This window comes from Salvia splendens, chromosome 17 (assembly GCF_004379255.2).
Source record: "Salvia splendens isolate huo1 chromosome 17, SspV2, whole genome shotgun sequence".
NCBI lineage: Eukaryota > Viridiplantae > Streptophyta > Magnoliopsida > Lamiales > Lamiaceae > Salvia > Salvia splendens.
The window spans coordinates 4771891-4840599 of record NC_056048.1 but is presented as its reverse complement, the minus strand read 5'-3'; the positions used below and the strand labels follow the sequence as shown (position 1 = coordinate 4840599).

General features: G+C 39.2%; 9 protein-coding genes and 1 pseudogene across 21 annotated transcripts in view; 4 read left to right on the top strand and 6 right to left on the bottom strand.

Moving 5' to 3' along the window:
• LOC121775220 (pre-mRNA-splicing factor CWC25 homolog) overlaps nucleotides 1–2396 on the top strand; it is a 2997-nt gene extending 601 nt beyond the window's left edge. Inside the window, exons 3-4 of the mRNA XM_042172256.1 lie at nucleotides 68–235; nucleotides 1284–2396. Of these exons, the coding sequence (XP_042028190.1) occupies nucleotides 68–235; nucleotides 1284–2279 (1164 nt within the window). The 3' untranslated portion in view covers nucleotides 2280–2396. The remainder of the gene's footprint in view (nucleotides 1–67; nucleotides 236–1283) is intronic.
• A 511-nt stretch (nucleotides 2397–2907) lies between these two features.
• On the top strand, nucleotides 2908–4711 carry LOC121775221 (aspartyl protease family protein At5g10770-like). Its single transcript, XM_042172257.1, has 2 exons — nucleotides 2908–3156; nucleotides 3295–4711. The coding sequence occupies exons 1-2, from the start codon at nucleotides 3084–3086 to the stop codon at nucleotides 4539–4541; spliced, it is 1320 nt and encodes a 439-aa protein (XP_042028191.1). The 5' UTR covers nucleotides 2908–3083; the 3' UTR covers nucleotides 4542–4711.
• Nucleotides 4712–10580: 5869 nt separating this feature from the next.
• Nucleotides 10581–11844, top strand: LOC121774864. 2 transcript variants are annotated; one of them, XM_042171749.1, is made up of 2 exons: nucleotides 10581–10770; nucleotides 11004–11844. In XM_042171749.1, exon 2 carries the CDS (start codon nucleotides 11026–11028, stop codon nucleotides 11767–11769), a length of 744 nt encoding a protein of 247 aa, XP_042027683.1. In that variant the 5' UTR covers nucleotides 10581–10770; nucleotides 11004–11025; the 3' UTR covers nucleotides 11770–11844. The 2 variants fall into 2 exon arrangements, with proteins under 2 accessions (XP_042027683.1, XP_042027682.1); XM_042171748.1 differs by having other exon boundaries at nucleotides 10998–11844.
• A 279-nt stretch (nucleotides 11845–12123) lies between these two features.
• Nucleotides 12124–16370, bottom strand: LOC121774863 (uncharacterized WD repeat-containing protein C2A9.03-like). Of its 2 annotated transcripts, none has more exons than XM_042171747.1 (10): nucleotides 15970–16370; nucleotides 15427–15589; nucleotides 15142–15300; nucleotides 14916–15002; nucleotides 14220–14354; nucleotides 14008–14118; nucleotides 13602–13693; nucleotides 13373–13478; nucleotides 12990–13076; nucleotides 12124–12848 (listed from the first exon to the last, which is right to left on the bottom strand). In XM_042171747.1, exons 2-10 carry the CDS (start codon nucleotides 15562–15564, stop codon nucleotides 12435–12437), a joined length of 1329 nt encoding a protein of 442 aa, XP_042027681.1. In that variant the 5' UTR covers nucleotides 15565–15589; nucleotides 15970–16370; the 3' UTR covers nucleotides 12124–12434. The 2 variants fall into 2 exon arrangements, with proteins under 2 accessions (XP_042027681.1, XP_042027680.1); XM_042171746.1 differs by having other exon boundaries at nucleotides 15142–15309; nucleotides 15970–16363.
• Nucleotides 16371–25188: 8818 nt separating this feature from the next.
• LOC121775070 (uncharacterized WD repeat-containing protein C2A9.03-like) lies at nucleotides 25189–30195 on the bottom strand. 3 transcript variants are annotated; one of them, XM_042172035.1, is made up of 10 exons: nucleotides 29745–30195; nucleotides 29203–29380; nucleotides 28910–29068; nucleotides 28703–28789; nucleotides 27645–27779; nucleotides 27427–27537; nucleotides 27033–27124; nucleotides 26804–26909; nucleotides 26073–26159; nucleotides 25189–25913 (listed from the first exon to the last, which is right to left on the bottom strand). In XM_042172035.1, exons 2-10 carry the CDS (start codon nucleotides 29338–29340, stop codon nucleotides 25500–25502), a joined length of 1329 nt encoding a protein of 442 aa, XP_042027969.1. In that variant the 5' UTR covers nucleotides 29341–29380; nucleotides 29745–30195; the 3' UTR covers nucleotides 25189–25499. The 3 variants fall into 3 exon arrangements, with proteins under 3 accessions (XP_042027969.1, XP_042027967.1, XP_042027968.1); XM_042172033.1 differs by having other exon boundaries at nucleotides 28910–29077; nucleotides 29745–30190; XM_042172034.1 differs by having other exon boundaries at nucleotides 28910–29077; nucleotides 29203–29365; nucleotides 29745–30190.
• Nucleotides 30196–32955: 2760 nt separating this feature from the next.
• LOC121775072 lies at nucleotides 32956–34702 on the bottom strand (annotated as a pseudogene).
• A 2791-nt stretch (nucleotides 34703–37493) lies between these two features.
• On the top strand, nucleotides 37494–44639 carry LOC121773708. Of its 6 annotated transcripts, none has more exons than XM_042170618.1 (14): nucleotides 37494–37900; nucleotides 38582–38721; nucleotides 39672–39753; nucleotides 39870–39973; nucleotides 40812–40938; nucleotides 41016–41110; nucleotides 41587–41710; nucleotides 42103–42183; nucleotides 42343–42441; nucleotides 42522–42707; nucleotides 43409–43543; nucleotides 43749–43814; nucleotides 43905–44036; nucleotides 44250–44639. In XM_042170618.1, exons 2-14 carry the CDS (start codon nucleotides 38681–38683, stop codon nucleotides 44466–44468), a joined length of 1491 nt encoding a protein of 496 aa, XP_042026552.1. In that variant the 5' UTR covers nucleotides 37494–37900; nucleotides 38582–38680; the 3' UTR covers nucleotides 44469–44639. The 6 variants fall into 6 exon arrangements, with proteins under 6 accessions (XP_042026552.1, XP_042026551.1, XP_042026550.1 ...); XM_042170617.1 differs by lacking the exon at nucleotides 37494–37900 and adding an exon at nucleotides 37907–38369; XM_042170616.1 differs by lacking the exon at nucleotides 37494–37900 and adding an exon at nucleotides 37907–38472.
• A 76-nt stretch (nucleotides 44640–44715) lies between these two features.
• LOC121773709 (myb family transcription factor PHL7-like) lies at nucleotides 44716–48327 on the bottom strand. Of its 3 annotated transcripts, XM_042170622.1 has the most exons (8): nucleotides 47963–48327; nucleotides 47469–47514; nucleotides 46962–47192; nucleotides 46432–46508; nucleotides 46295–46337; nucleotides 46106–46163; nucleotides 45813–45882; nucleotides 44716–45465 (listed from the first exon to the last, which is right to left on the bottom strand). In XM_042170622.1, the coding sequence occupies exons 3-8, from the start codon at nucleotides 47089–47091 to the stop codon at nucleotides 44941–44943; spliced, it is 903 nt and encodes a 300-aa protein (XP_042026556.1). In that variant the 5' UTR covers nucleotides 47092–47192; nucleotides 47469–47514; nucleotides 47963–48327; the 3' UTR covers nucleotides 44716–44940. The 3 variants fall into 3 exon arrangements, with proteins under 3 accessions (XP_042026556.1, XP_042026555.1, XP_042026557.1); XM_042170621.1 differs by lacking the exon at nucleotides 47469–47514; XM_042170623.1 differs by lacking the exons at nucleotides 47469–47514; nucleotides 47963–48327 and adding an exon at nucleotides 47316–47337.
• A 7376-nt stretch (nucleotides 48328–55703) lies between these two features.
• LOC121773268 (protein PHR1-LIKE 3-like) lies at nucleotides 55704–58655 on the bottom strand. 2 transcript variants are annotated; one of them, XM_042170082.1, is made up of 6 exons: nucleotides 58242–58655; nucleotides 57174–57250; nucleotides 57000–57054; nucleotides 56596–56665; nucleotides 56447–56516; nucleotides 55704–56354 (listed from the first exon to the last, which is right to left on the bottom strand). In XM_042170082.1, exons 1-6 carry the CDS (start codon nucleotides 58429–58431, stop codon nucleotides 55878–55880), a joined length of 939 nt encoding a protein of 312 aa, XP_042026016.1. In that variant the 5' UTR covers nucleotides 58432–58655; the 3' UTR covers nucleotides 55704–55877. The 2 variants fall into 2 exon arrangements, with proteins under 2 accessions (XP_042026016.1, XP_042026015.1); XM_042170081.1 differs by having other exon boundaries at nucleotides 58239–58654.
• A 1424-nt stretch (nucleotides 58656–60079) lies between these two features.
• On the bottom strand, nucleotides 60080–68377 carry LOC121774033 (E3 ubiquitin-protein ligase WAV3-like). The gene is made up of 3 exons (XM_042170952.1): nucleotides 68059–68377; nucleotides 67844–67960; nucleotides 60080–61448 (listed from the first exon to the last, which is right to left on the bottom strand). Exons 1-3 carry the CDS (start codon nucleotides 68176–68178, stop codon nucleotides 60174–60176), a joined length of 1512 nt encoding a protein of 503 aa, XP_042026886.1. The 5' UTR covers nucleotides 68179–68377; the 3' UTR covers nucleotides 60080–60173.
• Nucleotides 68378–68709: the final 332 nt, after the last annotated feature.

Sequence of the window (68709 nt, the reverse complement as noted above, 5' to 3'; positions counted from 1 at the left end):
GTATGTTTGAAAAAAATTTGGAATTAGGGTGCTTCAAGTTTACATTGGATGGTGATTGTTATTGCAGCCGCAGCCAGCTTCACTGGGAGCTTTGTTTGAGGATAAGCCACAGTCAGCCAATGATTCGTGGAGGAAGCTTACTTTCGATCCCCTGCTTTCGATCCGTCGGAGTGAACAGGAATCTCTAGCCCGCATCAAGAAGAACCCCATCCAGATGGACATGATCCGCAAATCAGTAAGTCTTCTGTGGCCCGTTGGATCCTTAGTTCGTTGTGTTGGCTAAAAAAATAAGTAGAAAACTAGAAGTAGATTGGAAAATTCTCCATTTTGTTGAAGATTATTGCTATTGTTAGCAAGAGGGATTTTTTTTATGGAATGTGACCGAGTTTAATTGCAGAGCTAATAGTGGTATTCTTGGATAAATAGCAACTGATGTGTTTTGAAGCTCCATTGCCTGCCATAGCCAGCCAAGATGATATCTTAATTATTTCATGCTTCGGGGGTCTGTTAGAGATAGTTTTTGTAGTCCCATCACCTCATTTTTTTCTAGTTTTGTTCCTTTGCTCTCATGTCCAAGCTGTGTAGGATGTCTCTTTAGGACTCGTTAAATATTTGGTGAAGGGTCTACTAGCATCAATTTCATTTATGCCATGCCAGTATAGTGCAGGAGTATGTGAATTTCAGAAGATGGTATTACACTGATAATCTGCTAGTTTAAAACCTTTGTTGATTACTATAACTATGTAACTATATGAAATATACCATCCTTCGTGTTGGTGTTGTGACTGTGAGCTTTCGAGTATATTTGTGTTCTTCCAGTAGCCAAGGATTTTATAGACCTTATTTTCGTATTGCTGTTTAATTACGATCCTTGAAATTTTCTTCATGTCAGACTGAAATTAAACCTTGGAGTCCTTGACATTGTCTTCATGTAAGGCAGAAATTTTTGCATGTTGTAGGATGTGCTAATAGTAACACCTGATCATGACATGATCTATATTCATCTAGGTCCTAGCAATAGAGAAATCATAACCAAATAGTTCCACAACAATTCCCCGTCTCACCAAAAATAAAGTTCTTCCTGGGAAATCAATTAAGTCCATAACTTGTTTCTGATTCAACGTTGCATTTAGGATGTGTTTTAGACACCCTAATCTATTATGCAGTTATGCTTGCAATGGTTTAATAGTTTCCATGTAGGTGTGTGGTGGGCGAGCATTATGCTGTCATGTACCCTTGATTTGAGTGTAATCGTGACTTTTATGGCCAATTGTCGATTTCAGGTAGAAGCACAGAAGAATAAAAACAAGGATGGAAAGAAACACAAGAAAAAACATCACAAAAAGAAGCCCAAACACAGCACGAATTTGTCGTCGGAGAATGACTCTGAGGATGACCTGGAAAAGCACAAGGAGAGTCGCCACAAGGGCTCCAGATCTGAAAAACATTCAAGTAAGAGAATCCATGCTTCTGATGATGAATTGAGTGAAGGAGATGGTAGAAGAAAGAAATATTATGATGAGTCCAAAGATCGGAGGCCAAGTGGCTCTCAGGATGCCTCTTTGACAGTGGAGAAACACAGAGAGAGTCGTCACAAAGGATCCAGATCGGAAAAGCATTCGAGTAAGAGAGTCCATACTTCCGATGATGAATTGAGTGAAAGAGATGGTAAAAGAAAGAAATACCAAGATGAGTACAAAGATGGGAGGCCAAACGATGAGCACAGAGATAGGAGGCCAAACGATGAGCACAGAGATCGGAGGCCATACGATGAGCACAAAGATCGGAGGCAAAGTGGCAGTCCTAATCGCAAAAACGACAGAGTTGATGATGATCAACATAGAAGTAGGAGTAGTCATTATGAATCCAATAAGGAAGGTTCTTCAGAACAGCAGCATGAACCTCGTCATGAGAAGAGTAGTTATTCTTATTCAAGCACCTCTGTTAAGCCACCAAGGCCTGAGTCAAACAATAGGCACCGAAAAGCTGGTAAACTATCAAAAGAAGAGAGAGCTGCTAAACTGAAGGAGATGGAAATGGATGCTCAGCGGCACGAGGAACAAAGATGGACACTTATAAAGAAAGCAGAAGATGCTGAAGCAAAGGAAGCCATTCTTGATCATGCCACTTCTGGTAGAAACTTCCTGGATGCTACTCAGAAAAGTGTTTATGGAGCTGAGAAAGGAGGAAGTTCAACGATCGAGGAGAGTGTGCGTCGCCGTGCATATTATTCACAGCGGCGATCCGACGGTGAGAGCAATGCTTTCCGGAGAGCCTAATTTGGCGACAGAGATCCAAATTTTTTCTGGTAAAATATGTAACCATAAATACAGAATTCCTTTACCGGGTTTGTAATTCTGTGTGGTTTTCGCTTAAATGTTTTCAGTTTCATTAAATTTATGTGAGCTACAAATTCTCCGCATGCAGTCATATTCACAGGCGCAAATTAATTTATAATAGTAAAAGATCTCTCTTGCTTTAATATAGTATATATGAATGAATAATTATTCAATTAATGTTAAAGCCAAAATTTCTCAAGAGGTACGTGACATATGAACTACCACCTGGTTTCTTTTTCCTAAGTTGCGTGATGAATAGCAAGGGAGATGGATTTAGTTATTACTAGACGTGGGCGTTTTAACTAGATTGCCGGTTCAGAATTGGAACCGGCATCCGGCGGTTCAACCCGACCCGTGCTATCAGTTTTGGCAGTCCAGTTCCTGATTCGGACAGGAACTACCAAAAATGCTTCACGGGCTGGTTATGGTTCAACATTTTCCGGAACCGGAATCGATGGTTTGGAAAAAGAACGGGCGGTTCCTGAACCGTGGGAACGTACTTATACAGGTGGTGGATTCTTGATTCCTCAATCAGCAGCCTTTCAAAAAGCAAAGGAAATGGGCCCCTAAAACTAAGACACAATAGATGTCTCAACCACATATTTACTCATCTTGGTTGAGAGGACCTCACAAGTCAGTGTAACACGTCCCTTCCAACCTCGACCTCTCAACTGATTGTTTAACAATCTTAATGTCATTGCTATAAAAATCCCCCAGTTTTGAGGGTGAAAACAAATTGCAGAAATGGAGCTGTTCTTGTCTTCTTTTCTTCTTCTTCACTTGGTCATTGGAACATCTGCCATTAGACTCAATCAAGGCATGTTTGATGTTTGATGTTTCCTTTTTTTAAGCATTGCATAAACATATGTTGTCTACTTTGATGTTTGATGTTTCCTTTTTTTAAGCATTGCATAAACATATGTTGTCTACTTTACTGACATATTGATTCTTGCAGAACTTGGCCAGCTAAAGCTGCCTCTTGATCATGTCCCCGCCTCACTCTCCTTCTCGGACGTCCTTGCTCAGGACAACGCCCGCGTCAAGTTTCTCAATTCACGACTCGAAAAGAACTTGACAGCAGCAACTGTTTTTCCCAGTGGATTGATAGAGGGCGCTTTCGTTAGCGCCCCCTTGAATCCAGGTTTTTCGCTCGGTGTAGGGAATTACTACACCAAAATTGGGGTAGGGAGCCCGGCTACTTACTATCCGGTCGTTGTGGACACGGGAAGCTCCCTCTCGTGGATTCAGTGCCAGCCCTGTTTGGCCTATTGCCATCCACAAGCTGCTCCTTTCTTCAACCCTTCGTCTTCAAACACGTATAAAACTCTATCGTGCGAAGCAACCGAGTGCTCTTCGTTGAAATCTGCCACACTCAATAGCCCCATGTGCACGAAATCGGATAAATGTGTGTACACTGCAACATATGGTGATCAGTCCTTCTCTCAGGGCTTCTTGAGCAAAGACACTCTCACCTTTGGCTCTGAGACGCTCCCTGGTTTCGTCTACGGGTGTGGTCAGAACAACGATGGCCTATTCGGGAAGTCAGCCGGTCTGGTTGGCTTCGCAAAGAGCTCTCTGTCCATGCTGTCCCAGCTCTCAACGAAATACGGGATGGCCTTCTCTTACTGCCTCCCAACCGCCTCTGGCTCGGGAGGCTATCTCTCCGTTGGATCTCATTCGACTTCCTCTCCATCGAGCTTCACTCCTCTGCTATCCGACTCCCGGGATCCTTCCTTGTACTTTGTAAAGCTCACGGCCATAACAGTCTCTGGGAGGGCGTTGGCCGTGCCAGCGTCTGACTATAGTATCCCAACCATCATCGACTCTGGCACCACCATATCGCGGCTGGCAGGGCCGGTGTACACGGCCCTGAGGGAGGCGTTGGTGAGGGTCATATCTCCGAGGTTTAAGTTGGTTGAGGCGTATTCCATTTTGGACGCGTGCTTTGCTGGGACAACGGGCGCGATAGCCTCGGTTGTGCCTGCGGTTGAGATGAGGTTCCAGGGAGGGGCGGCGCTGAAGCTGGCGCCACGCAATCTTCTGTTGGAGGTGGAGAAGGGGACGACGTGCTTGTCGTTAGCCGGGAACTCGGATATACGAGACAGCATCGGCATCATCGGCAACCAGCAGCAGCAGACTACACAAGTTGTGTATGATGTAGCTAATTCAAGAATTGGATTTGCTGCTGGTGGCTGTCGCTAATTTGATGTATATTTGTTGTTTAAGAATTCTGTTGTATAAAATGTTGATATCAATCATTGTGTATAGTTATTCTACTTCAATTTGTATGTAGTACTAATATTTATAAACGCATCATGTCTTCCTTTGTATTCAAATGTATCAAATTTATAAACTTCGAATGATTTATAGTAGAAGCATTGGCAAAATTTAAACGTATAACTAGTACGATCTTCTTGCCACAACTAAATTAGATCAAAATTTAGATAATTGTTTTTAACTTAGCATTGTTTATTTAACTAATAGTATTAGTACGATCTTGCCACAACTAAATTAGATCAAAATTTAGATAATTGTTTTTAACTTAGCATTGTTTATTTAACTAATAGTATGACAAATTAGAAGGTTTTATACGACAACCATAGTAAACAGTAATCATTGTCATTATCATTATCATTATTGTTATTTAATAATTATTTTCATTATCATTATCATTATTAATTTATTGGTTGGAAATACTAATTATTGAAGATAGAAACCATAAAGAAATGAAAGGCATGTGTGTGATGGATACTGGTTGAATGTGGACATGCATCCATTTACAGTTGCCAATAGTTTTCCAAAATTGTGAAATGCATTCTTATCTTTATATTGTAGTTTTCTCAATATATACTGTATTTCGTAATATAATATGGTAAATTTACTAGTGATAATAGATTTCGATTGGGCCTGTATAGTAGACAATGACAAATATAATCATACGACATTTTTTTCTACTTATTTTTCTAAAAATATCACATCGAATTTTTATAAATACACATTATCAATTCAAACTTATATAAAAATGTTTTTTTTCTACCAATCAAATTAATATTTATTTGGTTACCTGGTTGAGATTAATATTCCTATTTAAACTGTAGCATCTAACAGTTGTAAATGGATCAATTAAAAATAATATACTCCAAGTAATTCATAGTATAAAAACTACTCCAACAGATTATATAATGTGATTATAATTGCAAAATAAAGTGATTTTTCATCAAATTTAACGGGCTATACGTTAGTAAATACGGATTACTAGTATTTAATTGATATATCATCTAGCATAGTTATATATTTGAATTCTACATATGGTTTGATCAAATTTTAAGCTTAGAATTTTTTGGGAATAGTAATATAAGTGATTAATAAAATTAATATAGCCCATTGATACCGAATTTGATTTGGTGAATGTTGATCAAAAAATGGATTGGAATTCAAATACATGAATTTACAAAAAAACAAGTGCTCCCAAAATAGAGACCAAGAGAATAATTGAGATGACTATTTGTTTCACAAAATAACACATTCATACATTACCAGTACAGTATATAACATAGTGACGTTGATTTTTTCTATGAAAAAATAAGTGTGAAAACAAAAAAAAAACAGTATATACAGTTAAAAAGAATTAGTGATTGATTGGTGAGAGTCATATGTTGGGCCCAAATATGTATAGTAGTATTTGAATTGGTTGAGACATAAATCTGTAAAGAAGGCCTGGCCTGTTTTATTACTTATGAGGCCTGCTGTTACCAACAACTGTGATTTTCTTCCGTTCTACTACTATAGTTGAATTGCTTCCTTTGAGTATAGAAATTAAAGAAATAGATTAGTTTAGTTAGTTAAATAAAGTGAAAATAAATAAATAAAAGGTTAAAATAGAAGAGAATAAAATAAATAATTAAAGACAAAGTAAAAAGGAGAGAGAATAAACATTTACCATAAATATTTGTTTTGCTAAATTCTTTTCTATAAATATGACCAGTCACTGCTTTTTATTAATGAATCTATTCATATCTTAATTGACATTAATGCATGAAATAAAAGCGTCCAAAATAAAGCTTAGAGCATCTCCAATGGCGGACGTCCGGTCGGACATCCGCGACGGGCGACTGGGACGTCCGCCATTGTGGCGTTTCAACTCGGATACGGATGTCCCGTAAGGACGTCGGATGTCCTCGGACGTTGCGGCGACAGGCGGGCGGACGTCCGCCATTGTGGCAAGGGTCGGACGTCCAGTATGTTAAATTTTTTTTAAAACTCTATATATACGGCTCGTTGAACTTCATTTCATTCGCACCACTTGTGTTAACAAGTTTCTCTCTCTACATCTCTATTTTCAAGTATATCTACAATGGCTAGTGACAGTGATAGCGAGGATGAATTGGAGGTCGCTGTGGAAGGTGCTATAGATAGGCTGCTACACCAGAGGGAGCAGCGGCGGCAGCAGGTGGCGGTACATCGGCCGATCCGTCGTCGAACTATAATACCACGTGACCACGTTGCTGCACATATTCGGTTGTATCAGGACTACTTCGCTCCGTAGCCGCGTTTTGGGGATGTCTTATTCCGGCGACGTTTTAGGATGCATCGTCCGCTGTTTATGCATATCGTGGGTGCTTTAGAGAGAAGATACCTGTATTTTAGGATCAGGGAGGATGCAGCTGGCAAACCCGGACTCACGCCTTTACAGAAGTGCACTGTCGCAATCAGACAACTGGCATACGGAGGCGCGGCCGACATGTTCGACGAGTACCTCCACATTGGCGAGTCGACAGCCGTCGAGTGTCTGCAGAATTTTTGCGCGGGCGTGAGAGCGATATCTTCGGAGTCCGAGCCCCCGAAGACTGCCAGAGTCTGATAGATATGCATGGGTCGGTGCACGGGTTCCCTGGGATGTTGGGCAGCATAGATTGTATGCATTGGGAGTGGAAGAACTGCCCCGCCGCCTGGAAGGGGATGTACACTACTGGCTTCAAAGCCAAGCATCCCACGATGATCCTTGAAGCTGTAGCTGACTACCGGCTGTGGATACGGCATGCTTATTTTGGAGTCGCCGGGTCGAACAACGACATCAACGTTCTCCAGTCGTCGCCCCTGTTCAATGCTCAGTGCAATGGCGTTGGTCCCGCCATCAGTTTCGTCGCCAACGGCAACCAGCACAATATGGGATACTATTTGGCGGATGAGATATACCCAAACTGGCCCGTCTTTGTGAAGACAATCAAGCATCCGCTCGGACAAAAGAAGTCCTACTTTGCGAGCCGTTAGGAAGCAGCGCGCAAGGATGTGGAGCGGGCATTTGGTGTGCTCCAGAGTCGATGGGCGGTAGTCAAGGGTCCTGCACGACAGTGGTATATTCCCAACATCGGTGATGTCATGTACGCATGTATCATAATGCACAACATGATTGTCGAAAATGAAGCTGCGGAACTGACTCAGTGGACCAATGAAGATGATACGGGTGCAGGTCCAAGTCACGGCGTGGCCACCGCGAATGTGAATATGGGGGTACCTCATGGAGAGGTCGAGCGGATGCGTGCATTTGCCGACATGCTGCAAACAGATGCCCATGTTCGACTTCAGAACGATATTATCGAAGAGGTTTGGACACGGAAGGGTTGACGTTGATGTTAGTACTTTTTTTTTGTTTTATTACTATGTAATTTTTTTTTCAAATCATGTATGTTTTTTTAAAATGAAGTTGTTAATTTTTCCCGTTCGTATTCGTGTTGTAATTTTATTTCCGTAAACGTAAATTGCTTTATTTGTGAATTTGTGATTTTTTTTATTGCGGGAAGTCCTAGTGGGAAGGGCGATGGGAAGGGCGGATTGTGAAGGGGATGTCCTAGTGACGTGGCAGTGGGATGGGAAGTCCTAGTGACGTGGCAGGAGCTGTTTTTGAGAAGTTCTAGTGGATGTCCGAGTCCACTGGAGATGCTCTTAGTTAGATTTAATAATTGACAGCGTGGCGATAAGTTTTGTGATTAGTGTAAATATTAATCAAATTTAGTTTTGTGATTAGTGTATCACCAACGTGGCTCCCGCAACGGGATTAGATTTGAAATCAAAATCAGTAAGAGCATCCGCAACGCGGTGCCGTCGCCGTTCCTATGCCGTTCCGGAGGAACGGTTTCGCGGCGGCACGCGTTGCAGCGTGCGTTCCGTCGCCATTCCGTGCCGCCACCGTTCCCATGCCGTGCCGCGTTTCGTTCCTCCGGAACGCGGAACGAAACGTTCCGCCACGCGCCGAGGCGACGTGGCGGACTCCCATTCGACGCGTGAAGCCCACTCGCTGCCCCGCGAGTGGGCTTCGTCCCGATGACGCAATAATTCATTTTTTTTTAAAAAAATTCGAATTTAATAAAAAAAAAAAATTTTTTTTTTATTAACGGTAATGAGACCGTTAATTTTATAGCCGTTTTTTTTTTTAATTTATTTATTTACTCTATAAATACTCATATTTCATACTCATTTCAATCACAAACACACATCTATTCCTCTCTATTTCCACCCCAATTTTCATCTCAAATCAACTCTATTTTCCTTCTCCCAAATTTAATCAAACTAATGGATCCTTATGAACAAATGTGTCAAATATTGGAACAATCACTTGAAGAAGATCGACGACGGGAGGCGGAAGAAGCCGCTCCGCCCCAACGTCGCTCCCGTACGTACATCCATCGTAACCGGGAGGAAGCCGCCGCAAGGTTAGTACGCGACTACTTCTGCGATAACCCGGTTTGGGGAGATACGTACTTCCGTCGCCGTTTCCGCATGGGGAAACCGTTATTTCTCCACATCGCGAATACTTTGGCAGCCCGGGAAGAGTTCTTCCAGGAAGGGTTCGACGCGGTCGGACGTCCCAGCCACACGACGCTGCAGAAATGTACTGCAGCAATCCGCCAGCTTGCGACTGGACAAACGGCCGACATGTTCGACGAATACCTCCACATCGGAGATAGCACTGGGCGAATGTGCTTGCTCAAATTCTGCAAAGGCATCCGGGCAGCCTTCACCGACGAATTTCTCCGGAGGCCAAGCACGGCCGATTGTCAGTTCCTTCTCGACCTTCACGAAACAGTGCACGGATTCCCAGGGATGCTCGGCAGCGTCGATTGCATGCACTGGCAATGGAAGAATTGCCCGGTGGCGTGGAAGGGGTCCTACACGAGCGGCCACAAAGGTACCCACCCAACCGTTATACTCGAGGCTGTTGCCGACTACCGCCTTTGGATCTGGCACGCGTACTTCGGGGTCCCCGGGTCGAACAACGACGTAAACGTGCTCAACCAGTCCGACCTCTTGACCGAAGTTTTGGATGGTAAAGCGCCGGCCATCAACTTCGTCGCCAACAATCGGCTTTATAAAATGGGGTACTATCTCGCCGATGGCATCTACCCGAAGTGGCCTACCTTCGTGAAGACGTGCAGTGGGTCTGCGAACCCAAAGCAGGCTCTTTTTGCGCAGAAGCAGGAGGCTGCTCGCAAGGATGTGGAGAGGGCGTTCGGGGTTCTCCAAGCGCGCTTCAACATCATCAAAGCCCCGGCTCGTACGTGGTTCATGGAGAACATGGTCGACATCATGTATACGTGCATAATCTTGCACAACATGATTGTCCAAGACGAAGGACCCGAGGCGGGAAATTGGTTCGACCCCGAATCCCCCGGAAGCTCAACCGCAAGTAGTCCGCCTCGAAGTGGAGCGCATCCGTCTATACAAGAACGGTTATCTATTCGTGCAAGGACACGCGACTCTAGCGCCCACACCCAACTCCAACATGATCTAATTGAGCACATTTGGGCAAACTTTGGCGGATGAAATTATTAAAATTGTGTACTTTTATTTTTTTATGATTTTAATTGTGTGCTTTTTATTTTTTTAAGTTTAAGTTGTAACTTTGTTTTAATGTTGTGTGTTTTTTAATAAAATGTGTTTGTTTTTTAATTGAATTGAGTTGAAATTAAAAAAAAATGAAATTGAATGAATAGTAATTTAAGGAACGGTTAAGGAACGGTTAAGGAACGAGGGTTGCAGGTTCCGTTCCTTAGTTAAGGAATGGAGTAAAAAAGTACAGTGGGGCCCTCAAATAGTGGTTTAAGGAACGGTTTAGGAACGGTATAGGAACAGCGTTGTGGATGGCCTAAGATGGCCCACAAATTTAAAACCTAACCCTCAATCATGACTTTATAATTATTCAAATCACAGCCCATTGAATTATTGAATCTCAAATATTTTCAAAGTGTCGACAACTGCTTGTGAACTCTCACACGCATCCCAACTATTTTCTACACAATATAGAATATAGAGAGAGAGAGCACACCTCCGCCTGCCTGCTCTGCTTGTGTTCTCACTTTTCCCCACAAATATCACACCATTTTCTCAGCTCAGATCGCCACAATTCTCAGCGTTTCTACCTGCACAATCCAAGGTACATGTTCTAATCGATTCTCTCAATCTCTCTCTCATCACTTCATCAATTGTTTCTGTTTTTTTTTTATCACACGATCATCTATTCGCCGTTCACCATTAACAAATTAAATATCAATAATCAGTCATGAAATTTGAATTCAAACAATGCAGAGTTACTAAAATGATAAAATCAACGCCCTAATTTAGTTCGGTTGAAGCTTAGTTCCTTTAATTTTGATGTTGTAGAAGCAGAAATCGTTGAGTGGTTGAAGAAATGGGATGCATAACTTCGAAGGCGATAACGCGATCGATGAGTATTAGAGAAGAGCTGAGGCATGGCTTCCAAAGCAGATCCGCAGCTTGGGATGAATTACTAGCATCACACATCGCCAACACCAACACCACCACTTTCACTCCACCATCAATTGATGTTGCAGATCATCCTCCCCCTACCAATGCAGATCCCTTCCTATTCACACGCTCCATAAGCTGCCATACGCTGCGAGAGGACGTGCCGGATTTCAAAGACGGGAAGAGGAGCCTGAGCTTCCACACGGTGGAGGAGTATGACGCGTTGCTTGAGCGTATCCACAGGGATGATGTCGAGTTGCAAGGATTGGCTGAGGATGAGAGGTGTGATGTCGATTTTGCTGAGGTGGAAACAGGGTGGAAACGGAAGGCAGTTGCGAGAGGGCTTAAAACGCTGGATGTGTCGTCGGGAAAAGTCCCAGCCGTTGCGTGGCTGAGACGGAAAATGGTTGAGCAAGCCCAGATTTACTCTCCTGGGAGTTATGTTACACCTAAATTTGGGAGCTACAATGCTCCTGCCATTGCCATGCCACGAGACAACACGAAACAAGATGCGGCCGTGTTCAGTCCCGAGCTGCTTGCTGCTTTCGAAGATTGTATGCAGCAGCTGCAGGTGGAAGAAGACACCATTCTCAAACAAATATTGGTTGATCATTCATTTGAGAATGAAATCAAACATGTACAACACAATCCACTTGTAGAGTCCTAGATTCAAATTTTGAGACTTCAAGAGTTGAACATATTCAAATTATCAGATTTTCTTCACAATCATATCATATTCCAACTTTGAGTTGCTCTCGACCTAATGTCAAGTGAAACAGAACTCGATCTCGATGCATCCACCCTAATTACATCATAATTGTGATTAATGTACCCAAACTGAGATTAACAAGTGTGATCATGAAGTCAATTAGGGCAGATGCACTGATCATCCGGCCTAGCAAAGGCCAATGGACTGTTTAGCGATGCATCCGCATCCGCCTCAGGCATTTTCCCGAAGGAATGGCCGTTTATTAAGGCTTCACTTTCATACAAGGTAGCAACAGATAAAAACAATGAAGTCTAATCGCAGACAGTCAGCATTCTTTTACTCCAAAAAAAAAGTTAAATGGTACAAATTGAATATTTCATATACACATCACCAAATGACATTTTCAGACAAGCCTAGCCTTGATTCAACTTGAGGCAGCATCACAATGCATTCAAGGCACCTTATATAACCTGCCCCGTCACCGGATGGTGTTATTTGATGACACAACAGTTGGTCCAAGATACAGCACACACTGATTCATCTTCAGACCAGACCTCTTCCAGGTGGCCAGAGAGATGCTACCGTTGTTTCTCCTCAACAATTGCCAAAGGAATTCAAGATTCTCACATTAAGGAGTCGAGGTATGAATGGTTTCTACAGCGGTTGTATTGAAGAAGGCTACCGTAAGTGCGATCCCATACCCCAATGAACAGGGATTCAGTATCAGGGCTGAAAGAAACTCCAGATATCTCACCAAAAAAGTCTATTTCTTGCTCTTTCTCAAAACCATTTTGTACATCATACACATGAACAAAGTCAGCTGGTTCGGCCATGGCCATGAACTGGCCATCAGATGTGAAACGGATTGATCTGATGGCACCCAGATTTCCTTTCAGTACAGCAACTGATTTAGATAGGTTTCGAGCATCCCAGACTCGGCATGTCTTGTCCTGGTTCCCCGTAGCAAATGTGTAGCCATTTGGATGCCAAGCAGAGGCAAAGGAGAAGTCCAAATGCCCGTGAAGAGACCCAATGGTCTGCAAAGAAAAAAAGGTATAGCACCAAAATATAATATTATTAAATAAAAGCACAACCTCACCTCTCAGCCGACATTCTGATACGATTGCCTATGTTCTTAGTGGCCAAAAGAAATTGATGCAAGAAACAAAATATGCTACCTTCCCAGTTTGTGAATCAACGAGCATCCCAACAGGATCGTCGCCAACAATAGCAATAATCTTGTTATCCGGACTTAGAGAAGTGTGCTGTAAAGAAAATCATCAAGTCATCCTTGTGCTTATATATACCACCGCAACACCTCACATGCACAAACACATGGGAGGCAGACTCAAAATAAAAGAGCATGTGCACACATAGATACAATACAACGTTTCACACATAAATCAAAGTATATCGTCCACAATCTTCTTCGTGCTAAAACCTCTCAAATATGTGCAAGATAGCAACTTCACAAGTTCTAACAATTTGAAAATTAAATGTCAATGCGTGGAACTTATATCCAACTATATCACAGTTATAAGCTATAACAAAGTGAACTTACATTTACAGGAAACGGATAGGAGAAATGTCTAACAAGCTGATATTTTTCCAAATCAAAATCCCGCACTCCACAATCATTATTTGATGCTGTGAAATGAACAGCGCCACTGAAAGCATTTCAAACGAATTAGTTCCATAATACGATTGGTGAATGTAAAACATCATAGAATATATAAATTCTTGGTCCAGAGGCTATCAAAGGCATAATATAAGTTGAGAATAAAGCTAACCTTGGACCATCATAGATCTCAATTGCATTTGTGATAGCATTATCATCATAAGTTGTCCTTGTGCAAAAGCTAACACCAGGTCTATCTAGATACTGCATCAGAAGGAACATCCGTTCAACAATCAAGAGACAAAAGAAAGATTCCAAACTTAAATAAAATATGCATCGTCAGTATAAAAGCATCTGAGCATTCATATGATCTGTAAACCGGTGGAAGATAGTACTTAATTAGCACAGATTGAGCAGCGCCTCAAAATATCTCGACAGGAACTAAGGTTTGAGAAAGAACAATAATCAAGGTTATATTACAACAGCCAATAACACAACTATTAGTAGTGAATTGCATGATATGGAAATTGAATCTAAACAAAAGGCAAAATAATAAATCTTTAATGGGAGAGAATTACCTTGCAAATAAGCTCACCCTGGAATCCCCCAGCAATCAACAAATTGTCACGGACAGCCAGAGTACTAACTTGAGTTTGAGTAAATCCTTCTAGTAGGCTTCCAGGGTGTTTCTATAAAGAGAGATACAAAAGTCAGAAAAATTAACTACAAAGGAAGCATTAAGTCCAATACTTTAATTACTCAACAAATCATCATTTAGGAAGAGATGTACCTCTGACGGAGCCACATGCCCAGAGACATTAAGAACTTCAGTCTTTTTGGAACTTAATGAAGACCAGTGAATAATTGAGTAATGCGACATGAGGTAAACATCATGCTTTGATGTTGACCAAACAAGGTTCCTCAACTGCAATAACATTTACAGGGAGAAACTCAGAAAACATGCATGCAACATACATATCAACCATGACGCTCAATATATGATATCTCTAAAAAGAAAAAAACTGATGCTCAATACACATTTTTAAAATATTCATGATAATGCGTAGCATTAGCATGCTCTATGCATCTAACTGAACCTCATTGTGAAACTGCTAGTGGCAGTGGCCATCTATTTAAAATTACATTTCACAATTTGACTTTTTTGATGTGCTGTAACAAATCAGGACGCACATCCAAACACAACTAACGAGAGAAAACTCAGCATGGAACCAGAAGATCATTACATCATTGCACATTTATACACTTCACATTTCACAATAAAACCTACTTAATTTAGCCGATAAGAACATTGTAATCCTTCATTTACTATCATCCCAAACAGAGAGCACATATAAAGAAGAAAGTTAGAAAAAGAAAAGAATATCAAAGACACAATGTTCAATCCAATTATTTAGCTGGCCTGGTACCAAGCACTCACGGTCATTAGAAAGATCAGCAAGCATCAAAGAGGAACAGAACCAATTACCTGAAAATGAAGAATGGTTGATTTTACTGATCTGGTATTCTGCCAGAATTCATAATATGCTCCACCTTTCCTAGTTACTTTGCATTCCTAACAAACCCAGAAGAGAGAACCACAAAATTTATACCACTTTTACAAACAATAAAACAATAGTTTATACATTTTCTAGAAGCACAAAAGCAATCTAACTCTGTTCAGCTACCATATAGCAAATAAGACTAATTATTACCTTTTCTGATTCCTCACCGGAGTGGAGTACATTCTCATAATTCTTGTACTGTTCTAGTCTAGTCTGTCTATACTTCTCCCTAGTTATGCTTAGCCTCTCCCATGGAATTCCTTGGATATCCTTCCCTCTCCGAGCCTCAGCAGCCGATGTATCAGTGATCTTATTGTCCTAATCCAACATTCAAGTTATCATATATCGCCAATAATAAAACCAACAGGCAATAACAATTGAAAAGATTATAGTGATATCAACAATCATAAAATTTGAAGGTGCTATTGAACTAACCAAATTATCATGTTCATCCTCATCCTCAGATTCTGTGTCCCCTCCCATTATTCGACCAGCAAAATACATATCTTCTTCTACTTCTCCCATTTCATAGTCAGCAGGCGCATAATCCATTTCTTCCACTTGATATGACATTTATCCAACTTAAGTTACCAGGTAACTACAAGGAAAGTAACTCAATAATATAATTAGATTGCATGAACAATCTCCAACCACCGCAGAAACTGAAAAATACCTACGAAACTAAACGTTTACATAACCACCCCAAAAGAAAGCATCAATTCAAACATTAAAATCTTGACCAATAACTTCAAAGGCCGAAAACAAAAAAAGAAAACATTTTTCGAATTGAAAATTCAAGTATACATGATATAAAGTAGGAAATTGAAACCAATTACAAAATTGAAGGGTTGCAAGAAGCCAATTCAAAGTGAGCATTCACTACCGAACCCTAAGCAGCAAAGAAAGTCAAAATATAGACAAAACAAGCCTATAATCTACAAATCAACATCACAACGCAGAAAATTAAACTGTACTCACATAAAAAAAAAAAAGCGGAATTGAAATGAAACGTTTAATCCTCGCCTCCAACTCGTCCAATTTCCGATTTTTCCACGGGAGAAAGATCGAATCCTCGAAGATAATTGCGCAACAATCAGAGCCGCGGGGACTCCGATGGAGAGGATTACAGAGAGATCTCTGCGGCTTCGATCAAAAAGCGCATGCGATCTGGAGCTGGCTCAATTTTCCAAAAGCACTTCAATTATGACATACGACTCGTTGAGGCGGTTAATTTCTTAGTTTGGTTGCGGTAAAAGAGAAAAACGAAAAAGGCAATTAAAATGAAGGTATGATAAATCGTTAATGGAGAATGAATGAAGATCTTTTCGTAAAAATGGAAGATTGAGAGGGTAAATTTGAGAAGAAACAAAATACTAGTGGATTTAGGCTTACTATTTACTGCAATGGAGATTTGCAGCTGTTTTGCGATGGAAATCAATGAATTTGGTCCACCGCAAGATAAGAAACACGTGGGATTATACCATTGAACGATTATTTTTATACTACTGATTTAGGATTATTTTTTTACTAATTAAGGTTACTAAGACTTAGAGCGCATTCGTTCGAAGCACATTTCAATGGGTAAAATATTTCATTTCAATTAATAAATCGAGAGTTTGAGTCATTATAAAGAGTCATTATTCGAACTCTAAGAATGTGATAAGACTTGTGGTTCCCGAACCTATAGATAATTAGACGTACTAGGATCTATGTTGTGCATCAAAACGCAGCACTTAGAGAATCAAATGCAAGTATATTGTTCTTTTAAAAGTGTGGGGGTAATAACATACTAGTACTATTAGGGGGTGTTTGGTTAGCAAGATTAAATATCATGATTAAATATGTATCATGTTTGGTTCATAAGATTGAACCCTTCAACTTAATTCTAGATGGATAGTCTCATGATAATTAGTCATAGCCTCATCCCTCCAACTAAAATAATCCCACAACTTAATCCTAGATGGATAGTCTCATGATATTAGTCATGACAACCGAACGCCACCTTATGAGACAAACATTTCATTCTTGTTAGCTTGAAGCGGTTGTGGACAAAATAATCTATTTCATGCGTGAGAACATCCTCAGTCCTTAGTCTTACAAGCACACTTAACATTAGATAATCCATAATTATTAATATTGAGATTTACATTAGATGCTCGTGGCAATTTAAATGATCTAGGTGAAACAATCATATTTTTTCGTGGCAATTATACCTCACGTTCAGATTAACAGGATGAATGTTGATATCTTATATTTCATAGTTTGATTGAATTTTGATTTACGTTGATCAATGATATATTAATATTAATATTATTTTTCATAATTTGATTGAATTTTGGTTTAGTTAGTGATATATTAATTTCAATACATTTTTAAATGATGTCAGCTTTAGTCCGATATCAAGATACATACATCTAAATTGTCACTTCGAAAGTAGAAGCTCATGAGCATTAGGTAGTAGTACTAATATTTTATAGAATTACAATTCAATTTGTTTTTTAATAATTTAAAATATACGTTTATATTAAAGTAAACCGATGTAGTCATTTTCATTTTTTTAAAGTATGACATTTCCAGAATAAAAATACATTTATCGTATAAAATATTACTAAAGGTTGATAGCATTTTTTTGGAAACAGACATATAACTGTTAAAAGGCTTTCTTTTTATTCAATTCTAAGTATTGTCACGGATTTACAATGTTCTATATAGGGAGGAGCCTCTACAAAATATGGTAAGATTTACCCTAGTACTCGTTTCCTTATTGCACGGTAATTACAATTAATTTCATATCTCCGTGAATATTTGCTTGTGATTTGGTTCTTCTTTGATTTCTTTCCAACACTCCCCCTCAAGTTAAGTGAGGGGATCATCCAAGCTTAACTTGCCCAATACTTCGTGAAAGCTTCGAGAGTCCACTGCTTTGGTGAGGATATCAGCTAGCTGGTCTTCTGATCTGACAAACGGTAGTTCCACAATTTTGGCTTCAATGTTGTCTTTGATGAAGTGTCGATCGACCTCAACATGCTTCGTTCGATCATGCTGTACTGGGTTCTCAGATATACTGATAGCTGCCTTGTTATCACAGAACAGTTTGCAGGGTCCCGAAGTTACCAACTCCAACTCGGTCATTAGCCTCTTTAACCACAGGATCTCAGTCAATCCACTTTTGATCCCTCGGAATTCTGCTTCAGCACTTGACAATGCTACCACCTTTTGTTTCTTGCTTCGCCAGGTGACCAAATTTCCACCAACGAATGTGAAGTACCCTGCGGTTGACTTTCGATCATTCGGGTTTCCAGCCCAGTCAGCATCTGTAAATCCGTATATGTCCATATGACCATGTTTCTTAAACATCGCCCCATGCCCCGGAGTTCCTTTTAGGTATCGAACGATCCGCATTGCTGCTTCCCAATGAGCTGCCTGAGGTTTGTGCATGAATTGACTCACAACTCCAACTGCGTATGCAATGTCAGGCCTTGTATGAGACAAGTAGATCAGCTTACCAACCAAGCGTTGGTATCTCGTACGATGAGTAGGTTCTGCTCCTTCTACTATCTGTAGCCCATGATTCTGCACCATAGGAGTATCTGCTGGCTTGCAGTCCAGCATCCCCGTTTCCGCTAGCAGGTCGAGCACATACTTCCTTTGGTTAATGAAGATCCCCTTCTTCGATCTCAACACCTCAATTCCCAGAAAATACTTTAGTAATCCGAGATCCTTCATCTGAAACTCTGAGAACAGGTTCTGCCTTAACATCTTGATTTCTTCCTCATCGTCGCCGGTGAGGATCATATCATTCACGTAGATGATCAGGCAGGTGATCTTTCCTCCCCTCTTCTTTAGAAACAGAGTGTGATCAGAGTTACTCTGTTTGTACCCATACTTCTTCATCACTTCGGTGAATCTCCCAAACCATGCTCGAGGAGATTGTTTCAATCCATATAGCGTCTTCTTGAGTTTACACACTTGTCCGCCCTTGAAATCTTCAGAGAACCCTGGTGGGGCTTCCATATATATTGGCTTTGAAAGTTCTCCATGTAGAAATGCATTAGTAACGTCGAACTGGTGAAGGGGCCACTCCTTGTTGGCCGCAATAGAGAACAGGACTCGGATCGTGTTCATTTTGGCTACTGGGGAGAACGTCTCTGCATAGTCAACCCCATAGGTCTGAGTGTACCCCTTAGCTACTAACCTCGCCTTGTATCTTTCAATCGATCCATCAGGTCTCCTCTTAATGGTGAAGACCCATCTGCATCCTACGGCTCGCACTCCTTCTGGTTTGGTACATATGTCCCATGTTTCACTTTTTGTCAGGGCATTCATTTCCACCATCATTGCTTTCCTCCAATGGGGTATCTGCATAGCCTCTTCTGCTGTTTGAGGTATCTCTTCTTCTTCATATAGGGCGGCCGTGAATGCTTTAGCCATTTCGGTGAGATTGGCTTTAGCAAGGTTGGCTACTGAGTATCTGCTTTTAGCCCCGATCTTCTCCGGACTGTACCTCCTTGGCGGAACTCCTCGAGTACTGCGGTGAGGAAGAATATACCGGCCAGTGTCTCCATCGACGGCAGTGACTTCCTCTGTGTCAGAATTGTCAGCGGTAATAGATGTATTCTCAGGATCGGATTCAGGAGTTACCTCAGATATCACTGGAGGAGGATTGGATGGAGGCGCGGTTGGCTGAGGAGGTTCTACAGCAGACATGACCTGCTCGGCGGTGACGCTAGCTTGTTCTGTTGGTTCCACGGTGGAGTTGCTTAATTGAGGCACCAACCAACTTGGGGGTCCATTTACATTTCCTAGGCTATTCCTAACTTCATCATTCTCCCCCTGACCCCGAAGCTGGGTTTGGTAAAAATACTCGGACTCAAGAAAATTGCAATTCATAGTGGTGATTATTTTCCTAGATGACGGATCATAGCACCTATATCCTTTCTGATTTATCCCATACCCAAGAAAGACACATTTTACAGCGCAGGCAGAAAATTTAGTTCGTTCGTGTTTTGGGATATGCACATAGACAGAACAGCCAAAGATTTTGAGCGGAAGAGTGAGGGGTTCAGGGACCTTTGTTTGTTTCGTGAGGACTTGGAGAGGTGTTTTCATATCAAGCACTTTGGTGGGAAGACGGTTTACCAGATAGACCGAGGTAGCTACTGCCTCCGGCCAAAGAAATTTGGGGACATTGGAATCAAAAAACAAAGCTCTAGTTATTTCAAGAAGAATTCTATTTTTTCTCTCAGCTACCCCATTTTGTTCTGGCGTATAAGGACATGAGGTTTGGTGCACTAACCCGTGTTTTTTAAAAAAAAATTCCATGTCTTTGTTGACAAATTCCCTCCCGTTATCCGACCTAAGGATTGACACTGTTTTGTGAAATTGTGTTTGAATCATTTTAAAAAATATGACAAATTTTTCAAACACTTCAGATTTATTTCGCAGAAAATACACCCAGGTCATACGTGTGCAATCATCAACAAACAGAAGGAAATATTTAAAACCATGATCACCATTAATAGGCGCAGGGCCCCACACATCAGCATGAACTAGAGAAAAAATGTTTTTTACTCGTGTATCATTGGATTTAAACGACTGTCTATGATTCTTAGCAAAAACACACGATTCACAAGAAATGTCTTTTAAATGCGAAAATTTGGGAAAAAGCAATTTAAAATAACCCGCGGATGGATGACCCAATCTTCGGTGCCACAACCAAGCTTCCCTACTAGCAGATCCGTGAGCAAGCATCGCAGCGCCACCTTGATGAGCTATCTCGTCCACATAATAGAGTCCTTGACGCTCAGTGCCACGCCCAATTATCCTCCTCGTCCTGATATCCTGTAACACACAGAAATTCGGGTGCATCAGTAGAGTACAATTCAGCTCTTTAGTCACGTGACTAATAGACATCAATTTGTGAGACAATTTTGGCACATAGAGACAATTCTTAAGTTTCAGACTCGGAGTAATTTCAATAGTTCCACTTCCATGCACAGACGTAAATTCACCATCAGCAGTTTGAATCTGGCTTTTAATTGTCCCATCAAAAACAGAAAAATCTTTCCTTTCATGAGTCATAGTATCTGTGGCCCCACAATCAAAAATCCACTCACTACCCGTATTACACTGCGAATTTTTCGCCATGCAGGCAATATGTGTGTTTTCAAGGGGCGCAAAGTAATTAGGGCTAATAAATGCGTTTTTCGAATTTGGGAGGGTGTTTTTCGTATTTCCAGGTTTCTGGGAGCCTAATTGCAAGGTATCATGAATCTGGGGGCCTAATTGGAAAGTATGGGGTAAATTATGCAATTTTAATGTTTTGGGAGACTTAAGTGTAGAGAGTGAAAGGGGGTTAGGGTTAAAGAACCCTAACCCGGTACCTCCAAATCTCTCGCCGCCTCCTCTGTATTCCGCGACCGCTGCTTCCCCAGCCGCCCCGCCTCTCGTTTCCGGTCGGCCGTGAGTGCTGGTGGCCTCGGAGTTGCCCGCTCCGGTCGCTGGGAGCATACCTCCATCGTTCTCGGTTACTCCAATAGCCAATCTCGCCTTGGATTTCTGGTTCTCATCCCACCAATCCGGAAAACCGACGAGAAGAAAGCACGACTCCTTGGTGTGCTTGTGCTTTCCGCAGTGAGAACACCAAAGCTTCGATTTGTCGGGCTTAAATGGCCGGCGGTTTGGGGCATTTGGCGTTCCCGTTCGGTATTGTGGTGGTCCGCTTCGTTGCTGCTGGTTTCGGGCCGAAAAACCGAGCCCGACGTTGCCCGATGATGATATAGCGTCGTTGATTGCACCGGTGTTGGAGTTGATGTTTGTTGCCGGCATAATTCTTAGCCGTGCGGCTTCTCGTCTAATCCAGCCGTATGCAACCTCCGCTGAGGGCCATGGTTGATCCTTGAGGACTTCTCGTTTCATCTGGTCGTACTTTGGATTGAGGCCGGTCAAAAACTTGAATAGCCGGCGTGTCTCGATGTATTTCCGGAACTGCCCTACTCCTTTGTCACAGCACGTGACCGGTTTTTCTTGACACCGGTCCACGTCGATCCAGGTTCCGTGTAGGTGTCGCCAATACGTCTCGAGACTTTGTTCTCCTTGTTTAATGTTTTCCGCCTTCTCCTCCAGGTCGAATAGCAGGAACGGATCCGAAGTGGCTTCGAAAGTCACGGCTAGGCTCTTCCATAGCGCCTCCGCCGTTTGGTGGTGAGCAAAGTCGATGACAATATCGGTCTCGATATTGTCAAGGATCCATGAGAAGACGATTAAATCCGTCTCCTCCCACTCCGTGTAGCCAGCCGCCCCTGGTTCGGGTGGTGGCGGGCTGCCGTTGATGTGGCGGAGTACTCGTCTACTCCCGATTTGGATCTTTATGAGTCGGCTCCATATGGAGTAATTCGTCCCGTTGAGCTTTACTGCCACGGTCACATTCTTGCTGACCCGTAGCTTGTGGTCGTCTTGAACTGGGGGTTTGGTTTCGTCGGCCATGGCTTAATCTGCCTTTAGGTCGAGAGAGGTAAACAAAGGCTATGATGAAATTATTTCTGAGCCTTGCTCTGATGCCATGTTAAAAGGCTTTCTTTTTATTCAATTCTAAGTATTGTCACGGATTTACAATGTTCTATATAGGGAGGAGCCTCTACAAAATATGGTAAGATTTACCCTAGTACTCGTTTCCTTATTGCACGGTAATTACAATTAATTTCATATCTCCGTGAATATTTGCTTGTGATTTGGTTCTTTGATTTCTTTCCAACAATAACTATATAAGTCATGACACAAATTATGAAAAAGACCAACAAATATTGTAATTTGCGATTTATTCCTTTGGCTATTCTGGGAAATTGGATTAATGCGAAGAAACTAGGCACATGCAAACGAACCAACATACCATAACAAATTAATGGATTAGGCGTTACGCCCACCAGACACCGTGCACGGTGCACCACTCCTATTTCACAATTTTGATTGATAAACAACTTGCAAAACTCAATTAACTAGGGCTACCAAATTGCGTGGATTGAGTGGTTATCGGATCAACCTGATATCGATCTAATCCAATAAGGCTAAACTCTAACCCAATTTGAAATCATCGGATTCTTATCAGGTCTCAACCTAATAATTTCGTGGGTGTTCGTGCTATCGTGTAATGCAAAAATTGGCAGTCATATTGTTAATGATTATAAGTTACTATACAATTTAGCTTAACACGACACGACAAGGACCAGAGCATAATATCACAGGATTAAAACATAATATTATAGCGGGTCCACCCGGACTGGGTATCCCTTGTGCACGGTCCACCCGAACCGGGTAGGTGTGTGCTCGAACTAGGTTTGACCCTTTTAAGTTGTATTTCTTTTCTTTGTTCTGAAGGCTACTATATATAGACTTTTAGTAGGGTTTGTCATTTGAAACACTTTGATGAATGTTATTTTGAAGACTCTTTTGAGAGCATCTCCATAATGAGATTATTATCCAAATTTCTATTTGTAGGTTGTTTGATTTTCTTCCTTAGTTAAGTCAAGTAAATGTATGCATTTATGGTAGGTGTAGCCATAAATAGTAGAGCCAACGGAGTGCTAGTCTTGGCAGAAGTAGACTAGGGTTGCCCTCATTGCTCTCTACACTTTCTTTCCATTTCTATTCTCACCATCAAAATCATGTTTGAGTCTAGTTTTTGTGACTAGTCCCACCTATCCCTTATATCTATGTTAAAGTTGGAAAATACTATTGGGGTATATCTTAGGAATATGGAAGAATTCAATCATAAGCCTCATCAATATATTTACAATAACGCCATAGATTTTGGTTCTGATACCAATTGAAGTGAATGTTGGATACAAAATAGTGAGTCCATCATTTTGTCATTAATTTAGGATTAACAAAATAGATGCACAAATTAGCAATCAGTATATAAGATAAAAGAATCATAATCATGCTTACTAAGTTATGAATTCATACCATTACAATCGTAATGGTCATGGTGGTGGTGGTGAAAGATCGTCACTTTCGTCCCAAGCGCTTTCCGAACTGGTATTATTTTCTTCTACAGTGTTATTGGACACACCATTTTCTTGTAAAATATTTCTCTCTTTTCATTTATTTACTACTATAAATTATAAAATATTATATAATCGAGCTAAGTTAATGACAAAAGGAAGGAGCTTGAGCTTATCATCAAGCTAAATATTGATTAAATTGAGTTTCAATTCCACATTTGCTCAAGCAAATACTCCATTAACTTGTATTACTATCAAAGCCAAATTGTAGAATTTACATATCAACCTCAAATTATGCATTTTTCATGATTTTCAATTTGATGTGCATATCAATTGGCTTGTAGTCGAAAATGAGACATATATTCAGAAAAATCAGGAAGATAGTAGTAGCTTTTAAACAAAACATAAAATCAAGAACCAAAAACATTAGTTTAAAAAAACACTCAAAAGTTTTATCAATGTATTCACCCTATAGTTCTATAAAACCGATATTTCTATCCTTCATCTACATTTATTCATTTGAAAACTGTAAAAAGACAACTAATATAGAGTGTGCTCAGACCTATTTACCAAAAGGAGTGTTAAAGTTGAGCATATTCAATCAAGGCAGGTCCATTAGGTGGTATGAATGCAGAGAGCCCTGCCTATTCACACGCTCCAAAAGCTGCAAGAGGACATGCCGGATTTCAAAGACGGGAAGAGGAGCCTGACCTTCCACACGGTGGAGGAGTACGACGGGTCACTCGAGAGAGAGAACTTGAGCTCTAGATGGCTCTCTGTGGGATGATGGTGAGTTGCAGGATGAGAGGTGTGATGTTGCACAACTTGAGCAAATGTGGAATTTTGAGTTATCAGAATTTCACATTCATAGTAGTACTACTATATTCCAACTTTGCATTGTTCTGGTCTCATACTCCAACCATTACAAGAAATGCATATCAGGATCTAGATGCATCCACCCTAATTACATCATAATTGTGATTAATATACCCTAAATGAGATGAACAAGTGTGATAATGAGTTCAATTAGGGCAGATGCACCGATCATCCGGCCAACAGACTGTTAAGCAATGCATCCGCATCCGCCTGAGGCTTTTCCCCGAAGGAATGGCCGTATATTGAGGCTTCACATTCATTAAGGTTAACAGATAAAAACAATGAACACTAATCGCGGTTAACAGATAAAAACAATGAACACTAATCGCAGACAGTCAGCATTCTTTACTCCCAAAAAAAAAAGTTAAATGGTACAAATTGAATTTTTCATATACACATCACCAAATGACATTTCCAGACAGGACTAGCCTTGATTCAACTTGAGGCAGCATCATAAAACATTCAAGGCACCTTATATATACTGCTCCGTCACCGGTTGGTGTTATTTGATGACACAACAGTTGGTCCAAGATACAGCACACACTGACCCATCTTCAGACCAGACCTCTTCCAGGTGGCCAGAGAGATGCTACATTGTTTCTCCTCAACAATCGACGAAGAAATCCAAGATATTCACATTAAGGAGTCGAGATATGAATGGTTTCTACACCGGTTGTATTGAAGAAGGCTACCGTAGGTGCGATCCCATACCCCAATGAATAGGGATTCAGTATCAGGGCTGAAAGAAACTCCAGATATCTCACCAAAAAAGTCAATCTCTTGCTCTTTCTCAAAACCATTTTGCACATCATACACGTGAACAAAGTCAGCTGGTTCGGCCATGGCCATGAACTGGCCATCGGATGTGAATCGGATGGATCGAATGGCCCCCAGATTTCCTTTCAGTACAGCAACTGACTTTGATAGGTTTCGAGCATCCCAGACTCGGCATGTTTTGTCCTGGTTCCCCGTAGCAAACATGTAGCCATTTGGATGCCAAGCAGAGGCAAAGGAGAAGTCCAAATGCCCACGAAGAGACCCGATGGTCTACAAAAAAAAAGGTATAGCACCAAAATATAATATCATCAAATAAAAGCACGACCTCATCCACAGCAAAAAAAAAAAAACAACCAAGACATTCTGCGTTATGATTGCCTATGTTCTTAGTGGCTAATAGCAATTGATAAAAGAACTAAAATATGCTACCTTCCCAGTTTGTGAATCAACGAGCATCCCGACAGGATTGTCGCCAACAATAGCAATAATCTTGTTATCCGGACTTAGAGAAGTGTGCTGTAAAGAAAATCATCGGGTCATCCTTGTGCATATATATACCACAGCAACATCTCGCATGCACAAACACATGGGAGGCAGACTAAATAAAAGAGCATGTCCACACACAGATACAATACAATGTTTAGCACATAAATCTCATAATTATAGCATTTTGTTAATCAAAGTACTTCTTCCACAATCTTCTACATGCTAAAACCACTTGAATATATGTCCAAGATAGCAACTTCATAAGAGGAATAATCTTGTACAGCATATGAAACTATGGCCATGCATCTAACACACCACAGCTAATGTGAACTCGACCCAAGAACAATATATCACAGAAGTAACTGTGGAGAAGTAACTTTACAGTACGTTAACCAGTCTTCAAAAGATAACCATTCAAACTTTCAGGAGTGTGATTTATATAATGACAGAGCAGACAAAATACAATATATTTTAGCAACATGATCAAACAGGTTCCCTAGACGATATAACTGTATCTTTCTAACTCTGGCAAGTTTTGTGAAGTAGCTAGTCAGTTTTTTCTGTATTGTCCACAAAAGATATCACAAGTTCTAACAATTTGAAAATAAAATGTCAATGCGTGGAACTTTTATCCAATTATAGCACATTTATAAGCTATAACAAACTGAACTTACATTTACAGGAAACGGGTAAGAGAAATGTCTAACAAGCTGAAATTTTTCCAAATCAAAATCCCGCACTCCACAATCATTATTTGATGCTGTGAAATGAACAGCGCCACTGAAAGCATTTCAAACGAATAAGTTCCAGAATATGATTGGTGAATGTAAAACATCATAGAATATATAAATTCCTGGTCCAGAGGCTATCAAAGGCATAATATAAGTTGAGAATAAAGCTAACCTTGGACCATCATAGATCTCAATTGCATTTGTGATAGCATTATCATCATAAGTTGTCCTTGTGCAAAAGCTAACACCAGGTCTATCTAGATACTGCATCACAAAGGAAAATCCGTTCAACAATAAAGAGACAAAAGAAAGATTCAAAACATAAACACAGTATGCATCCTCAGTACACTAGCATCTCAGCATGCATATGATCTGCAAACCAGTGGAAGATACTTAACAAGCACAGATTGAGCAGAGCCTCAAATTTTTGAGAAAAAAAAAACAATCAAGGTTATACTATAACAGCCAATAACACAACTATTAGTAGTAAATTGCATAATATGAAAATTCAATCCGAGCAGAAGGCAAAGCAGAAAAATAATAAAGCTTTCATGGGAGAGAATTACCTTGCAAATGAGCTCACCCTGGAATCCCCCAGCAATCAACAAATTGTCACAGACAGCCAGAGTACTTACTTGAGTTTGAGTAAATCCTTCTAGTAGGCTTCCAGGGTGTTTCTATAAAAAGAGATACACAAGTCAGCAAAATTATGGAGTACATAAAAAGGAAGCATGAAGCCCAAACTTTAATTACTAAACAAATGATCATTTAGGAAGAGGTGTACCTCTGATGGAGCCACATGCCCAGAGACATTAAGAACTTCAGTCTTTTTGGAACTTAATGAAGACCAATGAATTATTGAGTAATGCGACATGAGGTAAACATCATGCTTTGACGTTGACCAAACGAGGTTCCTCAACTGCAATAACAGTTAACAGGCAGAAACTCAGAAAACATGTATTCAACATAAATATAACCAACAATGATGCTCAATATATGGCAATGTTATCAAATAGCGGATATGGCGGCGCCATGGTGCTATGGCATGGCGTTCTGTGGTGGAAATGCCATAGCAACATGGCGCTGCCATAGCACCGCCATATCCGCCATTTGACAACATTGCGTGTGTACTGCATTTAGGAATGGGGCATTATGCAAGAAACATGGATGTTAGAGCTGTATTTTATGCTTTATTAATTGTTTTAAGAGTTTTAGATGTTATATTTTTGTTATTTTTCAATTTTTGAATTATGTATGAATAATAAGTATTATTTTATTTATTTAATTATTGACCGCCATATCCGCCATACTAATACGCCATATCCCTGTGGCAGTTTTTAGGCGAACCGCCATAAGCCGCCATACGAGATTGATAACACTTATATATGGTATCTCCAAAAAGAAAAGCAACGATGCTCACCAGATATTTTTAAAATATTCATGATTATGCATAGCATGTTCTTATGCATCTAATTGAATCTCATTGTGAAACTGGATTTACAAGAAAAGTGGAGAATCATAGTATTGTGCCAGTGGCAGTGGCCATCTATTTAGCTTTACATTTAACATTTTAACTTTGTCAAATGTTCTGTAACAAATCAGGACGCACATCCAAACACATCTAACATGAGAAAACTCGTCATGGAGGCAGAAGATCATTACATCATTGTACATTTGTACACTTCAAATTCAATTTTACTCTCAGCCCGAACAGAAAAGAAGATCAAAGACATAATGTTCAATCCAATTATTTAGCTGGTACCAAGCACTTACGGTCATTAGAAAGAACAGCGAACAGCAAACAGCAAACATCAAACATCAAAGAGGAACACAACCAATTACCTGAAAATGAAGAATGGTTGATTTTACTGATCTGGTGTTCTGCCAGAATTCATAATATGCTCCACCTTTCCTAGTTACTTTGCATTCCTAAAAAACCCACAAAAGTTAGTACCACTTTTAGAATCAATAAAACAATAGTTTATACATTTTCTAGAAGCACAAAAGCAATCTAACTCTGTTCAGCTACCATATAAGACTAATTATTACCTTTTCTGATTCCTCACCGGAGTGGAGTACATTCTCATAATTCTTGTACTGTTCTAGTCTAGTCTGTCTATACTTCTCCCTAGTTATGCTTAGCCTCTCCCATGGAATTCCTTGGATATCCTTCCCTCTCCGAGCCTCAGCAGCCGATGTATCAGTGATCTTATTGTCCTAATCCAACATTCAAGTTATCACATATCGCCAATAATAAAAGTATAAAACCAACAGGCAATAACAATTGAAAAGATTATAGTGATATCAACAATCATAAAATTTGAAGGTGCTATTGAACCAACCAAATTATCATGTTCATCCTCATCCTCAGATTCTGTGTCCCCTCCCATTATTCGACCAGCAAAATACATATCTTCTTCTACTTCTCCCATTTCATAGTCAGCAGGCGCATAATCCATTTCTTCCACTTGATATGACATTTATCCAACTTCAGTTACCAGGTAACTACAAGGAAAGTAACTAAAAATTATAATTAGATTGCATGCACAATCTCCAACCATCCCAGAAACTGAAAAATACCTACGAACTAAACATTAACATAAGCACCCCAACAGAAAGCATCAATTCAAACATTAAAATCTTGACCAATAACTCAAAAGGCCGAAAACAAATAAAGAAAACATTTTTCGAATTGAAAATTCAAGTATACTTGAAATAAAGTAGGAAATTGAAACCAATTTGAAAATTGAAGGGTTACAAGAAGCCAATTCAAAGTGAGCATTCACTACCGAACCCTAAGCAGCAAAGAAAGTCAAAATATGGACAAAATAAACCTATAATCTACAAATCAACATCACAACGCAGAAAATTAAACTGTACTCACATAAAAAAAAGCGGAATTGAAATGAAACGTTTAATCCTCGCTTCCAACTCGTCCAATTTCCGATTTTTCCACGGGAGAAAGATCGAATCCTCGAAGATAATTGAGCAACAATCAGAGCCACGGGGACTCCGATGGAGAGGATTACAGAGAGATCTCTGCGGGTTCGATCAAAGAGCGCATCCGATCTGGAGCTAGCTCAATTTTCCAAAAGGCACTTAAATTATGATATACTCCGACTCAATGGGGCGGTAAATTTCTTAGTTTGATCGCGGTAAAAGAGAGAAACGGAAAAGGCATTTAAAATGAAGGTTGATAATGCAGAATGAATGAAGAACATTTCGTAAAAATGGGAATTGGGAGGGTAATTTTGAGAAGAAACAAAATACTCGTAGTAGAAGTGGATTTAGGCTTGCGAATTACTGCAATGGAGAATTGCAGCTCTATTGCGATGGAAATGGAAATCAATGTATTTGGCCCACCACGAGATAAGAAAGGTTTTCTAGCAATATTTTTGGGCTGACATGTGGGATTATACCATTCAAGGGCATCCTCAATCCCGTCCGGGGCCGAGCCTCGAATTCCGTCCACGTCATCATTCTCCTTTTTTTCTTTGCGGCATGCCACAACTCCTATAACTCTAAATGTCTCACTTAAGACACAAACATTATATTGCACTATTCACAATTTTAAACTATTTGACTCTTAAAGTTGAAAACGTTGAATAACTATAATTCCCAAAAAAATCATTGTTCATTCAGAAATTAATAATTACAAACCTTAGCAATTAAAAAAATTATAAATCCTAAAAACTACAAGTCCTAAAATTCCAAAAAGTGCAATTCCTAAAAATTGAAAAAGTTGAACAATTATATTTTTTAAAAATTCATAGGAGTAACGTAGAAGAAATGAAAATGTGGTGGAGCATAGATATGAAAATAAAATCAAAAATCAAATTTTTATAAATGGTGTTGGGTCCGACCTGTGCGCCTGCAACGCTGGGACGGGTCGCGACCAGGCACGTCCCCAGTGCCAACAACACCGGACGGGCCGCAGGTGGGCTCTGCCCCGTACCTCTCCACTGTCCCCGAGCGCGGTCTAGAGCGCGCCTCCACCACCTCCAACGCGCGCGGCCTTGGGTCGGATCCCAGGTGTGGTCCGACCCCAAATTTTTCCCAGCGTTGTGGATAGTCTAAGACCATTAGATCGAAGTGCAACTCAATTGGTAAGATGTTTAATTCCAATTAATAAGTTTGAGTCATTATGAGATAAATTGAGAACCATTGTTCCAACTACTTAGAGCATCGAAGTGCAATTCAATTGATAAAACGTTTCCTTCATAGAGGTGGATTAGTACACCAATCATACCATACTACATACATTACCGCAAAATTGAAAATGACATACCAATCAATCTATTTATAATAAGTTCTATTTTTTTCGTGAAAATATCCTCATTCTGACAAACACACTCAACACTGGATAATCCATAATTATTAATATTGAAATTTACATTAGATGTTGATTATCATTTAAATAATCTAGGTGAAACAATCATTTTTTTGGCAACTACACCTATTAATTGGATGAATGTTGATATCTTATTTTTTTCATGGTTTGATTGAATTTTGATTTAAGTTGATGAATAATATATTAATATTAATCTTATTTTTCATGGTTTAATTGAATTTTATTTCCTTTGTACCTTAGGTCGAGTCCGATATCAAGATACATGCATCTAAATTGTCAATTTTAAAGTAGAAGTACATTGATAAGCTTATTAGGTGGTACTAACATTTATAAAATTAAAATTCAATTTGATTTTTAATAATTTAAATATACATTTATATTAAAGTAAAATGATGTACTTATACGTTTACGCTGGAGTATTAAATTTTTTACCAATCCTATTTAAGAGATATTACTAAAGGTTGGTAAATTTTTTTGGAAAGAGACATACAACAGTCATGACACAAATTATGAAAAATAGAGCAACAAAAATGGTAATTTGCGATTTATTCCTTGCTATTCTGGGAAGTTTGATTAATGTGAAGAAAGTAGGCATGGGCAAACGAACCGACATACCATAACAAATTAATTACTTAATGGAATTAGGGCAATAGGCGTTACGCCCACCGACACCGTGCACCACTTTATTTGACCTCTTCATTAATTATGCACAAAGATTATAAAAGCTTGTGCTTATCATTAAGCTAATTATTGATTAAATCAAGTTTCAATTTCACATATGTTCAAACAAATTATTAACTTGTGTTACTATCGAAATTAATATTAATCTCACATTCAAATTGTACACGATAATAACAAGTAGCTCTTGGCTTCTACACCAATGCAAGACACTCCTCAAGTAGTCTCTTTCCAAGCTTCGGAACCAAAGAGGGCTAACTTTATCAGCTTATTAATCCCAGCTATAGTGCAAAAACATTTGGAAATTTCTAAAACCTTGTAGTATCATCTACTTGCAATATAATTCAAACAAACAATTAATACAACTACCATATAGGGAAAAAAGCGGCTAAGCTAAGCTTCAAGTTCTTGAATTTGGAATGCAGTGTGCCAATGGTATTTTTTTCCTTTTGGTTGCTTTACTATGAGTAGCATTGCCATCGTCACCCGATAGCGCCTTCAAAGGTGTCGCTGCCGGACCTACTCTTGAGCTCGTCCTCCCGATCAAATCACCATCACGAGTCATGACTCTCCCCCAACAAGCCCATCCCCCCAAGATCAGATCAGAGATCTGATGACTAAAGCCGTTGTTGTTTCTGTTGAATATTGCCTGCAATATTTGACTTTTGTCAAATATTTCCAATCCCACATCGGTGGGGTGATGAAACTTGGGGGTAAGTTACCTAAAAAAGGAACTTCCCCACGTCATTTGTTATGTACCTCAAACATTGTATTCCTTCTCCATTTAAATATAGAGGGTGTTTGTTATGTACCTCAAATATTGTATTTCTTCTCTATTTAAATATAAGCGAGCTCTGCAGAGGGTGCTTGGAGACGTAGGCAATTTGGCCGAACTCCGTTATCAAAGTTTCGGGCGTGTTCTTTCTTTATTATTTATTTTGTTCTGCATTTATTTCTGGGTTTTCTTTTCTATAGTGATGTTGTGTTCAATATTATTTGCGGATTTGGTAGTAGTGTTTTGTATGGTTCTTTTGGGTGTTTTTATATTGTCATAAATACACTGACCGATAAATTCTGTTAGGAATCTGGTATTTAAGAGGGACAGTTTCCCCACCAGCTTGTCATGAGAATTTATTTGGAGAATTAATTTTATCGAGTAGACTCCATTGAGTTAACTCTAAAATTACTGAATCGGTACATTTCACTATTTGAGAGAAAATTACCCGGTTTTCTCAACAAGTGGTATCAGAGCCAAAGGTTTGTCCTTGGTTCTGTTTGTTTGTAATATTGAATACTTTATTTTGAGTCTGTAATGAAGGGTAATGATCAAGAAGTCAAGGCTAGTCTTTCGTCATCATGGTCAAGGTTTCCACTGTCAAATATGAAATTGACGGTGGAGATATTTGACGGTATTGGCCATTTTGGTATATGGCAGGGAGAGGTTCTAGACTCTCTTTTCCAACAAGGTCTTGACATTGCCATTGAAGAAAAGAAACCAGAAGATGTACATGATAAAGATTGGAGTACCATAAATCGGTTAGCTTGTGGAACAATTCGGTCGTGCCTGTCCAGGGAGCAAAAATATGCTGTCAAGAATGAGACTTCTGCATATAAATTATGGAAGGCACTGGAGGACAAATTTCTGAAGAAGAGTGGTCAGAATAAGCTCCTTATGAAGAAAAGGTTGTTCCATTTTGATTACCGGTCAGGTTGTTCTGTTTTGAATACCGTTTTGAATACCGGTCTGGCCAATGCTATTTGGGCTATCCTCTCCAACGTCATCTTCTTCTCCACCGTCAACGTCAGCAGCTCGTGGATCATCGCCACCACCCTCTTCTCCATCCTCCGTTGCGCCTCCAGCGACCGCAGATCATACCCCGACACATCCTCGTAAGGCGACCAATACGGCAGCCTCTGCCATTTCCACATAGCGATCTTGTAATACTTTCCGATTTTGAACCCCCGGGGGGGGGGGAAATTCACGATGAACGAGAACCGGATTTCCTCGGCGTCCACCCCCTTCTCTCGACACTCTCTTTCCCTCACTCGCTCAATTTCACAAACACCTAGAGTGCATTCCCCCTCCACCATCTCAATGTACTTATTCTTCGTCTCATCCGCATCAAACAACCGGAAGAATTTGGGGTGATTCAGAATAACCCATGATTCAAAATCATCCGGCAGCCCAAACTCCTTGCGCGAAATGCGAATGTGCTCCAGCCTGTTTTCGACAGCATCAGCAGTTTCCTTATCCGGGTGGCTGCATCCGGTATCGGGCGGTGGAGAGCTGCTTTTTCGTGCTCGATCTGCGCCAGTAGAGGATCCGCTGGACTGGGTGCTCGAATTTGAGCACGAAGCGGCCGGATTCGAACTGCTTGAATCCGATTCGGCGGGAGATGCTGTCGAGGCGCGATACGGAGATGATTCGGCTGGGCTGCGAGAGAATGAGGTCTTGGAATTTGAGGACTTTGCGAACTTTTATCTCGATCTCCATGTTGTCATCGTATGCGTGGTCACGAACTCGAACTTGTTTTTTGGGGATGGAAGTCGACTGCGACATCCATCGGGACGCCGTCGTTTTCTGCCAAATTAAGGATCGCATTTTAGGGATTAAAGCTCCAACTCCATTAACCATTTCTTACACTGCTGAGCTCCTGTTCTGTCTGCGACAAGGAGAGCTGAATAAAAATGTTATAACGAATGATACGGCGTCGGAGTAAAGAGGGAAGAAAGGGAACAGATGTGAGGGCGTAGTCAGCCCGGCGGCGAACACAGTCGCGGCTGAGAGAGGGCCGAGAATGGTGAGGGAGAGGACTTTTCCCTCTAAAACCAACGGAAAAGAGAAAAACTAAGTCACAAATTTTCATTTCTTTTTCTTTTATTACTCCCGTTTTATTATTTTATTAATTGGACTTGGGATAATAGTTGGGCTCCACATTTATAACAACTTTTCTCCAAAATAAGCCCACCAACTATATTCTTGGATCATTTGGGGGTAATTAATAATTCTAATCTAATCCCGCATTTGTTATTTGTCAACTGTTTAAATATCTACTTAATTTAATTTAATTAATATATTTGCAATATGTTAAGAAACATTGACCATTTTAATGGATATTGCGTAATAGCACGATTCATCATTCAAACTATCTCGCCTCAACTACTATAATACTTCCTCCGTCCCGGGCTACTCGCTCATTTCCTTTTCGGCTCGGAGATTAAGGAATGAGTGTATAGGAAAGTAAAAAATGACGGCTGTAGGTGAAATTTTTTACTAAAAATGGAAAGAGTGCAAGTAACTTGGGACGCCCAAAAAGGAAATAAGTGCGAGTAGTGCGGGACGGAGGGAGTATAAATATACATTTATAATAATTGAATACAATTTAAAGTGAAGTGGTCACATATCAAATATAAAATCGCCCTATTATTATAGTTACAAACAAATACATATTCTGTAACATTTTGGACGCGGTTCTCTCATAACTCTAAAAAATATGGAGTAATTAGACCAAGTTAATAACAAAATGAGTTTGAACTTGGGCTTATCATCGAGCTAATTCCCGATAAATCAAGTCCCGATTAACATTTGTTCAATCAAATAATACTAACTTATATTACTATTGAAGTTAATGTTGACCTCTTCGTCATTTGCATATCAATTTCCAATCATGCATTTTTTTCATGATTTTCAATTTGATGTGAATTAGGGGTGAGCATTCGGGTTTCGGTTCGATTTTTTGCCAAAGCCGAACAAAACCCGAAAAACCAAATTTAGTTCAAAACCCAAACTGAACCGAACCTGAAGAATCGAATACGAAAAACCGAAAATCTAACTTCAAAAACCGAACAAAACCGAAATTTTCAAAAAAATCGAAAAACCGAAAAAATAGTATATATTAAACTATATATCATTTATTTTATTTTATATATACTAATAGAATATAAATATATATAATATAAAATTAATAGAATATATATAAGTAATACATATTATATTAAAAGAATATATATTATATATATATGATATAATATATTAAATTAATAGAATAAATATATATAATATTATATTTAAAATATAATCGGTTTTTCGGTTTTTTTTTTCGCCCGAACCGAAAACCAAAATTTTTGTATTTTTAAAACCGAACCGAACCGAATCGAATTTCAAAATTTCGGTTTTGTTCGGTTTCGGATATTCGGTTTTCGGTTTTTTTGCTCACCCCTAATGTGAATATTGAAAATATATCGTTATTCAAAAGTTCTCGAATTTTTAAAGAGAGAAAAAAAAAACGAGAATGGGTCAATTGTCAATTATCTAAGCCACAAAGAACGCTTAAACTAATTTTTACCGCCAAAAGTGATGAGAAATTTCCTCTGTGGCAATCCATACGGCGGAGGGTTAGAGCTCGGCGACGGCCACCGGAATCCGCCGTCTACTTCTCAAGGCTCTCTCTCTCTCGAGTGAGAGGCACTCGGTTAGTCGATTGGTTGTGTGTATCAGTTTATTATTATTGGTGTGAGTCACGACTACTATTCGATGCACAACAATGTGGGGGAAACAGAGAGTGAGAGAGAGATTTTGAAATAATTGCAAATACTTATCCTATCAATCAGCAGATCTGGAATGCGATCATTCAATTGGATGAACAAATGATCTCAGTGTTGCTTTCACTTTCTATTCATTGCTGCTCTGTAGCGACGCGATTTAATTTTGCAGAATTTGAAACACTCGCAGCGGCGTGAGTTCTGCTGATTAAAACAATTTCGCACTCAGTTTTTTGAGTGAGGCGAATCGCATTGTAGTTGTAAGTCTAAATCAATTTCCAGTTGTTGATTAATGATATATAGCCTTTTAATTCGCATCAGAGAAAATCTATGGGTCGGTTTTAGGGAATTTAATCTCAATTTCCAGCTTCAGTGTTTGAATTTCCTCAAGAAATCTGAGTAATTGTAATCAATTCAATTATTATGTGCAGTGGCAGTGATGCTCATCTGTCCCCTTCACTGCAGAAAAAGGGTGTGGTGTTGTAGCAAGGGAGGGTTGCTCACACTTACAAATCACCTTCAATTGAATTGACTTCGCAATCTCCACTTTGCTTTACGTCAAGGGAAACTGCATGCCCCTTCACTACCCACAATCATTGCTACTATTTCAAAAATATAAAGGTACGTTGCAATGTGTATTTAATACTTGGAAATTAGTAAAGTTACATACACTTAAATCAACAATATTCCTGCTCAATATTAAAGTATGTTTGCCACTTTGTCTTTACTTTTGTTTTTACGTGCTCAGCATCAAATGATTGGGATCATTAGCAAGATATTAGTAATACACATGATAAAGAATGAATATAGTGATTGCATGTGGTGATGGAAATGATTCCTTTCGGCACTGGGAACAAATTGTTTAAGACAACTAATTGATTATGAACTTTCAATTTTAATTATTTGGAATTCCACTCTGTCTCTATAGATCTCGCTCTGTCAAATCTAAATTTTGCAAACTAAAAAAGTTAGAAATGCTACTCAAGAAGTTAGTTGTAACGTTAAAATCATGTTTTTAAACATAATTACTCTTCAAAGATTAGATGTCATCTACTACTTTCCAATAATTCGCTTCATTATTACGGAGATTAATTAAAATAATACACCCAGTCACCCACCAAGTATTAATGTTACGTCCACCAAGTTTAACACCAAAATTTAGGATTTGCCTTTGAATTTGTTTCCATCGTTGTCTCTGATTTGGAAAATCTAGATGGTGGATTCAGCAACATTCGTTTGATGTTTTAGTAGCTAATTGTATAATCTGAGCTACATAAATTAAAAACACGAAGAGAATTGATTTAATCTAGGTCGTTACTAATTTTTTTTATAGTGATTGATTAGTTTTATGTAGACGAAAAGGCAAAGGAGGCAACCATATTTGATGAGAGAGAAAAAAAGGCTCAAGTTTTGAAGGTTTATAAAAGTGCAATTCTATCAGATAAACACATGATGTGATGCTGTTTAAGGTTGGTTGGTTGGTGTTAATGGAAATTGTGGTTGTTAGCTGTATCATCGTTACTTTTTCCGAATACCAAACACTATTTTGCGCAGCTTTTGCACCATCGTCTCCGCTCTTAGGTGAATTTTTCGATCTTCCAAACCTCATATGTCAGCCGCTCTGTTTCTTTGACCGTAAAACGATTGGGTCTCTCAACCTCTCTTTCGCCTTTTCTCTATCATACTTAATACACCAACTAACGTTTTCATAATTAACACGGAACAAAGATAAAGCCCTTTTCTCCCCTTTTCCTTTTTCACAAGGTTCCTTTTTCAAAATTTCAGTTCGCAAGCTGCAGAATTTTGTTTGGGCTTGGGTGGGTTTCCCCTTTCGCTCTGTTTGGATATTCTTCGCAGCTCTCTCACGGGGAATTTAGCTTTCAAGATCTGTTTGTTCCATTCTCGCGTGTGATTCAGATAGAACAGGAGCTCAGCAGTGTAAGAAGTTGGAGTTTTAGGCATTGAAATAGTAATCTCCGTTTATTTAAGTTTGGTTTTGCTGCAAGATTTGGATACTGCGGGCTAAAACTTGCTTATGTGGGTGGGTTTACTGCTATTAAACTTAGAGAGTTACCGGATTTGGGTTTTTTGATACAAGGATACTTGAGGAGATCAGCTCCCCTTCCTGAGACTTTTCTTCAACTACGCAGATTTCACGTGTAAAGTGAGAAGTAGGGCAGCCGCTAATGCCATGGGTGGAATATGAATCTCTTTAATTGGGATTGACTGCTTGAGTTGTTCTGCTCGAGATGATCGACCAATTTATTAATTTTGTCATTAGGCCACCTAGGTATGTGTCCTTGAAGCTCATTCACTTTTTTCCTCTATTTTCTTTTCTTTTCCTGTACTTCTACTTCCATTTTACTAGCATATTGAAGATCTATTTGACCATTGGGTTTCTGTAGTGTATAAAAAGACCAATGGGCATGGCAATTAGGCAAGGCCATAGGACTGATTCTGTAGACAAGATTACTGATTGCTTGTTCACTTGTATTAAACCTTAAGTACATCCTAGGATCAGTTTATTTTGGGCCTCAGTTTGACTTCTGAACTGGGATGCTTTCGATGCACCACCAACTCATACTTTGTTGTCTTTTCATATGGATGAATTAGTTGTCCATTTACCTATTGTGATTGTTTCACAGTTTTACTTGTCCTTGAACGTACTAATTCTGTTATTGGTTGATAGTGGAAATTTCGATTTCAAATTCGGAATAACCTTAATCATGAAATTCTTTGCTGCACGTGCATACTTTCCGTTATGTTTAAACGTTTAGGGTTCAACCGTTTGGGCTTTTCCTGGATGAGCCTTTACAAATGGTCATCTGGAATGCAGCTGCAAAATAGCTTACATTTGAAAGTATATTGTGTCACTCGCATGTCTCCAGTTTTGATTTTTTCTATTACCTGTGAACGTGTGCAAACTAAGCTATTATGCCCTCAGACTTGATAGAAGATAAGCTGAATTCTACGGTGCATATGTGCTTGCTAGCAAGTTCTGTCCCTAAGTTTCAGGAAGCTACACTTTATCACGGTGCTCTCCAAAGTACTTTTGGCAGTAATTGCAATTAAAATCTTCCAAACCTAAAGCATGATTAGTAGTTTAGCAGTTTGCTTTTTGAGAATTTTCAAATTTCCTTAACTTGTACTCCATCAGTGTATGAAATATCTATATCCACATATGAGCAAGTTGCTACTGTTATTATGTTAATTTACTACCTCCACTTGCTATGTAAACAGGGCTGATTACAACCCAGATCAATATCTATGGGAAAAGGAATTTACTCTCGCAGGAAGAAAGTACAAGAGAGAAGATGTGGAGGCAAGTATGGGCATCAGTTACCAAAATCTTCTCTCATGCACTGAATTGATGATTTTTTGTTTTGCATTTCTCAATCTGATCGTACATAGTATCTGAAAGTTTAGTTAACTTTGCAGCTTAGTAATGAAAGGGGTCATACCTTAAGATGTAGCCATTACTCTCCTTCACAAGTCCCAGATGATTCACCTCTCCCTTGTGTAATATATTGCCACGGAAACAGGTAGCTATCTTCTTTTGGGAAGTTGATTGTGTCAGGTGGTGTTTCTGCATATTTAGGAATTGGTTTCTTTCCTCACTATCAGCTGAGGACCAATATGAATTTAGTTGTGTTTGAGGATAAGATGGTGTGAGAAATCTATTCAATAGTAGGGTATATCAAATCTTCACTTATCAATGGCGTGCTTCTTTTAAGCAATCATAACGGTTTATAACATAACCACTTTACTTATTATGAATGAGTTACAATTAAAATATCAATATAACAACTTCCAAACTGCTTTCATCCCTGAAACAGCCAAAAATTCCCAAGGCTAACAGCCAAAAATTCCCAAGGCTTTGCCGCAATTTGCTATTTGGCCATGTGGTTGAAGTTATCAATGTAGCCATGACTCCGACAATTAAGTGCCATCTTGGCCAATTTCTTACACTGGTAAATCAGCTGCTAATGCCAAATGCCGTGGAAGATGTGTGTGCATGCATGGACACAAACACGTCTCACTTTAAGGGCATAGGGTGTTTTATTAGTTCTATACTTGGTGAAGTGCACCATCTTCCACATCATTGCATGTGTCAGAAAATTTTGGCTAGCCTAGCAAACTGGGCAAAATTTCACATTCCAAATTATGGCTAAATATGACAATTTGAAAGACTTCACTAAAAATTTTAGGCTTCTTCCATGTCACTGCAAGTGCAAATGTCAATTAATTATTCCCTACTATTTAGTTAACCGACCAAACAAAAATTGAAGATTTTCCAAAATTTATGGGGACTGGAGAATGCAGAACGAGAGATTTCATACATGAAGTGGTGAAAACTTATTAGTTTTTTTTGTAATGCAGTGGATGTCGGGCAGATGCAAATGAAGCAGCTGTAGTTCTTCTGCCTTCAAATATCACAGTGTTCACCCTTGATTTCTCAGGTTCTGGCTTGTCTGATGGAGATTATGTTAGTCTTGGTTGGCACGAGGTACCATTCCTTTGTCATCTTTATCCTCTTTACTACGTGTTCCAAGATTAAAGTAAAAGTTCCTACCTTAATTTCAGAAAAATGACCTCAAGGTTGTGATATCATATTTGAGGAGCAATGAGAAAGTATCTCGCATTGGCCTTTGGGGAAGATCAATGGGTGCAGTAACAAGGTTGGTTATTGATTTTCTCACTGCCTCAGGCTATTGATCATCCATCACACCCCTATCTTTCTCATGTTTGTACTTGTTTTCACCGGGTTTCAAGTTCCCATTTCAAAAGTGGCACGTCTGGTACACAAAATATGTTATTCTGATGATCTCAAGTTTTTTCTAGATTCATTAGTTTCTTTGTTCTCCAGAATAATGTAGTAACTGTTTAGGATAGACTGATTTGTGTCTTTACTATAAAATAAGGAGCATACCTCTGTTTAGCTTGTTTTTTTTTGCTTTTTAAATCTTGCTTTCGACTTCTGGCTCAGCTTGATGTTTTTTTGAACTAGATTTTTTTTAGGAATTGCTTTTGTCAGATAACTCTGTCATGATTTTTGTTTTCTATTCAGATATTCAATTCTTACTCGATTGCTTTTGAGATGCACTTAATAGATACTACTTCTTACCTGTATAACCTTTCATCAAATGTTCTGTAGCCTTCTTTATGGAGCAGAAGACCCTTCCATAGCTGGAATGGTGCTGGACAGTGCCTTCTCTAATTTGTTCAATCTGATGCTGGAACTTGCAGATGTGTACAAAATCCGACTTCCCAAATTCACAGTATGGACTTTTCTGTCAACATTGTTTGCCATTAGTTGCCTCACTGCATGTCTCTGTATGTAGTGTGTCAGGAAGTTTGGTCTTTTGCTTTTACCCCTTTTTATTACCTTGACAATTCAGATTCTTCCAGATCAAACTTCTCTATTGTATGGTATAGTATATTAGTTTGTGTAGTAACAGACAAATCCTGTAATTCATTGGCATATGAGTTAGCAAAACCATACATCACTATCCAACACTATTTTTACACAACCAGGACAGTAACTGACCGCCTTTGTTAGAGGCAGTTTTAGCTATGTAAAGTTCTGAAATTTTGCAAATGATGTGTAAGATTGATAATATTGATACTACTTGACTAATAATACCACCTTGTCTCCCCATGCCAAATACAGGTTAAGATGGGTCTTCAGTACATGCGAAGAGTAATACAGAAGAAGGCCAAATTTGATATCACACGGCTTGATTGCATACAGGTCTTTATTTATCTTTTGGAGTAAAGAGAGTGTCAATTTTGGTCCTACCCTTATTCCATACTCTCCAAGAAATCTAGTTTTTATAAAACTATTCTCTTGCAGTATTTACTGTGATATGCGGGGAGCTCTGATTGTAGTTTATATTATCCAAACTGGCAGGTTGCTCCCAAGACATTTATTCCTGCTTTGTTTGGGCATGCAAAAGATGACAAATTTATTCAACCTCAGCATTCTGATGCTATCTTTAATTTGTATGCGGTGCGGGCACGTTCTCTAGATCTGATCTTTTTTTGGATATTCTTTGACGTTCTATGTAGTAAGTTTTTGGTTCTTTACAGGGGGATAAAAATATTATCAAATTCGACGGCGACCACAACTCATCGCGGCCTCAATTTTATTATGATTCTGTGTCTATTTTTTTCTATAACGTCCTCCATCCTCCTCCACCTCCATCTTCATATTCAACAAAGATTGAGAAATACTATGATCTGGGAGATGTTAAAGGTGGTACTGGTGTGGAAGAGGTAGCTCCTGCTGTACATATACTCTTGGATTTATTTCTTTCATATAGTTCATGCCAATTTTGTGCTAAAACTTGAGAAATTAATGTTCTCGCCCATGTTTTCGAAAAGATATGGAAGACTTTTTGTTACGATATGGACGACTATTATAAAAAAATGCTATGCTGAAACTCTGAATATGTATGTGTGTGGTGGTGTGGGTGTGTTTGTGTGTACAAATCTGTATAATTGTTTGTACTTCTGTGTGATCCCTTGCATTATGAAGTTGCAGATTCCTTTATTACAATGTTCTCTAAATGCCCCACATATTAAAAGGTCAGTTATTGCTTTAAGCCTGTGACAAGTATATATTTAATGGGGAACTGATGAGATGACAGACTAATGTGCATGAATTTGGACCTCAAATTTGCAGCTGCGTGAACATAGTTTTTGTGGCTTGTGAATCTATTACCGAGTTCATTCTACTATGTACTATGTATAATTGAGACTACAAACAAGCTTACTGATTATGACCTGATAATTTATAAACTAGTTTCACTCTTAACAAATATTTGTTGCCAGTTATATGCTCTCTGTAGTGTTATAGTGTACAACTTGGTAACTAACACGTTCTTGTATATCATGCTTCAATGGCCACTACACACTCTGCTTTCCTTGGACGCTGGTCTCTTGTATGTGCTGATTTAACTGTTTTCTTTTTACAGAATATCTTATATGAGATAATAGCCGGGCTTCAAAATGTTAGTGCTGATGCACCTAGTTCTTCTGCTGTACCTCATAGCCTTTCATCTACAAAATCTGTGGGGGAATTACTCTCTGACATAGCACCTGTCTGTAATGTATATCTCTCTTCATTCAAATTTTCTGTCTTTGGAGTTTTAGAAGTGTAAACACATAATCACAGTTGACACTTACAATAAAAACTCTGTTCAGATATTCATTTTTCGTTTCCATTCATCACGCTCCGGACCTTATATAGATGTTACGTAAATTTCTGCTACAATATAAAGAGCTGCATTTTCAATAGTATGATAATCATTGCAGGATGCTTTGGCTTCTGAAGAAGCTGAACTCAAGATTCTCAGCGGCAGTTGCACACCACCTCAAGAGGTACTTGAATCTGAACGTGCTTCAAGTGAAGCATCATTACACTTTTAGCTATTTCTCAGAATCTAATTCTCTTGAATTTCAATTTGTTAGGACAAGCAAACTGGCCAAAACGAAGAGTGTTGCTCCTACACGAGCTCAAACAGAGAAAGTTGGGGAAGATGCTCGTTCCTGGGCAGTGATGATCTACCTTCTATGGAGACAAGCATCAGCAACTCCGATCAGGTGTCTTTTCATACCTCTCTATGCATTTTCACAGCACCGAAAATGCTGGCACTTTTGAGCTGCGTTTTTGCAATATCTCCTGTTAGTCTCTCCTCATTCGAGTTTTTAGTTCTTGTGAAACCGTTGAAACTAGTCTGAGTTCAGTTCAATTTTACTTGGTAGCTCCGTTTCTCAATTTTTGCTGACAATGATAAACTTTACTTCAATTTACAGACAACTATAAAGGTCCTTGCCACGCCTCTTCGAAATTCAGAACAAAATACATTGGAGTCTCCAAAGGATGACACAAAGAAGAAGAAGAAAAAGAACAAAGCTAGCTCAAGCACAAAGAAGTCGAAACGGGAGAAATTTGAAAAGCTGGAGGCTTTGAGCCAGCGCATCCGTCTTTGCATCTTGAAGAGAGTTAATCATCGGAGAAACTGCTCGACATGACTAACCCTCATTGTAGTAGAGTAGGATGTTGCTCTCTTAGTCTTCCCATCTTCTTCTGCTTTATAAACTCAAGGAAAAGCCCAAGTTTGGCATGTTTTTAGGAGGCTACCCACTTTGACTATATTTCATACTGCTTTTACCACCATTTTAACCACTCACTTTCGATTATTACATCATATTTGTTCTGCAAAGTGAGTTCCGCTTCATTATTCCCATACTGAAAATGGATAAAAAACAATTACAATTATTGAACAGAAAAATGAAGATTAATTGAACACTCTCACCAACTTAGAATCAAAGTCTCAAGTGTGTAGTCAAATTGACACTTCTAAACCTAAATTTCTGCTTACAATCTTAAATACTAGCGTGGTTCATAATGCAGTTATATGAATATTACACTATTAGACACTAGAGATACATGGTGACAACTGACAACTAAGAAGCCGAGTAATATGCAATTCGTTCAAACAAATCACATATTACCGGAGAGCTTTTCCAATTGGTTTTCATTGCCAATGGGTAGTTCTGATGAATGATTGAACTGCCCACTTGATAAGAAAAGGGGATGCGGCTGTTGGTAAGGAGAGTTCAAGCTCGACTCCAGTATTGAATGGGAGATGGTCATTTCTTGCTTGGTAAACTCCACATCACTGCTCCCGCGTTTCCGTTTCACAGGTCTCCCGTTAGGGCCCTCCTCGACTGGTGAAGTTCCATGACAGCCAGAATCAGGGGTCTGAGGCTCGTGATGAGAGGACAAGGATTCATCCAGAGAAAAACTCTTTGCTGAAGCATGTTCGTTGGCAGGCTCCACAAAAGGCGATTCAGATGTTGGAGGCGGGGTTGTGGGATCAGCTTTGTTATCGGATTCTGGGCAAACATCATCTGTCCCAGAGCCAGGCGCTTCTGAAAGAACTCCACTGATGCGCTGCTGTTCTTCAATAATTTTTTTCAAGTACTTTCCTTGGGCTTCAATCCGTAACTGTAGCTGTCTTTGCACCTGTACCAACCATTAGAAGTCACATCAAAGAAAAAATTTTCACAGCCAACATAGCTAGAATTCCAAAAGACTTCGTAAATGTTCCCTGCTTTCCCATGGTCTCATATACTAAAATAAAATACTAGCTTGAATTCAAATGAAGAACTGCTGTGTCTACATCTCAACATATTTCGAATGAATTTCTAACAGTTCGGTGCTGTAACTAGTCATCTGAATCCAGATTTATCCAAAGAGAATCTTCTATTCATGAAGTAAGACAACTTTCAAGGGGTTTAGAAATGCGAGTTATCAAGATATCTCCATATAAACAAATTTTCAAAAAGTTACAAAAAAAATCATAGATATACCTCTAATTGCTCATGCAGTCGCTTTTGGACCTCCATTTGCAGTTTGAGCGCTTCAGTTATTTGCATTCCACTGCAAGCAAAGAAAAATTTGTAAGTGATTACTTTCTAAATCATAATAGTAGTACTAAAGTAGAATGGGGATGACGGCAATAGAGTTGTCCAGTTAATCAACATATGAGAAAAAAATAATCAATGAATTACGAGTCCTCTAATAGTACTCCACATATAGTCTTGAAAATTAAGACATTGTCCAAGTGGAGAATGACAAAGATAAGAAAGTGGATTATACTCACGATGAACCATCCAAACCGGGAAGCATGTCGCCTGATTCTTTCTTATCAGCTTTTTTCCCTAATTCCAAATCAAGTAAAACTTATCAATATTGGACTACCAAAAATTCTCAAAATCTGAAGTAGTATCAAGAACTAAAATGACAATGGACTAAGAGCTAGAGTATAGCATACAGAACCACATTAACCTACCATCAGAAGAAGAATCTGGAAGATACTTAGCCAGCCGGTACTTCTGTTTCAGACAATAATGTTAGTCAAGCTGTGAATGAGTCATATATATCAGACACCAGAACAGTGAAGGTTGAAAAATTCCATGGCATGGATACCTGCAAGTGGCTTTTTACATGGTAGATTGTTAGCCCTTGAACTCCCATAACTCTGAGAACACCTTTAGGAGTAGCTCCTGAAGATAATAACATTTAATAGAACCTGAGAAATTTTCTACACGAATGAAGACTGAGATAGGCTTTTTACATTAAATACCTAGAATCCACTATTGATACAACACTGCAGGAAATTTTTCATTTTTTCTAGCGAACTACGCGAGGTAAACAAAATTGAATGTTTTTCTTGTATCAGGACATGAGTAAACAAAAAAGAGATCAGTGCTACACGTTTCCCCAATTTAACATACTTATCGCCAACTTTACATAAGTAAACCGTGGCAAATAACTGTGAAGAATCAATGCTACCTTTTAATGAATGAGCAAAAGCTATAAGAACAGTTTTCTGTGTTCTAATATCTCCAACCTTCACTACATCTTTTAAGTTGTCGAGTACTTATTACTTTTTCTTTCCTTCCTGTTTGCTGTTGGAATTAATGTGAAACTAATGTTACCAAGTAATAAGAACTCACGATCTGGCCCGCCAAGCTGCGCTACAGCATCAACAAACCGTTCATGAAGCTCGTGTGTCCAACGTAGCCGCTGCTTAGACGCCAAATTTTGATTATTGCTCCCACTGTTAGATCCATTGATAGGATCCATTGTGCAATCAACACAGTCTAACGGCTGACTTCAAACAATTGATTTGCTGTGAACCAAGTTTCAACTAGGAACACCCTTGCGCTGATACATATCTGATTAACCTATGGCAGGAAACAGACGATGAAGTCAATACGATATAACTGAACAAGTGCATCAATCTTAAGATAGAAATTGACAATATGATGAAGACAAACACTAAAGAATAGCATCAATGCATATAATACAAATTTCTTGTTTATCATTAGTTGGAAAGTAGTGCAAAACCACCCACTACTCCTTTTTCCGAGTAACAAACAAGCAGTACATGAGAAAAAAAATAAGCGAAGCCAATCTACATCAGCCACAGAGAAAACAGAGAGGATATATATTTCAAGTACCTAGTTTCTATGACCTTTAATGAAGCAGTTGATATTGGTAGGTGACCTGAAACATACCATCCACACAAAGTGATGGACCAGAAACCAAGAGAAAGAGACAAAATTACACAAAAAGAGAAAGCACTGCGGTAAATTGCACTATCTAATTCCATTAAATCCGAAGAATCTCTCCGAAAGCATGAAATATAGCACATTTAACTAGCAGATGCAATGGAAGGGCTCCCAAATTTATTGGAAAGCCATCGTTGAAGAAAAAAGAAAGAGATTTCAACTGCTTTGTTAAGTAAACTCCCAGTTCGTTCCTCACAGCAAAACGAAATAACGAACCACAAATTATGGCAAAAATATACATAATCAGAAATCAACACATTTAAAAAAAATGCTGGAGACAAATTGAAAGGGAGTTGACCACGATAAGGTGTAATCAATCCGAGGAAAGCAGGTGCGGAATTCAAACAGGAAAAACACAAAAGAGGCAGAGGTGAAATTAGTACCCAGATCTGCGAAATTCAAAGCAGCGATCCGCCAATTATTTCAGGAACACCGATTCTATGCAACCATGCTATAATCCGGGCTCCTAATTGGAAGCTCAGGAACCCAAACTCCTCGGGAAAAAGTGAAATTGAGAGGACAATGATAGGTTATTCAATACAGCAATACCAAATTTTATACAATCAAAAACTGGTTTATCTGAGGAAAGAACTAGTTTATTTATATATTTAATTAAAATATATAGACATATATTTATGATTTGTGTATAATTTTTTTATTCGGTCAAATTGGAAGCTGTGAAATTAATGGAGACTGGAATTGCAGAGCAGTGAGCTGAAATATGAGCGTTGAAGAAAGGGCTCAGAATTCACGAAATGGAATATACAATTTTTTTATTATTATAAATATCACTTTACATAACATGGAAAATGGAAAATGGAAAATGGAAAAAGAGGAGTATTTTTTTTAACGTTGATATCGTAATTAAAACATTGTATACTTGTTAAAAAAAACATTGCATGCTAAGTCGATTAATAGTTTGAAGGTTCGAGTCAAAATTGTTAAAAGAAGAATTATTATTAACTACTCCACATGGGTTTGAGTTGTTTTTGTTATTATAGTAAATGAGGAATTATTGTTAACTTTTAGTTTATATAGTTTTCTTTTAATTATCAAGGCTATCCACTTTAAGCTGCGTTAATATAGTTTTAATTGGTTTCATCAATAAGATTTTGTTTTAATTTAATTTTTTACAATCCTTTATTCATCAACACTTCATTTAAAAAAAATACTAGTACTATATCTACATTACACTCGAACAAAACAGTAAACGTATTAATATTGAGTACTATATCTATTTGATGATAAGTGAGATATTTTTTAAGCAAAATATTTAAGAAAAATGATATGTTGTGGAACATTAATACAACTCACTTATAATGAAAGGAGAAAAGTATACAAAGACAACAAAAAATCACGGTCTATGAGAATATTGTTGTACTATCGACATTATAAATCAATGTATACCAATAATGTGATACTTTTACGAATATTAATAATAAGAATTCAACAAAACTATATTAAGAGAATCAAACAATAAAAGTATCAACATTGACTAATTTTTCTCAATATTGATGAGATTTGGGCATTTTGTAAAGAAGGAAAAACAAAGACCTAGAAGAAATCCAAGAAAACACGATTAGTTTTGGGTATTTTCGACTCTAATTAAGTGATTCTAAAACAATAACACAATAAAAAAAAACACTGAAAAGTAAAATTAATAATCAGGCATCTAGAAACAAATAGTAAAACACAAAAAAAAAACATGTAATTTGGGGAAATTAAATCCAATAAAACTGAAAACACCAATATGACACCCTTTGCTAAAAAAATGACAGTAAATATGGTAAAATAAAACCAGAAGTAGTAAGAAAACATTTGTGGGGGCCCGGCCCGAGGACCACAAACCATCCAATCAAATCATAGATAAAAGAGACAGTTCTTCCAACGTGGGTCGTCCATTTTTAGACACATATTCAATTCAACCAATCAATGATCACCTGCCAATTATATAATTCTTCTTTTCATTGTTTATAATTAAAATCCTCCACTTGTAGATTTTCACTTGTACACGTATATAAAATGTTCATAGATTACTACTCCACATAAATTAAGAAAAAGAAAAGGAAATCATTAGTATGTAGACTTCTATATAGTCTTGCTCGGGCGTTGCCCACTTATATTGCCAAGAAAAAGATACTACTATAACTTGATTTATAAACTTTAGTTAAATTTCAGTATCCCTTATAATTGTACTATATTATAATTTTAATATATTTTAAAAAATTATTTGAGAAAATTATGTATGCTTTAAAAGCTGAAAAGGTTATGCCTAATTATAGTTTTTATACTAAAATCAATTGCTTTTATATATAAATTGACGAAAGAAATTTATGAATTTTAGCTTCGTCATACATAATTTATTCTAAATACAAATAAATTAGATAATTGAGAAAACAATATCAAAATATAATATAGTTGGTTTTTTTTTATAATTTTAAATTAACTAGAATTTAACCAAATTTTGTAATTTTTTCAACAATATATCCAGTATTACATATACAATAATAAATTTTAGATTTACATGTCTATTCATAGAGGATTGAGATATATGGGAGTATTAGGGTGACACCATATTTAGAGCGACACCATAACACTAATCCTATTCCTAGATCTTACATCTATAAGGTGGACGCCTATGACTGGTTGATGAAATAGAGTTCAGATTGGTCTTATGTGTTGAATATTGCAGGCCATGGGTATTTTAGTCAATTCTAAAAAAATAAATCAAGTACTACAATAAAGTAATATGTAAACTGCAAATACACTTGGTAACACCGCAATATTCATAGAATAACACTGCAATCTGGTAAGGTAAAAAACTATTGCGAAAGTTGCAGGCGCGTAACACTGCAGTACTGCAATCTCGTAACAGACTAAAAATAGAGAATTTCAGTTTTGGCCTTCAACGTTTTTTTATGTTCCAATTAAATTAAAATGGGCCGCCACATGGCAGCTTGAGAATCACACGATCTTCAGATCTAACGGCCTAAAATGGCGTATGGACGTATGGTGTTACAATAAAGTGAGTTGTCATATTAATACATCCCTTGAGATATCTGTATATATAATATTAAAATTATTTTATAATTAATATATCAAAATTATTATTAAAATAATTAAATGCTTTTTACTCGAATTCTTTACTTCCATTTGTCGCATTCAAAATGGTCATTTTTTCTTTTTATTTGTCAGAATCAAGATGATCATTTTTTTAACTTTGAGAAAAAACGATCTTTCTTCTCTCTCCTTATTAAAATATTCATCTAGTTTATCATTTCCACCCAAATCATGTCACTCAAGAATGAGATAATTTTTAATGAAACACAGGAAGTACTATTTATTTAAAGATGAAGTAAAAAAGAGAGCTTTAATTCTAATAACTAGTACTTCATTCATCCATGAAATACCATTCATATTTGCCGGTTCGGGCTGTCCATAAAATGATGTCGACATTTATCTCTTTTTTTCTATTTTTGATAAATGAATCTCATTTTTTACTGATTTATTACACTCAGTACTAAAATAGAACTGACATTTTCGATTCATTCTTTTCACATTTTTTAAAATTCAGCGATCTTATCGAGTCATAGTGAGATTTTAAATCGTTGATGGAGGGAATAGAAAAGAAATGTTGGGCGAATAATAGTAAACGTGGCCGTGGCAAGGAAAATGGTGACCGGAAAAGGCCAAAGCGCAATAGAGAAGATGACAAAAACAAGGACGCTGACCGGCCAGCGGAATCTTCTAGATTATATTCCGGGCTGGGGGTGGGCCTTTCTTTCATTGTAACCTATCACTTTTCTCTTTATTTTATTTATTTCCACTTCTACAAAATTATTTTTATCGTCAATTCCGCTAAATTTGTGACTTTGTTGATATCAAACTCACGATAGATTGCCGTCCAATTATCTTTTTCCATCTGTGTTATTTTATCTTCTCAGATTTTAGTTTATACATCAAAATTACAAGCTACTCCTACATTAAACTTACTTCAACAATGCGGAGTAGGATTATTATTTAATTTGACATGTATCACTATTTATAGGGAATAAAATATTAGAATTTATTTTCCAATTCTAATAAAAAAAATTCAAAGAAATGGGTGATCGTAAAAATGAGACATGCCAGAAGATTAATTTTTGTATTCTACTACTCCATTATGAACATGTATAGTGTATATATTAACAAATAATCAAATTTTGGATTGGGGATAGCAAAATTTAATAAATACTTAGTATTTTTCGCAATTTGCGTCTCATTAAACTAGTAGTCTAACTAATTCTCCATAATTTTTCTTCGTCATTTGTCCCAACTATTATGATCACTTTGAATTTTTTAAATGCTCATTCTCTCTTTTTGTTAAAACTAGTATCACACCGCTATGCACATATTAATATATTTTTTAAATATTAATTTTTAATTTTAAATAATTAAAAAAAATTAGAATCGATATTAACAATGAACAATATGAGTAACAATTTTAGTTATATGAGAATAAAAAATCTATACAAATCAACATTGAAGCATAATAAATTTGAAGCAAATCGCATAATATAATGTTTAAACATTAAATCATGGAGTAGGAAATAAAAATCTATCACAATAAAGAATTAAACACAATGGTCAATGGATAATCACTCATCATTTTTAAAACTTCTTTATACACTACATTAACTTTAAATTTAAAATCAATCTCATCATTATAAACTAAAACCTTTAATTCTTCACAATTCGTCACTCTTCAACATAACTCATAGGTAAAATAACTCGTTTGTCATCTTTAAAGCCGCTCGCCTCACCTAAAACTACAATAGGGAACAAAATCAATTTGCAATGCACAAAATCAATAATCAATATGTATTAAAGCGATCATCCGTAGAGCAAAGCATAAGATAAGACCCATGAAAGTACACAATCGAACAATTCACACCACATGCATTCGATGAAAGGACAAAAAACATTTTTATTTGGAAGTCTAATCAAACGTTTAAACCAAATTTAAATGACATAGTAAAACCTCTCACTCACTCCACTTAATCATACCTGACATAGTAAAACCTTCCGCCCACTCCACTTAATCACACGTTTATTGGCCTTTAAATTATATATATATAATTTTATATTATTTTTTAAATTAAATGGTAATAAATTTCTCGAAAACTCCCCTTTTATATATTGTATAGATATTTAATTGCATCTTTTTCTCTAATTTATTATACTCAATAACTCCATCTAAAATAATTAACCATCTATCAAAGTGATAATTTTCAGCTTAGTACTGCCAATTTATTAGAGCGTCCACTATAATGTGGACGCGGCTATAGCCGCGAGCGGGGCGGAAGCGGGGCGGTAGGCGCGGCTATTATAGTGGAGGGGGTGTCCGCCGCGAGGGTGGACGCGGCTGGTGGGGGGGAGGGCGGCGGACGAGGCTTCGCCGCGAGTGGGGCGAGGACGCGGCGGGGTGGCTATAGCCGCGCCTATAGGCGCGGCGCCTATAGTGCCACGAAGATTAGCCGCGGCGGTTGCGATTAGCCGCATGGTTTGAATTTTTTTTTTTTCGTTTTTCATATCTATATAAATACCACTCTCCCTCCTCCCCCACTCCCATTTTCACAACATCCATACACCCACTTTCTACAAAAACACTCTCTACAAAATGCACCGAGGAGACGACGAATCACCCGACACTGAGGAATCGGGATATGACAGCAATCCATCTCAGCCGTCGGGTTTTGCCGGATATGCTTCTCAGCCGTCGGGATTTGGCGGATATGCGGCTCCGTCACAGTCTTGGAGTTGGAATCAATCACCACCACCGTGGGCATCGAGTCCACCCCTTCCTCCATCTCAGTCGTGGAGATCCTCACCAACGCCGCCCGCTTTACAACGGAATCTGAGTCGTTCCGCTTTTGGAGATTACCGACCCAACCTAGACGCGCTTCACCTGGCGCGGCCGGGTTCCCCTTTTCAAGCCAGCCAATCTCCAATCACCGAAGCAGATCAAGACGCATTGATACTATGTTGGGTCTGCTCAGTACCGGCATCCCAGATACGCCGGTAGCGCGGTGGAAACACCCGTTCCGACCCGAGGAGGTGGCGGCAGCCGGGGCTCTGGTGGCAGTAGGGGCAGAGGCCCTAGGGGCGGAGGCGGCAGTCGTGGCACCGGCAACGTCGGTGGACACTCGGGCAGCTCCCCCGGCATTGCGAGTAGCGAGGGCAGTGGCCCCGGCGGTAGCGGTGATCAGCCCGAGGGGTCCAGCCGCGGCAAGCCATACAGCAAAGACGAGAGCATTGCCGTGGCGAAGGCGTGGGATGCTATCACTTCGGACCCCGTGGTTGGTACCGATCAGGAGTCGGGGAGCTTTTGGAGGCGCGTCATGATGGCATACGAGGAATTGAAGCCCGACGGCGCCGAGAAGCGCGACCCAGAACAGATCCGAAAAAAGTTCGGTAGGATACTGCGGGCTACCAAGCTGTTCGCGTCCATATACGAGAACAACCTTCGCCACGCCGAGAGTGGCAGAAGCGCAGAAGATGTGAAGACCCTGTCGGAGGGCCAATACCGCAAGACGGGCCAGCCGAAGTTCACCTTGTGGGAGGAGTATCTTGTCCTCGCGGATTGTCCGAAATTCAGGTCGATCGTGGCGAACGAGGTGGAAACAGCCGGTGGCTCGAAGCGCACAAGGCACAACCTTGCCGGGGAATACAGCAGTGGGAGCGGCTCGCACGAGTTCGAGCAGTCCGACGAGCAAGTCGAAGAGCCAGCCGCGACTCACATTAGGCGACGACGGCCCATGGGACAACAGGCCTCTATCCGCAGAGCCAGAGGAGGTAGAAGTGCTTCCCGCCAAACGGCGGCCGCGTCCGGATCGCGCATCCCCCAGTCTGCCCCAATCCCACAGCCCACGGTGCAACCCCACGAGGTATTGGCCAATAGCATAGACGTAACGTTGATGCAACAACTGCAAGACGTATGCAGGTCATACGCAGGGGAAACTGACCCGTACGTCAAGAACGTCTACAAGAGGCTCATCAATCGGCTTGAGAGTCGACTGGGGTTGGTTGATAATGCGCCCGGGGATACCGCGGCCGGCAGCAGCGAGAGAGGAGGAGGAGAAGAAGAAGAAGAGGAAGACGAGGAAGCCGACTCCGACACCGAGTAGACGGTGCCGGAGTTTTGTTGTTGTATTTTATTTTCATTATTCGTTGTATAATTTTACCGGTATGCAATACAACGAATATTCGGCCTAATTACCTCGTATTCTAGTTATTTACACTGCGATTATTTAAATTACACTTGATTGAAACTAAAAAATATTTAAAAATGAAAATTGATTATAAAATTTTGGGGCTATTGGAGTTGTCCACTATAGTGGCGGAAATAGAATTTTGGGGCTATGGATAAAAAATTGGGGCTATGGACAAAAAACTGGGGCGGGGCTATTGGGCGTGTCCACCTTATAATGGACACCCTTAAGTGCCGACCAACTTTGTTATGTGCAGGCCTACGTTCCCTATGTATTGTCTTCTCCTCACTCAAACACAACTTAATCCACTGGCTCAGTTGCATCTCCCAAAAAGAAGGATAAAAAGGGAGCTTTGTGTTTTCATTTTTAAAAGATTTTCCTTCGTTAAAAATTCATTCAAAATAATTGTACAGCGACCAAAAGTATGCTTCCTCTGTTCCATCAAAAGTCTCCTTTTATTTTCACACAAATTAAGAAAAATACATTTTATATATTGCACAAGATTTATAATTTATACTATGCTGTTATTCTCAATTAATTGCTCTTTGAATTGTTATAAATGTAATGAATTTTCATAAACACTGTGTAAACTGTAAAGTTATTTTAGTAAAGAAAGTTTATATGCGATCCATTTTTCAAAAGAACGTGGATTTTGTGGGATTGAAGATTAGAAAATAAGATATACTACTTCCAGTACTTTTTTTTTTACATTTTGATCCATTCATAAAAATTGATTGTTTTTTAATTTTTGAAATTTAGTAAACAATTATTTCTATCTCCTGTTTATTCATCTTCAACTAATAATATTTTAATATTCACCGGATAAATACTTGAGAAAAAGGGCAACTGAGATAAGTAAAAAAAAGAGCAGTAATAAAAAGGAGAATCAAAAGCTAAAATTAAGAGGAAAGTGGTCTGTTCTTGATGAGAAATACATCTTTAGTTTTGATTTACATCTTGAGATGAGTTAGACCTACTAAGCTTCAGCCATTTCCCAATAAACAAGCAATTCAAAGTCAAATGGCAACAACACCTAATTAGAACAGTTTTATACACCACATCCTGCAATTCCATGTGAACCAACTCTTACCATCTGTAAATCAGGTGCATGCCCGTCCGATTCGCCTCCCCATATGAACGAGTTATTTGTCGAATCCACGTTCAGCAGCGCCCTCTTTCCCTGGGGAGGTGACCCTTCCGGAGGCAGCCCAACAGGACTCTCATGGGAAGTCAGGCAGCTTTCGGTGGAGCAATCACCGCGTTGCTGCTGATGGAGATTGGGGGTGGTCAATTCCACAGTGCCAGGGACTCCCAGCTCGTCTGCGGACTGCGAAGGATACGATGATACATGTGGGTTCTGAGAGACATTAGGCGACGCCTTTGCTCCTTTCCCTTGATATCCATCTCCATCGTCGTTTGTCACTGTTGTTCCAAGAATCTGATCAGCCAGCATCTTGCAAGCTCTTTCGAGCATGGCCAAGTATCTTCTCTCGGCTTCTTGACGGATCTGCAAATGCTTTTCAGCCTGCAACGCGTTTTTATATAATAAAGTTAAAGCCAGACTCGACCAGAGTATCGTATACCGCTGAAATTTTCACTATTTAATAACGAGCTTACTTCGACTTGCAAATGCAGTTTGCTCTGAACTTCCATTTGCGCTCTTAGTGCTTCCTTCACTGCGTAACCCCTGTCATATCATCCAATCATTGATATAGCTTCTAGACTTTGTCAGCATTGAATATAAATTCTACAATTCAAATCCTTACTCATTAATGTCGGATGCCTGTAAGTCTTGGGGAGAGATGCTGGCACGAGGGCTGTCCAAAAGGTATGCACCTGCATGTCTCACCATGTGAAAAACGAACAGTTAAATTATTTTTGCGAATACGGGAAGTTCTTGCTTAAAACCTAGCCAAATGTACTATGAAAATAGTCAATAGGGCAAGTCATTTTGATAAAACAAATGTTTCTATTACTATCCCTCATGTCCCTCATTGAGTACAGTTCAGAACTTGGATGGGTGTGTTGAGTCAATATAGGATTGCTTTCATTCTCTTTAACGCAATAGGCTCTAATCTTTTACAGAAGGCATCAAGGCTAGGAGGAGATAAGATAAAATTCAGTTCATAGCTCAATGATAGTGAAGATAGCTTAAGGTAATTGAACCTACCATCTTTCGAAGCCTCACCAAGTTCCTTCCCAGACTGCTTTCCTAATCTGTATTTCTGCAAGGAAGTATGAAATATGATGTCAAACAAGTTGGAATAGTATGGAAGAAAACAAGCTTCATGGACATACAAACAAATGATTTGGATAATCGGGGAAAAAAGGTACGAAAGAAAACCTGGAGATGACTCTTTAAGTGAAACAAAGTCAAGCCCTTAACACCCATTGTACGCATTATAGCCTTAGGAGTGGCCTCTGCAAAAAAAGAGCCAAGCTGAGTCATTTAAAAGTCAAGGCTCCCACAGGCAGAAACTTACTTAAAATCTGCAAAGCCTATACAAAACACAGCATCGCAGAAATATTTCTTTAAGTTGCCTTAAAACTGGTCCCACCGACATTCATGAAACAGATGTAGAAATATAAATCAAACACTTGCAAGATTTGGCGAAGTGCCTTGGAAATAATGGCTTACAAGAAAGGGAAAATGTATTGTTTTGTGATCCCTATTTTCGAGTTCCATATGCAAAATTTTATTGTGAACCTGATAGCTCCTTGTGGAAGAACTTAGTAAGGCGCTCTACCAGTTCTATGCTGTGTCAGGAAAGGAATCGATCCTCCCCTACACACAACACACCTAACTATATATCACGGATTTAAAGGTAGAAAAACTGATAAGCGAGCAACGACCAGTTTTCCCGATGAAGATTGTTCTTTTCGTTGTGTGGGGGATATGCTAGATTTCGTACTCGGGAACAAGCTCAACTACAGCTAGATTACTACTACTTTTCAGAATCTCTGCCCATACATTGTAGTAGCAATTATCTGTTAGTCGTTGATAGAGAACAGTATAACTGACTTAGCAAACATAAATAAGCTACTCCAACCAACCAAAACTAGATCTTGTAAACAAATTTATACCATTACAGAGCAAATACCTTCCAATTCAAACAAATTAAACAGTTATGCATTAAATCAATTAACCAATTTTTGCAATGCCATATTCTTCCTAATCCGAAACTCAGTCTCATATTTGCCCTAATTATCCAACTACCAACAAACAAACTCAATCCACAGATTCAAGCATTCACCAGTAAAAAAAGGCACACATCACAAATCATCCCCAAATTTCCGCTATCCGTACAAACGGCCAACCAATCAACAATAACCGATAATAAAATAAAATCAAATTAAATAAAGTCAATAATTGAAAAAGTAGCTGAAAAGGGGGAAAAGGAATGCTGACTGCCAGCGCCACCAAGCTGCGTGACGGCGTCGACGAAGCGCTCGTGGAGGTCGGCGGTCCAGCGGAGGCGGGGCTTGGGGTCGGAGGTGAGGACGAGGCAGGGGTCGCCGGCGGCGCGTTGACCGTAGGCGTTGATGTTTTCCTGGGCGAGCAAGGAGGAGGAGTCGCAGGGCTGAATCAACCTGGGAAACATCGGGGCGAAGGGGAAGAAGAGATCTTGCAAATTGCAGATTGATTAATGTAGTAAACAATGTGGGGTTTTGGTGTATTGGAATAGTATATGCAACTTTATTTTGTTGTACAGCAGAAAGTGATGGAAGTGGGAAAAGATTTGACTGCTCTCTGCTGCGGCCACCCACGAGTTACCCACAAGGTGAAATTCAAGAGAGAGAAAGAGAAACAATAATTGTAAACAATGGACAGATTGGCATCACCACTGTCTGTATCTATTGGGAATGGATCTCCACAGCACAAGGTGCTGTGCACCAAAACGACACCGTTCAACGTCATTTACTACCTTAAATCTTTTGACTTTATTAGTCCATCCCCTTCTGCCGTATTCTTTAATATTTCTAGTGATGATACGCACAAAATTTCTTCTAAATTTAGTTACTAAAAGGCTATCTTTTAATAATAATTTATGGTCTAAACAATTTTATAACTTAAAATAACTTTCACACGCAAATATTATGCGATTTTTTTATACTATTTTATTTGTAATACTCTCTATATTTAGAAAAGGTTCATTAAAAATTTTAAGCTTTTTTACTTGATTAATTTTCATTGTGTGATGAAACTATTTTATTTTTAATATTCTCTACACTAAAGGTTATAATTAAAAGCTTAAATTTTTTGTTATGCTTTCCTTTATTTTAAAATGTAAAAAGTAAAGAAAATATTTTTAACAATATGCATTTAAAGTGATTATTTATATTTTAAATTTTTCCACACAAAGGATTTTCCATAATATGTAGTATTTTTTTCGGTTTCATTAATATGGAGTATTTTAGAAGTACATGAAGGCAAATTAAAAGATTAAATTTAATAACCTTTCTACACAGTGAGCATTAAAAATAAGAGATTATCAAAGAGAAAATTCTTACATTTGCGCTTGGAATATTTTATAGTAAAACTTATTGAAATAAAAAATTGTCATATATCCTTCTAAGTATATAATAAAATAATCACAAAAAATTGTGGAAGTGTATCAATAGGAATATTAAAGAATACGGTAGAAGGAGAAGGGAGCAAAAGATTTAAAGTTGGAAATGATTGCAACGGCATCGTTTTGGTGCACAGCACCATCTGCTGTGGAGGAACCACAGGAGAGGATCTATGCCCCTATCTATCTCTGTTGGAGAGTACTTTTGTAATAAGATATTTCCTTCTCATCTCTGATTATCCATAATGATTAGTGACTATAATTATCCAACCTTCTATTTTCATCAATTTAGAATTCATTTTCAGGTTTGTTGTTAGAGCAAACCATGTAACCATTTAAAGTAAGATTTTTATAAACTCGCGCATCATTTAATACTCCAATAATTACATGGGGAGTCAATCATAGTCGATTCAGTTGGTTTTGTGATGCCGGCAATTTCAAAGATGAAGATGGAAAGTGATGGAGTACTATTAATGAGTCATTAACACGTACCAAGACGTCTTAGTTATGATTTTATTTCTAAGGAGGAGAGATTAGTGGTTGATTTGAAGAGTAAAATATGAGAGAAATCATGATTGTAGTATTTCTTATGGAGTAGTAATATTTAGCCTAACAAAACACTGTATACACTAAACTCTTTTGATCTGACTTAATATCTAATCTGAACCACATTATCATGTTCTGGAAAATTAATTTATTCAAAGACGAGACCTAAAAAATAAAACTAAATCAAATGTGTGTGTAGAGTTACAATGAATACAACAAGAAACCAACTAAAGCCTATAACCATGCAAATGTTTAGCCCATCTTCTAGCCATGAAAGGATCATGAAAATCCCAGCTCTCACCACTGCTTATCCTTCCACCTATCCCCACACCATCTCCCTCGCCACTCCCATCTCCCTTATCCGCTACGACAGCCTCGCCTCGTCTCACGCACTCGCCATCGCCCCCGCCTTCCGTGTAGCTGTACTCCACGCGCACGGGCCCACAATCCGGCAGATACACCGGTATGTTCCTCTCCTCACCCCCTCTCAGCTCCTCGATCCTAACGATCCTCGCCCCCTGATCGATCCTCACCTGCACGTCCCTCACCGCCCCTCCCAGCGTCCTCGCCAGAAACTCCTCGAACCGGTGCATGATGAACCCACTCGATTCCCCAAAACCGAACCCCACATGGAACCGGTGGACCACGACTCCAACCTCCATGTCGAACCGATGGTAGGATCTCGAAGGGGTGTCGGTCAGATGCAGGATGCTAGATTGCACGTTCTTGTGGACACGGTCGTCGAGTATCTTCGCCCCTTTCTTGAGCCCCTCCATCGGATCCGCCTGCCCCATGTAGAACATCCGGTCGATGACTTGCAACGCGGTCCTCTTCCCATACGACGTCATGCGTCTCAGGGGGAAGACGCGCGCAGCAGCAGAGGAGTACGTCACGATAGCTAAACGGTCCATGGGCCGGAGCGAGAAAACGACCAACGCCATCGCCTGCTTCATCAGCCTCAAGTGCGGGCCGTTGGGGCTCGCGACCAGAACCAAATCCGTCGCGGGCTGGTGAGAAAGCCTCACACAGAGACAAGCCCTGCTGGTAGGCGAAACAGAGGAAAACAGGGGAGTCCCTCCATTTGAGGGCGATTCGTCGTATGAGGCCGAAGGAACATTAGACAGGATGGCGGGACGAGCGAGGGAGAGATGGAGACGCGGATAGTTGGCGGCCGTGTGGTCAGGGTCGATGGGGTCGTCGTCGTCATAGCGAGCAGAGCGGAGGAAGGATCGCCTGTGGACTCGGGAATTGGCGATGGAGTCATCGAGGATCTGGAGGATCGGGTCCGGCTTGATGGAGTGCACGGAGCATCGGGCATTCAGGTTGCGAGGGAGCTGAGTCCAGTTGGCGCGGCAGATGGGGCAGGTGACGCTGCCATGGCGCACGTTCGAGGAAATGCACGCGAAATGGAAGGCGTGCGAGCACTGGGCCGTGAAGATCGCCTGGCCCTGGCCGCTGCCGGAGCTGTAGTTTAGAGGGTCGAGACATATGGCGCACAATGTCTGCAATCAATACAAAAGGAGTGAGAGGCTTCATTAACAATTGCAATGCTAATCAATACTACCACTGATAAATTTTGTCTGTTGCATTGTGGATTCCATTTAAAAAAAAAAAATTGTGTTACAACTGCGATGGACACATCAAATTAATGCTCACAAATCTTTTGCAATTATTACAACCAAACATTATGTTGGTTGATGCAATTGTTGTCAAAATAAAAGAGAGAATCAAATTAATGCTCACAAATTAATTGACTGCCACTCTTTTTCTACTCCTACCACTCGATTTATGTTAAAGAGCATTTAATGAGGCCGGCCAGGTTGTGCTTTTTTTCTTCTTTCTTTAATAAAATGCAAATAGCTTAAGGTTACTCCTAAATAAAAATTTTTTTGTCTTAGGTATTTAAAATTACAAAATTTGGCTGAAATGTAATTTTCCACCAACTTAAAATTTGGTCGTAAAAATCATGTACTTCTGCGGTGTAGTGAATTTATTACGATGTGGAATTTCAGTGAAAATTGAGAGAAAATTTGAACATTAAGTAACGCACTAAAAGATGCGGTTTACACCTAGGAAAAGTAAGACCTTGTCGTCTGCATAATTTGACGTGGAGCGTTGAATTCAATTTAGGAAAAAAATAAAACTAATGGAAAATTCACTACAACATATGAATTCATGATATCAACTAGTAATTTTTATATCCAGAAAAATATCGAATTTCGATTAAATTTTGTGATTTTATGATCATTACCTCATTAGAAAAACACTTAAATAGGGGGAAAATCGGGTTTATGGGGCACTTTACACTAAAGATTACGTAAATGTACCCATTTTGTTATCTATTCCAAAAATGGCAAAAACGCCAACCACATTGGCGTTTCTATTAGTAAAAACGCCAACCTCATTGGCGTTTATCTTCGCGTCGTATTGGAGGTGTATTTTCGCCAAATACAGCGACGGGAAAAAACGCCAATGAAGTTGGCGTGTATACCAGGTAAAACGCCAATGTAGTTGGCGTGTTTAATTAATAAAAACGCCACTGAGGTTGGCGTGTTATGCTTAAAAACGCCAATTTGAGCGGCGTGTTTCTGTTGAACCATATCCTTATCAGATCTCCCCCAACATCGCGACCCTAAACACTTTCCCTCCCCAAAACGCGAAAACCCTTCCCAAACGCATAAAAACCTTTCGCTCGGGTCGACCCGGTGGTGGATTTAAGCGTGGATATTTTGAATTTGGCTAATTCTTTCAACCATTAGTCCTTCTAATCGGTTAGTATATCAAATTTTAGACCCATTCTTCTAAACATTAGTCTTCCAATATTTGATTGATTGTTGTGATAATATATATTGTAGTGTAATTAATATAATAGTTTGACCAATTATTATGGGTACACTAATATTTTGATGGATTATTATGATAGTATATATTTTAATGGAAATATTTTGACCAATTGTTATGCTATTATATGTTATAGTATATTTTATGGATTGTTATGATAATACATATTGTAGTGTATTTAATAGAATTATTTTGTCAATTTTTTGGCTGACTCTACATAATGATGAATGTAAAAATAATACATATTTATTTGTGTTTTACATTATTGCAGATAGTATGACGTGGTGTGTCAATTTATATTGGGGTGGAAAGATAATTCCCGGAGCAGTTATTTCGTATGATCCTCCTTTTGCTAAAGGATTCATTATGTTGGATGAAACAATTTCGTACGATGACCTTGTGGAAAAAATTTGTGAAAGGATGGGGATAAGCATATATGAAAACAATATTCAAATAATATGGAAACGTACTATATGCTTTGGATCCGGAGTCACGTTTATAGGTGTTCAACTAGAAGAAGTATGCATGCAACTAATGTTTAGTGAGAGTATGGTTATTGGAGGTGTAATTGAATTATATGTTGAGTATTCGGCAATTACTCAACATCATAGTCATCATGTCATAAGTTATGATGCTGGTACGTCAACGAGAGCCCAAGAACCATATTTTGCTGCAACACAAGATTTTGATGTTGGTACGTCTACGAGAGCCGAAGAACCATATTTAGCTGCAACACAAGATTTTGAAGCTGGAGGCGTGCATTTAGGGGATCGTGACAATTGTGATGTGGTGGAGGACATAATAGGTCCTGATAAAGCCGACTTTCTTGATCCACAATCACCTTATAATTCTGAAGATTCCGACACGGTTAGTACAGACTCAGATGGTGATCCGTCGGATGATGAACAATTTGTTGCTTCAAGACCATCCATTCCACTTGGAGAAACAGCAGTTGGAGAAACATCAGTTGGTGGAAGGGCAGTTGGAGGAAGAGTAGTTCCACAGTTCCCACAGTCTGGAATCAACTACTTTCGCACCTTACCAGGTCCATATGATAGTTTTGATCCCAAAAACTTTGAGCGTGATGATCCCAGTGTGCATTATTGGAGTGAAAAGGATCCTACCAATGTCGGTTTGCATACTAAATTTAGAACGAAGTTGGAATTGAAGGCAGCTGTGACTCATTGGCATTTGGAAAAAATCCGACAATATACAGTTGTTGAAAGTAAAGGAAAGAGATGGCATGCAGTTTGTAAGTGGCCACAGGGAAATCCGAAAGATAAGTCCTTACCGCCATGTTTGTGGGAGTGCCGAGCAACACTGAGGAAGCATGATGAACACTGGCAAATTAGAGTGTTCAGCACTGCTCATACTTGCATGGGGGATCGTAACTATAATGGTCACGCTAATCTTTCGTCGGGTATGATAGCGTTGAGTGTTCGCCATCAGATAGAAAACGATCCTTGCTACAAGGTAAAAGCAATTGTGGCGGATATTGAAAATAGATTTCATGTCAAAGTTAGTTACAAGAAAGCATGGTATGCTCGGAGGACAGCGATTGAGCTTGTATACGGTGGATGGGAGTGGTCGTTCAAAGTTTTACCAGCTTATTTGAATGAAGTGCAAAGACAAAATCCTGGCACAATTGTGGAATGGATGCACGATGACATATTAAGCAATGGTATGAACAAGGTATTCAAGTACGTATTCTGGGCTTTTGGACCAGCTGTGGAGGCTTTTCAACTATGCAAACCAGTTTTAACGGTTGATGGAACTCATCTACGTGGACGATGTCGAGGTAAAATTCTTATTGCCGTTGGATTTGATGCTAATAAGAAATGTTTGCCTGTTGCATATGCCATTGTTGATGAGGAAACCAAAGAAAGTTGGAATTGGTTTATGGAACGCATTAGACTTCATGTAGCAAAGCATGAAATATGTGTCATATCTGATAGGCATGTGGGAATCATAGATGCAATGAATTCTCCCATATGGAAAGAAGAACCCAATGTGGGTCATCACAGATTTTGCTTGGTACATGTTAGAAAGAATGTTTTGCAGAATCACAAAGGTATCATGGTCAAAAGACTTGTTTGGAAAATTGGTATTGCTACCAAGAAGCGCAAGTTTAAGATCAGACGTCGTTTACTTCGAAACGTCAACAACGAGGCTTTGCAGTACCTTGATGCCGTGGAGTTAGAAAAATGGAATCTGGCGTATGACAAACACAAAAGATGGGGTGAGGTTTCCACTAATATGGTGGAATCTTACAACAATGTGTTGAGAGGCGCAAGACAACTCCCAATTAAAGCTTGCATTGATATGATATTCTGGAGGACAATAGAATGGTTCAATGACCGGTCAATTGCATCAACACAGTGTGCCACACCACTTACCCCGTGGGCGCATGAAAAGGTGTGCAAAAATGATGCAAAAGGTCAATTGCATAATGTGAGAGCACCCAACACAATTGCAGGGCATTATGTGGTTCGAACAAAGCGTCGAATTGGTGGAAAGGGCGCTAATAAGTGGAAGGTAAAGTACTTGGACTCGCACTGCAAATGTCAAAAGTGGCAGATGTGGAGACTTCCATGTTCACATGCAGCGGCAGTTGCGCGTTTTAGAAACGACAACATGCTGTCGCTTGTTGATCCCGTATACCGCACAAGTGTTTGGGTACACCAATATTCTACGGTGTTCAATCCACCCAGACACCAAGATTATTGGGCCGTGCCTGAATGGACTTTGCAATGTTCACGAGCTCAGTTAATGCCTAAAAGTCGCGGTCGATACCGTACTACTAGGATTCCTAATCAGATGGATGTCCGTGAAGCTGACCAGCCACGAGCCCGACGCCGATGTAAACATTGCCGTCAACCAGGTCACGACAGGCGCAACTGCCCGAATGCTCATTCAAGGATGGATACTCAGTTGGTAGATGATGCCGCTGACGATTTTTTGCATCCCACCTCCACCAAGGATGGATAATCAGTTGATAGATGATGCCGCTGACGATTCTTTGCCTCCACCTCCACCAAGATATGCAGTTCGAGGTCGTCATTCTGTCAGTCACACTGATGATGTCGATCACGATTTTATGCCTCCACCTCCACCAAGATCTGCAGTTCGAGGTCGTCACTCTGTCAGCCACACTGGTGGTACAGGCGAACACATCGGTCTCAGTGATGTCCCACATTCTCCACCTCGGTCTTCTGTGCGAGACGAATATTTTGGGGTTGATTTAGAGAATGTCGTTGTGCGAGAGACTCCTCCGTCTAGACTCTCAACCGCCAGAATCGGGAAGGAGATCCGTAGCTTAAAAGCCATTTCCTTCAACTCGGATGCTTCCGGTATGAATCCTAGAAAATCCATACACCTGTCCGTCCAATATCCCGCGTCCGTCGGGGGGATGTAAGTTGTCAGAGCCTCTCCATCAACTTTCAGGCCCCATAAGACCTCCACGTCTTCCAGTGTCACAGTCGCTTCATCGACTGGAAAGTGAAACGTGTGAGTCTCTGGCCTCCAACGTTCAATCAGAGCTGTGATAAGATGGTGGTCAATTTCTTTTGGTTTACCACACCTTAACATACCCCCAAACCCCATCTGGTCCACTATTGTCAAGACATGTTGCTGGATGGGAACATCCCAAATTTTTCCTTCAAATCGTCGGCAGCGTACATCTTCGGATGGAACTCCTGCCCATATGTTGTTAGAGACGTGTTGTCTCTGAAAATATAATACAGATGGATCCGCAGGACCACATGCAAGCCGACGACGAGAGGTTGAAGATGATGCCATAATTTACCTACATAATTCAAATTCAACAATAACCAACCATAACATTTAATCCAATTTCATAAACCAAATTCAACAATAACCAACCATAAACCATTTCAATAATTAGATACAATTTAATCCAATATCACAAAATTGAACACCAACATCAAATAAGCAAGTTACACAACATTGCACATTCAAAATCATAAACCAATTCACCTACACAAAATTAACAATTTCAATTAACAATTCGCCCAACCTACCAATTTCAATTTTGCCTAACCTAAACAAATTTAACAATCTAAACTAATCAACCAAAACCCACATAAATCAAAACAATTTGCCCAATTTTTTAGCTATAAAAACCCTAGGGTTTAGGCTTATAATCAAATTTATACACAAATTAACTTAAACCCAACACAATCCAACATAATAATCAACAATAATATCATTCAACCAATCCAAAATGCATAATATTTCTACTCAATTCACAACCCATTACAAACCCTAGCTATCCACCAATTACTATAATTATGTAAAAGGTAAGCATACTAACCGAATAAAATAGATGAATTTGGGGGAGAATAGCACCGATTGATGAATGTAGGCCGAAATCACGGAGAGAAGGCGCGCAGCTGGAGAAATCGCGAAGGCTGTGTGTTGTGAGGTTTTCGCGATTTGGGGGAGGAACGCCTGGTATATCAGTCTGATTAAACACGCCACTCAGAATGGCGTTTTTCATGATTAAGTAAATATGCCACTCCGGTTGGCGTCTTTTACAAAACGTCAATATGTTCGGCGTTTCAACAAAGAAAACACGCCATTTACAAATGCGTTTTTTTATTTATACACGCCAACCAAGTTGGCGTGTTTAATCGTAATTACAATCCGAGAGCATACACCCAAAATACGGCACAAGTATAAAACGCCATCATCGTTGGCGTATTTACCTTAAAACACGCCAATGACGTTGGCGTATTTACTAATAAAAACGCCAATGTGGTTGGCGTTTTTCCCATTTGTGGAATAGATAACAAAATGGGTACATTTACGTAATATTTAGTGTAAACTCCCCCACAAACCCGATTTTCCCTAAATAGGTCCAAATTAATGGCCAATAGATTCGAAAATAAAGGGAAATTAAGAGATCTCATTATCACAAGGTTTCGATTTTTTGAAGTTAAATGCACCACACAGAAGCTTGGGATTTTAGTGATGAAATTACTAATGTAATGTAGAGTTTGGAGAAAACAAAAAAGAAAAGAGTAAAAAAAAGCACCTTATTAGAAGAGGGAGGAGCAGTATCGGTATGGGCAGCAGCGGCGGGCGTCGTCATCTTCTTACAAGAAATGCTCGTTGTCGGATTTTCCGGCGAGCACGCATAATTCGGTGAAATCTGCCGGCAGAAAACAAAGATTAATAAGAGAAGCAGATTCATAAGAGAAGAAGGCGATGGAGATGAGAGAGAGAGAGAGAGAAAGAGAGATCACTCACAGTTGTGGCAGAGGCAGAGGGATGCTGCTGTCTGTGACAGAAAGATCCACATGTCTGAACAAATATTTTCTTGGCGGCTCTCCTGAATTTCCGGGAAGCGCCACCACCTTCTCCGCCCATTTCCACCACCTCCAACAAATCTTGTAGCCACCACTCTAGGTAAGAACAATCAATGCCCACAAATCAAACCAGCAGCAGCTTTCCACTCAGAAAAATTCCATTTTCTCAGAGAGAGAGAGAGAGAAATGATTGAGCTTGTTTGAGTTTCTATGCTCAATTCTACTCACTTTTTTGGACTGCTACTGCTAATAAATACAATCACTAACCAAATCTCAATGCTTTTACCATTTTTTATTTTATTTTATTTTATTTTCACAGTGGAGGAGTATGACTTCTGCAAAGAATTTTTGACCTATTTAATCTATTGCCCAGAAAGGGATCTTTCTTAATATTTTGTTTTTGTTGGCTTTCAGGAATAAATTGTCGCATTTACGGATATTAGTATTGACTATTTCACACTTCTGCTTCTGTGGGGTCTCTACCTATTTTCATATTCTTATTATTATAAGAATAATTTAATTATCAGTTGACGAATATTACCACTTGGGGTAAAGGGTATATGAGTCGTCACTTTTCGATAGAATTTAAGTT

Coding starts and splice junctions, on each gene's coding strand:
- LOC121773708 (XM_042170618.1), top strand. CDS start 38,681: ATGATCGACCAATTTATTAATTTTGTCATTAGGCCACCTAG. Junction 41,711..42,102: donor TCCGACTTCCCAAATTCACA/GTATGGACTTTT, acceptor TGCCAAATACAG/GTTAAGATGGGTCTTCAGTA. Junction 44,037..44,249: donor GCATCAGCAACTCCGATCAG/GTGTCTTTTCAT, acceptor TTCAATTTACAG/ACAACTATAAAGGTCCTTGC.
- LOC121774864 (XM_042171749.1), top strand. CDS start 11,026: ATGGGATGCATAACTTCGAAGGCGATAACGCGATCGATGAGTATTAGA.
- LOC121774863 (XM_042171746.1), bottom strand. CDS start 15,564: ATGTCATATCAAGTGGAAGAAATGGATTATGCGCCTGCTGACTATGAA. Junction 15,003..15,141: donor CCGGTGAGGAATCAGAAAAG/GTAATAATTAGT, acceptor TGGGTTTGTTAG/GAATGCAAAGTAACTAGGAA. Junction 13,479..13,601: donor GAGATCTATGATGGTCCAAG/GTTAGCTTTATT, acceptor AAATGCTTTCAG/TGGCGCTGTTCATTTCACAG.
- LOC121775221 (XM_042172257.1), top strand. CDS start 3,084: ATGGAGCTGTTCTTGTCTTCTTTTCTTCTTCTTCACTTGGTCATTGGA. Junction 3,157..3,294: donor TGCCATTAGACTCAATCAAG/GCATGTTTGATG, acceptor TGATTCTTGCAG/AACTTGGCCAGCTAAAGCTG.
- LOC121774033 (XM_042170952.1), bottom strand. CDS start 68,178: ATGGGCGGAGAAGGTGGTGGCGCTTCCCGGAAATTCAGGAGAGCCGCC. Junction 67,961..68,058: donor CCTCTGCCTCTGCCACAACT/GTGAGTGATCTC, acceptor TTCTGCCGGCAG/ATTTCACCGAATTATGCGTG. Junction 61,449..67,843: donor CTCCTCCCTCTTCTAATAAG/GTGCTTTTTTTT, acceptor TATTGATTGCAG/ACATTGTGCGCCATATGTCT.
- LOC121773268 (XM_042170081.1), bottom strand. CDS start 58,431: ATGTTTCCCAGGTTGATTCAGCCCTGCGACTCCTCCTCCTTGCTCGCC. Junction 57,055..57,173: donor ACTTAAAGAGTCATCTCCAG/GTTTTCTTTCGT, acceptor ACTTCCTTGCAG/AAATACAGATTAGGAAAGCA. Junction 56,355..56,446: donor AACTGCATTTGCAAGTCGAA/GTAAGCTCGTTA, acceptor AACGCGTTGCAG/GCTGAAAAGCATTTGCAGAT.
- LOC121773709 (XM_042170622.1), bottom strand. CDS start 47,091: ATGGATCCTATCAATGGATCTAACAGTGGGAGCAATAATCAAAATTTG. Junction 46,338..46,431: donor ATGTAAAAAGCCACTTGCAG/GTATCCATGCCA, acceptor TGTCTGAAACAG/AAGTACCGGCTGGCTAAGTA. Junction 45,466..45,812: donor GACTGCATGAGCAATTAGAG/GTATATCTATGA, acceptor TGGTTGGTACAG/GTGCAAAGACAGCTACAGTT.
- LOC121775070 (XM_042172033.1), bottom strand. CDS start 29,340: ATGTCATATCAAGTGGAAGAAATGGATTATGCGCCTGCTGACTATGAA. Junction 26,160..26,803: donor CTTACCCGTTTCCTGTAAAT/GTAAGTTCAGTT, acceptor TTTTCTTTACAG/CACACTTCTCTAAGTCCGGA. Junction 25,914..26,072: donor TTGATTCACAAACTGGGAAG/GTAGCATATTTT, acceptor TTTTTTTTGTAG/ACCATCGGGTCTCTTCGTGG.